General features: G+C 38.1%; 1 protein-coding gene across 1 annotated transcript; it reads left to right on the top strand.

Moving 5' to 3' along the window:
- Positions 1-48,177: 48,177 nt before the first annotated feature.
- LOC149220372 (cullin-1-like) lies at positions 48,178-54,854 on the top strand. Its single transcript, XM_089387067.1, has 4 exons — positions 48,178-50,361; positions 52,960-53,065; positions 53,993-54,227; positions 54,635-54,854. The coding sequence occupies exons 1-4, from the start codon at positions 48,178-48,180 to the stop codon at positions 54,852-54,854; spliced, it is 2,745 nt and encodes a 914-aa protein (XP_089243193.1).
- Positions 54,855-72,089: the final 17,235 nt, after the last annotated feature.

Raw genomic sequence — 72,089 nt, 5'->3', positions numbered from 1 at the left:
TATGTTTTGTCACGCTTGTCCTTAGAGACAAGCCCAGGCACTCCATTCCATCACTATTGTATTTTCTCCGGAAAGATTTAATAAAATGGCTCAGATGTTCTCTATTCCCCATTCTTTCATGGGTTTTTATTAATTATATCTCATTTCTAGATGTTGGTTTGTCTATTTTCTTTTTGTATCACCAAATTTCCTAGTTAGGAACATTACATACAAGGTCAAAGTTGTGAAAGTTGCAGAAAGAAGGTCAAAGAAAGGACTATTGGGTCACCTACAATCCCTAGAAGGAGAAGCAACCCATGTGAAGGAAAAAGGAAGCCTTGGAAGCCCTAAATTTTCTCACACGTGTGGTAGAAACAATTATTGTAGGGGCCAAAAATTTCAGACCTACAGTGGAGGCCGAAATTCTGTAGCTGGGGGTCAAATTTGTGTAGCTGGAAGAAATTTGACTTGGTTTGACTTGGATAGAAGAATCACATCATAAAAAAGGTCTGGCTTGGCCTTGGAAGGGTATTTGTCTTGGTCTAGAGGTATTGGAATTCGTCATTTGAAGAATCCATAAGAAGAGAAGAGATTTGTGGGTTTTCCTCTCAAGTGGAGAGGTTTTGGACCCGACTTGTAGCCTACATTCTGTGTTCTTGTGTACTATTGTCTTCATATTTCGGTAGTTGTTTGATGATAAGAACAACATAATAATAAAATAAGAAGCTACTAATAAAGAAAAAGTAAAAATACATGACAAGCAATTATCAAGTATAAGAGAAAGCATCCTATCTATAGCCGTATCAATTTCTCAACATGGTATTAGATCTAAGGTTGACAAAGGGCGTGATAAAGATCACTATATCTTTGAAGAAGTCATTGAAGTAGGTATCTAAGATGGAAAGTCACCTCAAGAAAGGCATCAAATTATTTTGTAATCTCCTATTATCTAGGAAGAGTCATATGACAAATACTTCTACTATAGATGAAGGGTTATTCTCAGCACTTATAGGTATGCTTGAAGATGAAAACATATGGGTAATTGACAATGGAGCATCTAGACATATGACAGGTGAGCACAAACAACTATAGACCATATCAAGAGGAAAATATTCCTTCTCTGTTGGACTCGAAGAAAATAATATCTCTCATGTAAGAGGGATTGGATCAACTTTTCTATAGCTAGAAAAAGGAGGAAACATACATCTAAAAAACATTCTATTTGCACCAAGTTTGCAAAAGAATTTACTTTCGATTTCATGTCTAGAAAATAATGGAAATAGAGTTTCTTTTATAGATGTAAAGGTCATGGTATGGGATAAAGGATCTAGCATCAACAACACAACAATAATTGATATTCGTGAAGGAAGACTCTACAAGTTACTTACCCCTCTCTCTCAAGCCTTGGTTCACATTGAAGTAAGCCCATGTGATATTTGGCATAGAAGGTTGGAAACCTTCACTACAAAATCTTACCAACTCTAAACTCATTGATGAATGGCATCCTTGAACTTACGGAGGATCATGAAGGAGTGTGCAAGGGATGTGCATTACGTAAAAATTTTAAGAAACAATTTGGAAGCAGTGCTTCAAGATCAAAATAAATCCTGGATCTCATTCACTCTGATGTTTGTTGTCCTACGTCTACAAAGTCTCTTGGATGTCATCTATATTATGTAACCTTTATTGATGACCACTCAAAGAAAACTTGGATCTATTTACTAAAGTCTACGGATGAAGTATTCAAACAATTTCAAGAATTCAAGGTGGAGGTAGAAAATCTTATAGAAGGAAGGATAAACTTACTAAGATCTGACAATGGAGGTGAATACACATAAAAATAGCTCATAGCATTCTGTTAGTGTAGCATGACTCTTATAAGACTCGTAAGATGTGTTTCTTGCATAGAACCCACAGTTTCTACTCGTATGCACCAAACCCCGCATAAAACTCAGCTACCCACATTGAATCCACGAAGAACCACATATCACCTGTTACCGCTCAAATCAGCAAGGGACCAAAAAGGAGTTCCTACAAGGGCAACTGCTAGATCAAGGGAAATTATGGAGACCTAACCCATTGTCACCACACTAAGACTCCCTTCTCTCTATGAACTTTCATCGATGGGAGGATACTAGGTAGTTAAGAAGTCACTTATAAAGCTATATCAATAAGAGGTGTGGAGTGACCCAAATGATTACCTTTCCAAAAGAGTCTGAAGGATAGATCTTTCTTGCCTTTCAAGAAATGGACTTCATCTTCTAGGGAGAGGGGATGAGGATTGGAGGGTTGAGGTAAAAGGATAAGACCTATAAAGGATGTTCTCAATCCCTAAAATACTTTTGAGAACTTGGATTCTCGGGTAGTCCTTACTAAATAGGCTTTGGTGAAGTATGGGACCACACGAGGCTAAGTGGACCTAGCCCAGGTTAGGGGATGGATTTTTGAAACCAATGATGTTCTTAACTTGGACAAGGTGAGGGAACAGGATCAAACAAGAGTTTTCTCCCAAAGATGTCAAATTGATCCTACTAGGTTCTAGCCTTGGGAACACCTAAGGAAAACTTAATCCTAGAGCTAGGGCTTGAGGTATCTAGAGATACCACTATCATAATTGCTTCAAATTTGGAGGAGAGCAAGGGGGCCCACCAACACAGTTGTATCTATGAGATCTAAGTTTTCTTATGGTCAGTTTTCTAGGAAAATGATGCCCTAAGTGGGCTAATGGGGCTAGACCTAAAAAAAGGAGAAAAGGGTAAAAACAAGGTTAAAATGATCACCCTTTTTGAGGGAGCAGTGCCTCATTCACATGGGGATATGGAGTCAAGGATAATAATGAAGAAGGATTTAGTTTCTTTCTCAAGAAGGCTCCAAAAGTCAACTTCATCCAATGTTAGAGGAAAGAGAAGAAAAGTGACTTTCAAGCATTTATACTTCACAAAAATGGTGAAATATTATCAAGATAACATGATATCTAGGAAATTTAATCATCTAAAAATGGCCCATACACAAAATAAGCTAAATAGACACATAAATCCACATTTCGTACATGCAGCAATTAGCCTTGATTATAGTGAAATTCAAATGTATGCAGCAACAAGGAAAATAATGTTAAATTTTCACTTACAATATTAGATATTATATCCAACCAGCATCAAATTTGCAAATAAGAAGCTCCAAGATAGAAATAGACCAAGTCCATACCTCAAAATTCATCCATCATCCAATATAATCCTCCAAGGAAAAAGTGAAAAATTCTCTAAAGATAGAGAGATCCCAAGTTAAGTGATGATACAAATGAATCCAACTAGCTCCCATATATACACTAATTAGGAGTTCGATTTAACTAATGAGCCTACATTATCCCTTAAAAATAGAATAATGTCCGATTGGCGTAACTTTGGTGACAAGCCCACCAAACTAGCTCACAAATGAAAAGGTAAGCCTCTCAAGAGGACAAATAATAACCTATGCATGTCGTAGGGCCCTCTAAGAGGCCTGATGAGGTCCATGGGTACCACAATGAATAATAGGACCTTCAAAAGCAATGGAAAAGGGGTTGGCCCCTTATAATAATGTGTGGTGCTCCAAATGATTGTGGGGGCACACAAGTGTCCTCATGGGTCTCCAAACAAATCGAAGATGCCTATAGGTTGCCCTCAAGGGATAGGATGATAATGTAGGAGATGCCACATCATCGTAGAAGTCTTGGATCATCTGCCAAGTGTATGGTCTAGATCTGGGGCCAGTTAGACAAGATGGATCAAGTGCATCCTCCTCGTCGAACGAGTGAACCAAAAACAATCTCTGAATGGATGTGGGGATCCATGAAGTGAAATCTATTGTTGTGGAGGCTCATGGCTCTCAATGCTCACCCTATATGTTCTAATGTATCCCTCTGGACGATTAGGATCTTGTATAGGGAGACCAAACCCCAAATGGAAACCATCTACAATCCTACATAAGATCCAATGTGTCCCTTAGGCTTCCGTTACAACAAGTCACTAGAGAAATTGAGTAAATGAGCTTACCTAATCATGGACCACATGTGGGGACTTCATAATGGCTTGCCCTTCCATAATCATCTTCGGATGTGCCAATGGGGTTAACCAAGTACCCTATTAAGTGGTTTCTTCTTCTAATGGGGATAGTATAGTGAAGGTACATCCGTCAAAAGGTGGTGGCATGTGGCAGATAGGTGAATGAGGTAGGGAATGAGAGGGGGCAGCCCTGAGTCACATGTTGGGGCATAGGGTAACTAATAATAAGGAAACCCACACAGGGGTTTATAAGGTGTAGGAGGTAGCAATCGTGGTACATGAGGTGCCTCGACCTTGATTTTTCAACCCTTATTTATATTCTTTTTCCTTTTATGGTTTTGTTTGATTAACTCCTGAGGGTTCAAGGGGTTAGAGCATGATGCATAAGATATAGCAATGAATTCTCCCCTTTAAGGTGGGGCGGTTCATTTCCCACTATGGGTTGGGACAATCAGGGGTTCCTCTATGATGAAGAAGGTTCATGAAACCTATTGGAACTAAGGTGATGGCCATGATGATGGGGTAGAGCTCATGTATTGGATTTTTCCCACTAGCTAAATGTTTTTGTCCCGGACATCTTTTGAATTTTGTGGTAATTTTCCTATTGAATGTGGCCATATATGCTTTTAACTTTCCTTTTAGATGCATCAACCTTCGGGCTTCATTCCAAGCCATGAACCAAGGTGTGGGCAAGGGGAAGGGGCAAGCTGACCATACGTGGACCCAGGTGGGAGAAACGATGGATGGGGTAATACTGAGTGGAAAGAGGGTAATATAAGTGGATAAGGAAGTAGTACCACACAACCAAAATCGGGGTTTCCCGTGAAATACAAACCTTGAAACCAAATGGTCAATAAAAGAGATCCCATGGGACTAGAATCTAATGTTAATTCCTAAAAAGGGTCTAGGGGACAAAAGCATAGACCTAGCCCATTATTTCCACCAAATCCCCCATTAATACATGCCCATAAGTGTCCATGATAAACAAGCTACAAAACTCAATTTAAAAATGATAAGGCATACCTTTAGATTCGGGAGGCCCGCCTTCAAGCATATGATCACTAAAGATGGGCAAGGGGCCCAATGGCTGGCTTAGGTGGCAGAGAAAAGGAACAATGAGCTAGTTGATGCTTAAAAGGGGTTGCTGAATTCTGGTTGAGGAACATATTGGAGAAAAAAATTATCCTAGGGATATTACCCACAAAATGGTGGGTAACATGACCCACATAGGACCTGCATAAGACCAATGGAGACCCTCAAAATTCAATTTTCTTTTCTTTTTTGTGCTTAAAATTTTCCATATTTAATTTTTTTTTTGTATTTTTCTGAGTCTTATACGAGTCTTATACGGGTCATTCCCAAGTCTTATACAGGTTGTCGAGTCAATAGCCATACGAGTCATATATGAGTGCGAGTCATGAAACTTTGTTATTTGGAAGGATGATGGAATTAAGAGGGAGTTGATAATTCCATACAATCCAAAGTAAAATGGAGTAGCTGAACAAAATAATCACTCAATTGAAGACAGTATTAGAGCTATGTTACACGATCAAGACTTATCTCAATTTATGTGGGGTGAAGCATCTAAAACTGTTGTCTACATTCAAAGTTGAAGTCCTCACAAATCATTGAACAACATGACTCCTAAAGAAGCATTCACTTCGAAGAAACCATTTGTAGACCATCGTGGAATATTTGGTTGTCCTGTCTACATTTAGATTCCAAAATATAAAAGAAATAAGTTGGATCCTACAACCATGAAAGGAATATTTGTTGGCTACAGTAACACTTCAAAGGCATATAGGATGTACATAAAGGAAGGGCACTGAATTAAAGTAAGATGAGATGTAATATTAAATGAATGTGTTTCATATAAGAAATATAAGGATATCCCCATTGACTCTCATGATGAAAAACTATTGATATTTGAAGAATGTTTTAGGGAGGAATAAAATTCCAATCATGAATAAGAAGGTCCCAGTGAACCTGTGCAACAAATCATCATTCATGAAAATAGAAAGATACCTAATTAGTTGAAGTCTAATCTTCAAGATGCAAAAGGACATGGAGCAACCAAGGGTACATTAAGGGAAAGTAAGAATCCTAAAATATATTCGCGGTATGCAACCTATATGACAAATTGTATTGAAGCAGAATCATCCACCTTTGAAAATGTTGTTAATCATCAAGAATGGAAAGGTGCTATGAATGAAGAATATCAATTAATAATGAAGAATGGAGTTTGGGAAATCATTCCTATGGTGAAATACAAATCTATGGTGACTTCCAAATGGCTCTACAAGATTAAGCATTCCATAGATGGAAGTATTAATAAATATAAAGCAAGGTTTGTGGGTAGGTGTTTATCCCAACAAAAAGTCATCGATTATGAAGAGACATTTGCACCTACAGCTAGATACATGACTATACATTCGTTGGTCTCTTTGGTAGCATCAATGGGATGGAACATCCATCAAATGGATGTTAAGACAACATTCTTTATGGTACTATCGATGAAGAAGTCTATATAGAACAAACCTTGGGATTTGAAGTGAATGATAAAGAGACTCACGTCTGTAGGATGAAGAAGGAACTTTATGGCCTTAAGCAAGCTCTAAGGGCTTGGTATGCAAAGATGGATACATACCTACAAATATTTGGATTCTCAAAGAGTTCTCTTGATCTGAATATATATATCAAGATAGTGAAGAATGAACTCATAATAGGTATAGCACTATTTAAAGTGCTATAGGTGAGTCAAATAGTCAAAAGAATAAGTTGAAGACCTTAAGGGCATGTTATACCTTGTATGTATATGTATTATGGTCAAGAGAATACCTCCAAGCAAAGTCACAAGCATCCTCCAAGAAACGACATCCCTGAAAGAAGAAATCTGAAGCATAAGAGTAGTCCTCAAGTCGGCCTACAAACAAGTTATCTAGTCAGCCTCAATTCAGCCTAAAAGAATGAGAAAACACCTGTATATAAGGGTCACTCCAATACAACGCATTCGTAGCTCTGAAATTAGCGTAGAAAATGAGGTAGAAGAAGGGTGAACAAGTGACAAAAAAGGGAGCATCTAGCGCAGCGAGGAAGGGAAGACAAGACCGAAGGTTCGAAGGTTGTTCTTAGGTTCATACACAACCACATGTGTGAAGGAAAGCAGTCTCTTTTTGGCCATAACAACAGTAATACATTAGTTCAATCTTTATCATTGTTTGGGTTCGATGTTAAGGTCTATAAGGCCTCCCTCTAAGAGCGAAGGAGAATCCCTCACAAACGAAGGAAGAAGGAACAAGACCGAAGTTGAAGGGACTATTTTCTAGGGTAGAAAATAAGCACACCTGCAAGAATCAGATCTCTTCCTACATTCACAATAACCCTACATTATAGTCATCCAAGTTAGTTGATTGGTGAAAAGAAGAAAGGAAACTTCATAGGAAAAGGGTCTCATCAAAGGTCTCTTCTCTAGAGCAATTGCAACAAGGTTTACTAACAAGTTCTAAGAAAAACAGAGTGTCAGAAGAAGGAGGATGAAGTGCCGAAGAACAAAGTGTCTGAAGAAGTGCCAGAAGAAGTGTCAAGGAATAAGGTGCAGAAAGAAGGAAGGAATAGAATTGTGCTTGGAGGATACCTTTTTTAGGGGTCTAGGGTTTGGCATTTATCAATAGAATCTTCAATAAGAGAAATTCACTAAAGGGTTTTCCTCTCAAGAGAAGAGGGGTTTTGGCCCTGGCAGAGAGCCAACATATTGTGTTCTTGTTTTATGTTTTGGTAGAAGTTTGATGAAGTACACACATATGCATTAATAAGAAGAAGAAGAAGAATAAGCTAATAAGGAAAAGTAAAAATACTCCACAAATTTTTATCAAATAACAAAGAATCACACTACACTACTTTGCCCTAGATTCTTCAACAAGTACATGGCTACGAGTTAGGCAAAATGTGAGTCCACTGGATGAGGAAGATCATGGTTGGTTTGTTTGGTCAACAGATGGATCCAACTATGATCTACTATGATAATCAGAGTTGTATAAAACTCTCTGAAAATATATTTTTTCATGATCGGTCCAAGCATATTGATATCCAATATCATCATCTAAAAGATTGTGTGTTGAGGCAGATTATGTTGTTAGGGTACATTTCCACAGAGGAGAAAGATGTTGGCATTTTGACAAATTCATTATCAAGATGTAAATTCGAGCTTCACAAAGAAGAGATCAGGGTAGCTAATAATCCCTTTAGTATTGAGAGGGAGTGTTGAGAAATGGCAACAAGAAATTCCAGTTTAATTTGTCCTTGAATTAAACTAAGAATTAAAATCAAATTCCATTCTCATAGCAACTTGTAAATAGTTAATTATGTTTAATTAGCTTAATTAGCTTAGGAATTTCAAGTTGGAAGTCTTTTTTTAGTCATGTATATGTTCTCCCTAAGTTTTAGGGGTACAATATGAGTTTAAATTGAGTTGGAAATTAGATCACTCAATTTACTGAGTTAAGTTAAGTTAAGTTAGTTTTAAATTGTTTTTGGAAATAATAGAGGACTAACATTCAGTTGGTGCACTAATGCATCCACTATTGCTACTCCAGTTAACTGAAGATTCCCACATGAGAAACTCATGCATGTCAGTTCAGAGAAAGACCCAGTTGAGACTAGAGTGTAGGGAAAGTGTATTATCAATGGTATTATTTACTGGAATGTAAATATCATGCATGCATCAAAGATTGATCCTATGTTTGGATTGCATAGATTTGGAAACATGAATTCCCTTTAGATATGAGCTATTCATCCTAGGAATTACGCAATAGATTAGGAGCCTGGAGAGCTGCATAATTGGCTAAGTGTTGGCCAAGAGCTAGCTTGTGAGCTAAGAGAGTTGAGCATACTTGTGTGGAATTGTTCCAGTGAGAACAAGCTTTGTATCTTTACTCATATTTCTGATATATGCAATACAGATAGCGGGGTTTTGAGCAATGGATTTCCCCAGATACATCTTGTGTTATGTGCCATTGATTTATCTTCTTCTTGTTCATATTGTTTTCATCAATCTATTGGATTTTGCGGGTTGAAAATAGAAGTAGATTATTGTCTTGTGCTTTAGTACATTGCATGAGCTTATTAATCTACAAGATTTTCTACACCTCTCTCCTCTCTCCTTCTCTCCCCCATTCTCTCCATATCTCCTTCTTTGTCTCTTTATCTCACCCCCAAACATACATACTCTCTCTCCATCTCTACCTTGTCACTCCCTCTCTCTCTCCACTTCTCACTCTCTATGTATTTCTTCTTCTGTCCCTCTCTCACCCTCCAAATCCATCTCCCTATCCCTCACTCTTTACTCCTCTCTCCCTCCCTCTCTCCTCCTCTCTCTCAAGTCTGCTCTCTCGTACTTCCTCTCTCTCCCTTTTTCTCCTACCTCCCTCTCTCTCTCTCTCTCTTTTCCCTCCAATCCTCTCTCTTCCCTCATCACTCTCCTCCTCTCTCTCTTCCTCATGTTTTAGACTGCATCTGATTGACTATGTGCCCTCAAGGCTAAGCAGAAGTTGATTTCTCTTCCCAATAATATTTTCTTGGACGAGGACCTCACTCGAGCACAAGTTGTGAAACTTAAGCAATCTAGAGCACAGGTTATGGAAACACGACAGGCATGGAAACAGGAAATTATCAGGAATCTCCAGGCATTCATTTAGGATTCCTTCCCACCTAGTTGGGAACCCCGAACTGGAGGTTCCAAATGGCGGGCCCGCTTGAGGAGGCGATAGGGTACAAGAATTTCTATCCATTGTTGGAATGGCAATGGATATTTTTTTTCATTGTCGGGACTCTTATATAATTCTCTCTAATCAACGGACATCCTCTTCATAACTAAGACTCATGCGAGCCCTATTCAACCCCTCCCAGATATTGCGAGTTACCATTGGATCTCAGTTTGCAGGTATTATACGAGGAGCTAAAGAGGGGTTAGAGGATCAGGTTGAGTTTCTTGTTTGTCTAGTGACTCACTTCGGAACAGGGTATCTTTGGTAGCCGAAGATGAGTTTTCCAGGTTTATGTGGATTTAGATTAGCATTGGAGTCTCTCCTAAGAGGGACATCTACATTGTGGTCTATTACTTCCCCCTAATCTTTTCACCATTGGTTGTCCATAATGGCTCAAATGGAGACCCCTTTATATACTTTTACACTGACATCACCCGGTACTGTGTTGTTGGGGAAGTCATCCTCCTAGGTGACTTCAATGCTCGCACTAGAGATCTCCATATCCCTCTCCACGACTGATCAGAGGATATGTTTTGTACCCAGGGGAAAGATCTAGATTCAGTCGGGCTTCACCAGATATCAGATAATGCTTTTGTAGGTTTTAACCTCGTACAGAAATTACCCCTACACGAATTCTAAATTTAAAAAAAAAATAATGACAAGAGCATAAAACATAAAGCAGATATACATAGAGATTTTCCCCTGGATCCCAAAATCAGGACTACCATATTGACTTTTCATTATGTTCTTTTTAATGTTACAATACATATATATACATGTCGAAGCATCCATAAACTCCAATTCATTAACCCTGGATTAGAAAATAACTATAGTTCCCTTGATCGGATCTACAAAATACCATGGACAGTAAACTATCATGCCTAAAACCTTGCGTGAAATCCCTGCACAAAACCATAGGTCGGTCCACCCACCTAATATCGGGTCCAAAAAAAAATCTCGAGGCACTACCTCAGACCCCGTGTAGAGGATCTGTTGCCCCCCTGCATATCCCCGATAGGGGGGGTAGCCAACCCCCCAGTAACGCCTAGCGCAATGTATAGGGTAACCTTTCACCCCCCTGTGACCTCCCCGCACATGGGCTAGTCGTGGAAAGAATATAACACAACCTAACATTCTCCCACTTATTGTTTTCTTTCCACAGGGGGCCATAGGAGAGCTTAGTCATTGATCCAACGCCCATTGTTTCTCTACACCAAGAGAACTTCTCAGTGCTCATAGAATTTGTCAATGCATCTGCAGTATTCTTCAAAGTGTCCACCTTTACCAGCGACCCCTTTTTGTCCTCAACCATATCCCTCATAAAGTGATACTGAACATCAATGTGCTTTGTCTTTGAATGATAAGAAGGGTCCTTTGCCAGGAAAATTGCACTTTGGTTGTCATAGTATATCCTTATACCTTGATGTACTAACCCCATACTTGAACACAGTCTCTGCAACCAAACTGCTTCCTTGCCTGCATGAGTGGTTGCCATGTATTATGCCTCTGTAGTTCAAAGTGCTACTCTAGACTGTCTCTTACTCATCCGATTGACTGCACCTCCAAATAGGTTAAACACATACCCACTTGTAGATCTTCTTTGATCTATATCTCCAGCCCAATCTGCATCAACAAAGCCACAAATGTCTAAAAATATATCCAATCATGGTCTTCCTTGGTAGCACAAACCATAATCACTAGTGCCACGCAAATACCTAAAAACCCACTTTACTTTTGTCCAATTCTCCTTCCCTAGTTTTTACATAAACCTTCTCAATACTCCCACTACATGTGCAATTTATGGTCTAGTACAGAACATTACATACATCAAGCTATCAACTGCACTTTCATATGGAACACGGGACATGTCCTCTTCCTCTTCTTGTGTCTTGGGACAATGTTCAGCAGATAACTTTACACTTACAGGAATCAGAACATTCACCAGTTTACTATCCTGAATATTAAATCTATACAATATTGTCTTGACATACTTCCTCCAATTTAACCAGATCCTCCTCTTTGCCCGATCTCGTTTAATTTCCATGCCTAAAATAGAGTTTGTAGCACCAATATCTTTCATGTCGGACAATTGGGTTTTCAAATCTTGGGTAATTTCTTTGTCATTTCCAACCAACAACATATCATCCACATACAAGACTAGATAAATAACATGATCACTAATTAATTTAAAATATACACAATGATATGCTTTGCTTTTGATGAAGCCAAGTCCCCATATAAATGTATCAAATTTCTGATACCACATCCTTGGTGTCTGTTTTAACCCATACAGGGACTTTTTTAACTTGCATACTGATTCTTTCTTACCATTCACCGCAAAGCCTTCAGGTTGCTTCATGTAGATCTATTCTTCCATATCCCCGTGAAGAAATGTTGTCTTCACATCCATCTGTTCTACCTCAAAATCAAAAACAGCAGCAACAAATAAAAGTAATCTAATAGAAGCTACCTTGGCTACAGGAGAAAAAATATTAGCAAAATCAATTCCCGACAACTGGGAATAACATTTTGCTACCAATTGATCTTTGTATTCCTCCATCTTTCCTTTTGCATTCATCTTCTTCTCAAACACCCATTTGCTATTATTGGCTTTCCTTCCAACCATCAACTCCACCAGATCCAAAGCCTCATTTTTGTGCAAATATGTCATTTCATCAACCATGGCCTCTTTCCAGAGTTTTCCATCCTCTAAATCTATTGCTTCCCTCATAATTTTGGGATCATCACCAGTAATAGATAAAGCAAAATTTGAATAGAAATTAAATGGACTATACATTTTTGGTTGCCTTCTTTCTCGCACTGATCTTCTCACAGTCGGAGTTTGTGGCTCTTCATCTTCTAATTCCTCTTCTGTTGTAGAGTCTGATTCTTCCTCCTTTAGCTTAAACTCTATCTTCTCAGGTTCCTTTGGTAGGACTTCATGTTTAATAACATATTTCACCTCTCTAAACACCACATCTCAGTTGTACACAACCTTCCTTGTTTCTGGGTTCCAAAGCTTTTAACCTTTTAAACCATCCTTATACCCAATAAAGATGAATTGTTCAGATTTAATATCCAAATTTGTTCTTTTCTCCTTCAGAACATGTACATATGCATCACATCCAAATACCCTCATATGTGAAAGAGAATTTTTCTTACCAGTCCATACCTCTTGGGGAGTCTTATCCTCCAACGCTGATGAAGGTGATCTTTTGACCAGGTAACTTGTAGTCTCCACTGCCTTTTCCCGAAAATCCTGGGATCATCATTAGTAATAGATAAACTGAAATTTGAACAGAAATCAGATGGAATATACCTTTCTGGTTGCCTTTTTTCTCGAACTGATCTTCTCAGAGCCTGAGTTTGTGGCTCTCCATCTTTTGATTCCTCTTCTGTTGTAGAGTTTGATTCTTCCTCCTTTAGCTCAAAATCTATCTTCTCGGGTTCCTTTAGTAGGGATTCATGTTTAATAACATCTTTCACCTCTCTAAACACCACATCTCAGCTATACACAACCTTCCTTGTTTATGGGTCCAAAGCTTGTAACCTTTTAAACAATCTTTATACCCAATAAAGATGCACTTTTTAGATTTACTATCCAACTTTTTTATTTTCTCCTTTGGAACATGTACACATTCATCACATCCAAAAATCCTCAGATGTGAAAGAGAAGGTTTCTTACCGGTACATACCTCTTGTGGAGTCTTATCCTCCAATGTTGATGAAGGTGATCTATTGAGCAGGTAACATGCAATCTCCACTGCCTCTGCCCATAATTCTTGGGATCATCATCAGTGATAGATAAAGCAAAATTTGAATAGAAAGCAGATGGAATATACCTTTTTGGATTCCTTGTTTCTCAAACTGACCTTCTCACAACCGGAGTTTGTGGCTCTTCATCTTCGAATTCCTCTTCTACTGTAGAGTCTTATTCTTCCTCCTTTAGCTCCAACTCTATCTTCTCAAGTTCCTTTGGTTGGACTTCATGTTTAATAACATCTTTTACCTCTCTAAACACCACATCTAGGTTGTACACAACCTTCCTTGTTTCTAGGTTCCAAAGATTGTACCCTTTTAAACCATCCTTATACCTAATAAAGATGCACTTTTTAGATTTACTATCCAACTTTGTTCTTTTCTCCTTTGGAACATGTACATATGCATCACATCCAAATACCCTCAGATGTGAAAGAGAAGGTTTCTTACAAGTACATAACTCTTGTGGAGTCTTATCCTTCAACGCTGATGAAGGTGATATGTTGACCAGGTAACATGCAGTCTCCTCTTCCTCTGCCTAGAATTCTTGTCCAAATCCTATACCACTGAGCATGCTTCTTTCCCTTTCCATCAACGTCTTGTTCATTCTTTCTGCAACTCCATTTTGTTGAGGTGTGTATGGAGTAGTCTTCTTCCATGCTATACCACAATTCTTAAAGAACTCTTCAAATTCCTTCTTGCAAAATTCTCCACCGTTATCTGTCCTCAACACCTTTATCTTCTTCTTTTTTTGGTATTCCACCAGAGCCTTAAATTCTTTGAACCTATCAAAGACTTTAGATTTCTTCTTGGGGAAATATATCCATGTATTCCTTGAGAATTCATATATAAATGATACGTAGTACACATACTTACCCAGTGATGGAACTGCCACAGGTCCAAACACATCATTGTGCACAAGCTTTAATATTTGTTTCACCCTCTTAGCACTAGAGGGGAAACTCACACGATTTTTCTTCCCGTATACACAATTTTCACAGAAATCAAAATCTAGAAAGCAGTTAGACATACCTTCTACCATACCATTATGATAAATTATTCAAAGGCCCTTCTCTCCAATATGTCCAAGCCTTTGATGCCATAGCATGGTCTTTTCTCTAGAGAACACTAGATTTTCTGCTCCACTTTCAGGAACCACAAAATTGTTGTACCCATCAATAACAGTGCTACCTTGAAGCTTGTATAGAGTTCCAATCCGAACTCCCTGCATCAATACTAGTCTTCCCCTAACCATCTTGCAGGTATATTTCTCGAACAATGTTTTTACACCTGCGTCATCCAACTTGCTTACAAAACTCAGATTTATGGCCAATGCAAGAATATGGAGAACACCCGGAAGTGTTCTAATCCTTCCACCTTGAAACTTCAACTTGACTTTTACGCGACTAACAATTCTAGCCTTTCTGTCATCCCCCAAGAAGACATCACCGCCATCATATTTCTCATACTCACAGAACCACTCCCTGTGGGGAGTGAAGTGAAACGTTGCACTTAATTCAATGAATCATGCCTCATGATCTACATGTGTACTTGAAGAAGAAGCAAAGTACACATCCCCACATTCATCTGAGGTGGTTTTCACCTTTAGAAGGAGCATCATCATATCCATTTCCTTTCTTAAGAGCTTTAGATTTACAATCCCTTTTGAAGTGCCCTTCCTTTCTGCATTTCCAGCACACCTTTACAGGTTTTCTTGGAGATTTAGATCTCCCTTTAGATTTAGATATCCCACTTAAGGACTTATTTTTGTTTTTGTTCTTGGACCATCCTCGTACAGACAAGGCATCACCATTATGGCCCTCCATATTTTTCCGTCTCATCTCCTCCGATAGCAAGGATGAGACTATTTCATCAAACTATAAGGTAGTTGCATTGCTACCTATTGCAACAACTAGACTATCCCACGTATCTGGTAGAGAACACAAAAAAATGATGCACTTATCTTCATATGAAATGTTAATATCAACAGATAATAACTAGCTTACCACAATATTAAATGCGTTCAGATGTTCTGTCACTGAGTCTCCATCTTTCATCCTCGGGTTATACATCTTTTTCTGTAGGAAAAGTTTATTCACCAAAGACTTAGATTGGTATAAAGTACCTAACTTTTCCCACAAAGCCTTCATCGTAGCTTCCCCTGATACATTCAGCAATACTGAATCTGAGACACACAATCATATTGTGCTCTTTGCTTTCCAATCCAACTTCTTCCAGTATCCATCGAACATTGTTGTTGGTTTAGTACATGGATCTATTGCGATCCATTGATATTTATCCACAACCAGATCCTCCATATTGAGTTTCCACAACTCAAAACTATGACCATTAAATTTCTTGATCTCTATCTTTCCATTGCTTGCCATCTTCTTTCACCATAAGAATCGATCCCATAGATCTCCCACTGAACAAGATCTACCACAGGCCCAAGAAAAACCCCTTAGCAGCAAAGGCGTCCCCTTGAAGCCAAAACAACTCTGATACCAAATGTAGCTTTTAAGCCCATAAAGAAATTACCTACATATGAATTCTAAAAACGGAAAATAAATAATGGCGAGAGCATAAAACATAAAACATATATACACAGAGATTTTCCCATGGATCCCAAAACCGGGAAGTTGATTTTTCATTATGTTCCTTTCAATGTTACAATACATATATATACATGTTGAAGCATCCATAAACCCCAATCCATTAACCCTAGATTAGAACATAATTGTAGTTTCCTTGACCAGATCTACAAAATACCATGGACAGTAACCTATCATGTCGAAAACCATGTGCGAAATCCATGCACAAAACAGTAGGTAGGTCCGCCCACCTAATATAGGTCAAAAAAAATCTCAACCCCATGCAAGGGGGATACTACCCCTCTACATACCCCCCCGACAGCACCCGACGCAACGTATAGAGGGAAATTTTGCCCTCCTGCGTGTGGGCTAGTCGTGGAAATAATATAACACAACCCAACAGCTTAGGGCCCACTACAGTTTATGATAAGCATCTATTGCAGTTGGGGGAATCCCAGGAGTTGTTGATTCTAAATGGTCTCCCCTGTTTCCTAGACTCTCGCTTTTTCACATGCCGACCATATGGCGAGGGTGCGAGCGTAGTTGATTATGTAATCGCTAGCCATAACTTGCTCCCTTTTATTTGCCATTTCTTAGTCTCACCCATCCCCCTTACTGATCATTCACTTATTTCCTTCTATCTCTGGTTTTACCCACCCCTTCCACCCCATCCCTCCCCTCGGGGCCCACCCTGAACTACCTTTCGATTTGCTGAAGGAGACCCTGAAATATTCTCCTCTACCCTATGCAAGATGCTCCCATCGAAGACCCAGTTCTCCTTGCTTGATTTTGTTGGAAAATACTAGGGGAGGGGGGGGGGTGAATCAGTATTCCTTAGCAATTAACACTTCTAAATCTTTTTAGAGTATTAGTTAATCTTCAATTATTATTAACGTTTATGTAGTAATAACAGTAAATAAAAGAACCCAAGAGGCACAAAGATTTTAGGTGGAAAACCCCCTCCAGGTCAAAAACCACCGAACGCTTTTCTAATAATTATTTAGTCTTCAACTCTAATTGAAAAGAAAGCTCCAAATTCCTAGAATCTAGAAAAGCATTCTTCTCTAGCTCCCACTGGATGGATGCTCCAACACCCGAGATTCTTCAATAGTCAACTAAACGACTGCACCAACACCCAATTAGCTACAACTCACCCTAGCACCACCCTACCACCTTGAAGTTTTCACAGGCTTGAACCTGTTGGTGACTTCATGCACCAGCCTAGCACCACCCTACCACCCTATATAAGAATAAAAGAAGAATGGACTCCTGTACCAGGGAAAATGGTCCACTTTACAATGATGTAGAAGAAGAAGACAAACTAGACCATAATCCCAACTATGACACAACCACCTAATGATGCTCATAAACCTCCCAACACTGCCTCTTCAACTCTTGGCAGATAGACACTTGTACAACTTTTACAATGATGTTTTTACAATGACTATGTGCAATGATACTTTTACAATGATTGTATGCAATGCTTCCCACTTGAAGACTTCATATGGTGAACTTCTTGTTGTTGTTCTAAACCTTGATTGTTGCTCTTGTCATGCTACCCTTTTTCACTCTTCAGAACATTAGATTATGCATTGATTCTTCTCTTGATGAATATATAATACCTACAAAAAGTCTTTAAGGAAATACCCATGACATGATAATAGCAAAACTTACCTCATCTTGCAGAGCATATGTCAGTGCTAAACAAACACAACAAATTAGAATACAAAGAACCTAATGAAATTAAGAGATGAACATGCATATACAGAAGATACTTACATGTAGCTTACCTCTACTACATCATTTTACTGCACCTTTCTCTTTGCTGCCCTAGAAAGTCTAGTCCTTTGCACCCCTTGAAAACACTTGATCTAGTTTTTCTTGCCTTCTATGAGCACGATATTTAATATGATGTCTCTCTGTGATTTCAAATCCCCAACATGTGATCTTCGATCTTGTAGAAACCCTCTGAGTCTTCTTTCCAATGCCACAGGTCTGACCTGATTTGGACTCTTCAAGGCAAAGTTATGCCCAATCTCTCATAATGACCTAATTATGGACTAGCTTTTTGAAAATGCAACAAGATGATGAAGCTTAGTGGAAAGGAGTCGCCTTCACTAAGTGGGCCCGTAGGCTATCTTTGGCGCAAAGTATATTTTTAGACTATGTTTATTTTTAGACATATGGATCATGGTCTATGAGTTACAGGATGCTATTTGTGGATGATTGGTCATGTTGGTAAAAATAAATGGACTTCTATTTTTAGACATATGGGTGGTTTCTATTTTTAGACTGTCAGGCTAAAAATAGAACAGTCGAATATTATTAGCTCATAATAATATTTGGACTATAAACATTATCTTATTCTCTTGGAGCACTTCAGTTTGAGCTACAGATGTGGCACATGCAGCTGTCAGAAGGAAATACGCTTTCTTTGTTGGTCAGTTGAGCTATTGCATGGTGGACTTCAGTTAGAACTCAAGCAGTTGAGTTTGGTGGAGTTGATGGAGTTGTGTTCAATTTGACTTGGTTAAACTAGTTGTATTTTAGTCTAACTAAGGAATACACTAGTGATGAGTTGTGTGAATTAAATATTAATTAATTCACTAATTATTAACTCATAATGCAACTAAAGAATACATCAATTAACTCAGTGCATGTACATTTCATTAGAGACAGTTGTTAGAGGTTGAGATTGCTATCAGTTGTGACTATAGTTGTGCATGAGATCTTGCACAATCAATGGGATTGAGTAATGCCAATGAGGATTGTGTGGTTCAGCCAAGGAAATATGAGTTTGGTTCAGCCATTCATCATTATTCTCTTGCAGGATTGTGCAGTGGAGGCAGGCAAACAGTGGAGGAGATTTGAGGCATCAGATCTGAGCTAGTTTGTGTGTAACAGGTGGAGATAGTACTGAGTACTTGTGAGGAGTATTGTACTATGTATTGTTACATGTTCTCAATCATTATAATATACAGATAGTGTGGGGTTTTCATATGTATGCTTTCCCCCGGTTACATACTGTGTTAATGTGCGCATGCGATTGATGTTTCATTGTTTTTAATGCTGCTAAATTGATGATCAACGTAGAGGAGGTTATGTATTATGCATGTATTCCACAATAGTGTATAATCGGGATAATCTCTGTGAATAAGTGTTTATTATTCAAAATTTCTACATGGTATCGAAGCAAAGTTGATCATTAGATCTATTATTCTGAAAGTGATTACATTTTATTTCTTCAGGCAGAGTTGTAATCGGGCTAGGTAGCCTCTGGATTCATCCTTCTTTTGGAAGGTGAGACATCTGGTAAAAGCCCATACAGTCAATCTCTGTATGAGAAATACTTTGTTCTCACGAATTTTAGATCAGAGGCGGTTGAGTTTTGAGCTGGTGAAATTCGAATTTGCAGCAGTTTTTTCTTGGTGTCAAAGTTGAAATGTCTTTCTACGGATTGCGATTAGAGTATGCTCTTGAAGGTAGCTCGAACTATATTGCATGGAAAGACAGGATGAGGGCGGTGTTAGATGACAATGGGCTGAAGGAGTTCATAAAGGCTGAGGTCCCAAAACCTACTGATGATGCTGAAGCTGTGGTTTGGCAAAAGAAGACAGCAAAGTGTCGAAGGATTTTGTTGGATGGCGTGAAGGATCACATTGTGTCCAGCCTGCATGGAAAGGCTTCTCCATATTTGATGTGGAAAATGTTGACAAATTTATTCCAAAGCAAGAGCGACCAGAGGAATTTGGTGCTCAAGGATAAACTCAGAAACATTAAGTGTGAGAATGGAGACAATATGCCCAGGTATCTCACGAAATTCACCCAGTGCCGGGATGAGCTGGGAAATGTGGGGGTGACTGTTGATGATGAGGACTTGGTGAGCTTGGCTCTCCTTGGTCTTCCGAATAGTTAGCATTCCTATCAGGACTCTGTCAATGGGCGGGAGAAATTGCCAGGATGGGAGAGACTTTGGTCGGATCTTGTGCAGGAGGAGATCAGACGAAGCACCAAAGACAGTTCTTCATGCGTGCATAATGAGGAGAATTGTGCCTTAGAGAGTAAGGTGAAGAAGGGAAAGGAGAAGGGTTCTCTTTCCGAATCCAATTCATCCAATGAGGGGAAGAAGGTTGAAAAGTCGAAGGTGAGATTCTTTCGTTGTCATGAGTTGGGCCATTATGCTACTAATTGCCCAAAGAAGAAATCTAAGAAGGGATCCGGGGAAGGATCTGAAGCTGAGGCACTTGCTTCACAGTTTGAGTTGGATTTCACACTCTTCGCATGCATGGTTTCATCCATGATGGGAAGTGGTTGGTTTCTTGACAGTGGAGCTTCTTTCCACATGACCAGTGACAAGAGTCTGTTTCGTACTTTGGAGGAGAAAGATCTCTAGATACTCATAGCGATGGGTAATGATGAGAAGTATAGTGTCTCAGGTGTAGGCACGATTATTTTTCAGAGGGAGCATGGAGCTTGCCTTACCTTGACCGATGTCAAGTATGTACTAGGACTGAAGAGAAACTTGGTGTCGATCGCGATGCTGGAAGACAGAGGCTATGATGTAGTCTTCAATAAGGGAAAGGTTTTCCTTAGACACATCATCACTAGACAGGTGAAGCAAATTGGTTCACGGGTCAAGAACCTGTATGCTCTTGAAGTTCAAGATGCATGCAAAGCCTTGAGCAGCGAGGCAACTGATGGAGATTTGGTGGTTGAGAGGGAGCATATATTACCTCTCAACATGTAGAGCCAGAAGAAGTCTCAGACGATTGTGGAGGAGCCACGATTGGTGCAGCAGCTTCAGGAGGTTGTGGAGCAGCCACAACAAGGGAAGCTGAGAGGAGATCGAGTAGAGACATATACTCATGCAGAGACCTCTAGTAGGGGGAAAATTCGAGCCAGGTGGGCTGAGGGATCACATGCAGCCATACCTCCAAGTAGGAGGTGGGGCGATATAGAGTGATCGTCCCAAGGAGGAGGGGCGGGATCCTTGAGGTACTCAACCTCTTGGATGAGACCTTGCTACCGGAGCCCCGATGTGGAGTAGTAGGAACTGACTGATTGGGTAGAGACAGATGCGGATGGAGCAGTAGAGAGAGCGACACTGTAGGGAATCTCAGGACAACGCATAGCTAGCAGGCTGCAACAATGTGAGAGGCACACGTGTTTTGCACAATGCTAGGTGGCACAGAGAAGTGTGCAATGGTGCGAGATGCATGGAGATGTTGCAGTAGTGCAGATGTCAGAGAGGGAGCACTTTTCAGTAGCAGGTACAGCTTCAGCATCAGAGTATGTTCCTAGCCCAACAGAGTGGTCAGTTGGGAGTGTTTTTGTTCCAAGTTTTGTTGGAGCAAGTGGACCGGGCAAATGTGTTGCATGAAGAACATTCCAGAGTTGCAGGATAGGGGTTGCAGATAATCCATATCTTGTTGAGAGGGAGTGTTGAAAATGCAACAAGATGATGGAGCTTAGTGGAAAGGAGTCGCCTTCACTAAGTGGGCCCGCAGGCTATTTTTGGCGCAAAGTCTATTTTTAGACTATGTCTATTTTTAGACATATGGATCATGGTCTATGAGTTGCAGGATGCTATTTGTGGATGATTGGTCATGTTGGTAAAAATAGATGGACTTATATTTTTAGACATATGGGCGGTTTCTATTTTTAGACTACCAGGCTAAAAATAGAACAGTTGAATATTATTAGCTCATAATAATATTTGGACTATAAACATTATCTTATCCTCTTGGAGCACTTCAGTTTGAGCTACGGATGTGGCACATGTAGCTGTCAGAAGGAAATATGCTTTCTTTGTGGGTCAATTGAGCTATTGCATGGTGGACTTCAGTTAGAACTCAAGCAGTCGAGTTTGGTGGAGTTGATTGTGGAGTTGATGGAGTTGTGTTCAGTTTGACTTGGTTAAACTAGTTGTATTTTAGTCTAACTAAAGAATACACTAGTGATGAGTTGTGTGAATTAAATATTAATTAATTCACTAATTATTAACTCATAATGCAACTAAAGAATACATCAGTTAACTCATTGCATGTACAGTTCAGTGGAGACAGGTGTTAGAGGTTGAGATTGCTATTAGTTGTGACTATAGTTGTGCATGAGATCTTGCGCAATCAATGGGGTTGAGTAATGCCAATGAGGATTGCTTGGTTTAGTCAAGGAAATACGAGTTTGGTTCAGCCATTCATCATTATTCTCTTGCAGGATTGTGCAGTGGAGGCAGGCAAACAGTGGAGGAGATTTAAGGCATCAGATCTGAGCTAGTTTGTGTGTAACAGGTGGAGATAGTACTGAGTACTTGTGAGGAGTATTGTACTAGGTATTGTTACATGTTCTCAATCATTATAATATATAGATAGTGTGGGGTTTTCAGCTGTATGATTTCCCCGGGTTACATATTGTGTTAATGTGCGCATGCGATTGATGTTTCATTGTTTTTAATGCTGCTAAATTGATGATCAACGTAGAGGAGGTTATGTAACCCGGATAGTGTATAATCGGGATAATCTCTGTGAATAAGTGTTTATTATTCAAAATTTCTACATATTTCAATAGAGCGAACTTGTACGGCATGCCACATGTCATTGTTTCCTCCTTCGGCTCTGAAATTGATATACAACAAACTACAGCCCGTGCACTATCCACCACTTTTTACAGAATTCCAATCCTCTTCTCAAGGAGAGAGAGTTATGATAATTTTCCCAAGGCCACTTCTTTGAGATGAAATTTGGGAGCCAAATGATTTTCCCAAGGTCACTTCTTTGAGATGAAATTCGGAAGCCTGCAAAAACCCTAACTTCCACATATCATATCTCTGAAAATATAGCAAAACAAGATCTGAAATTTGGTCATGAAATTCATCAAGATTGCGAATCAACTAGGTTTTCATTTTAGAATCTAAGCTTCATAAAAATGAATTTATAGCAAAAATGCCACAATCACTTCATTTAGAGGATATATGAGATTTCCTTTTATAGAGATGAGAGGGGATTCTATAGAGAATGTTGGAGGGATTTTAGGAGCTTAAAAAGTTATTAATTATTGACTATTCAATGACCAAAACCAATTATGAGTGCCACGCCACAACACCATAGGGTTTTAGCCCACTAACTGGGGTTATTAACTTCAAACAGGAATATCTCTCAAACCGTGAAGAATTACATGGCGTGCCATATATCAACGGAAACATCTTAACGAGTAGAATCCATATAGAAGTTCCTTGACTCAAAATAGAGTAAGTTGTCAAGTCAAAATTCTCTTGCAAGATCAAGGTAGCCCCTGGTTTTGCTTGGGTTGACATCAATGACAACCTCAGATCATCTTTAGATCAACAATCTCCCCATTTGACATCAATGGCAAAGGGTAACTCCCCCTGACATACAACCATCCTGTAGACTTGTACACACTTCCACTCCCCCTTTATGTTCTGAATAAGAAAAATCTAATGAGAACTTTGGAGAATCCCAAGCTTCTGGCGAAGATATTCAAATGCTTCACGAGGTAAAGGTTTAGTGAAGATATTAGAGATTTTTTCTTTCGTACAAACATATTCAAGCTTGATGTTGTTTCCGGCGACCTGCTCTCTAATGAAATGATATTTAATCGGAATGTGCTTCATTTTGGAATGCATCACAGGATTCTTGGAAATATTGATGGCGCTTGTGTTATCGCAAAATATGGGAATAGGCTCATCAAACTTGACCTAAAGATCTTGAAATTTTTTCTTCATCCAGAGAACTTGAGTACAACAAGTTTCTACCATGATATATTCTACTTCTGCTATGGATAACAAGATTGAGGTTTACTTTTTGCTCAACCATGATACGAGACAACCACCTAGATAGAATGTTTCTACACTAGTACTCTTATGATCATCAACGCTTCCTGCCCAATATGCATCTGTAAAGTCTTGAATAATGAGATTTTTTCCCTTAAGATACCACAAGCCCTATTCTATTGTGCCCTTTAGATATCGAAGAATTCTTTTGACGGCAATAATATGTGATTCTTTTGGTGTTGCTTGGAATCTTGCTACTTGTCCAACTACTTGCATAACATCTAGCCAGTAGGCTATTACATATAGAAGATTACCAATCATAGATATGTATAACCTCTGATCCACATCCTTAGATGCATTGTCTATGCTCAATTTGCAACTTGCTACTATCAGATAAGAACAGGTTTGTAATATTCCATTTTGAATTTCTTGAGCATTTCCTTGATGTACTTGGCTTGACATATAAATATTCCTTTCTCTAGCTGAGATATTTGAAGCCTTAAGAAGTATGTCAACTCACCAAGACATCTCGAACTCACTTTGCATCTTTGTAGCAAAGTTCTTACTTAGTCGATCATCATTACTACCAAATATTATATCATCCACATATACCTCAATGATTGTTAAATTATCTTTGTCTATTTGTACGTAAAGATTGTTATCAGTAGTACCTTTCTTTAACCCTTGTTGATGTAGATAATCGTCAAGATGAGAATACCATGACCTAGGAGCTTGCTTGAAACCATACAGAGCCTTCTTTAACCTGCAAACATAGTCTTCTTTTTCTGATAGTAGAAAACTTTCAAGTTGTTCGACGTAAACTTCTTCTTCTAATTCTCATTCAGAAATGCTGACTTAACATCCATTTGGTAAACTTTTATTTTTCTTGAACAAGCATAGGCGAGAAACATCTAGATTGCTTCCATTCTGGCAACTGGTGCAAATGTTTCGTCGAAATCAATTCCTTCCACTTGTGCATATCCTTTGCAAACTAATCGTGTCTTGTTCCTGGTAACCTATAATCCTTCAACTGTTCTTCTCCCCCTGAACCTTTAATGAAACTACCATCTTGTTCAAACTACCTTCCTGTCAATCGTAGATTTGTGCCATATACTGCTGCATAGACTCCTCTTGTACAAACATTAAGGAGTCAACAAGCTAGATTTTTAAAAATAGTGAGTCACCTAATGGGCCATCTTGACTTGAGTCATTATCTGAAGCAACTATTAATTCCTCATAACCTTTTTCTTTTACAAATCCTGAAAGCATAACTGCTGAAACCTTGTTATCTGCTTTGTCTTCCTATACCTGTTTCCTTTTCCAAACCTTCTTATTCCTACAATCTCGAGCCATGTGCCCATAGTTATGACACTTGAAGCATTCAATGTTGTCCATAGGTGATTCCATATAATATCTGCAACCATGAGTGTTATGGACATAGTTATGGAATTTGAAACATTCAATATTTGGCCAATCTAGCACGTATTCTCTTCTGACAAAATTATCGTGGAACGGGTCTCGTGATCCTGCAAACTTGCTTCTAGGGTTTTGCAGATAATGATTGTACCTATCAAAAAATTCACAATCCCTAGCCATATGTCCATATTTAGCACACAAAAAGCAATAAACATTAAATAAACGAACATACCTCGAAAATTTTTCATTCTTCTTTGGAGGCGGTGTTGTAGTTTCTTGTGGTCCTTTGTTCTTGATTGCTTTGGTCTTGTTCTTTGGAGTTGCAACATTCTTCTTTGGATTTTCACTTTGATCAACTTCCTTCTTAAAATCATCCTACGAAGTTGTGGAGCTTGTACCTTCATCAATTGGAGCTTTACCATCTTTAATTACCTTCATTTTCACTTCTTTATCTATCTTATCTTGTAAGTATTCTTTTTGTGATCCCTTGAGTTTGTTGATCTAATCATGAGTTGCATCAAGTTCTTCTTGCTTTTGAGCAAGATCTTCTTGAAACCATCTTTTCAAGATCTTCCTTCTTTTTTCTGCCTCCTCAACTTGTGGCTTGAGAAGAGTGGTCTTCTCTACTTCTCTGTTGAGAACCTGTATTTGTTCCTTTTGCTTCTCAATTTCAATCCTGAGCCTGCTTATTTCTATTGAAGACGTTTCTAATTCCTTTTTCTTTTGGTCAATGATAGATATGTATCTTTGATTAGATTCCTTCCTTTCAACTTTTGCTTCCTACATCTGTTGTGTGATCCTGCTAATCTTTGCAAATGTTGTGTCGAGTTCTTGTTGCTTCTGTTAGACTTCTCTTGAGTTCTTGTGTCATTGTATTATTGATTTCTTCCAACTTATTTTGAAGTGACTCTTCAATACATTTGTGTTCTTCAACTTCAATTTTGAGACCTTGAACTTGTTCTTCAAGAGTATTAGAATGGATCTTCTCAACCTTGAGCTCTTTTATAAGCTTGATTGCCTCCTTAGAAAAATATTCTATGGTAAACCCTTCTTCATCATACTCAAAAGGACCCAATTATTCAATAACATCTTCACCTTATTTCTTTGTTGAATAGAGATTATGAAGCTTTTGCCAGAGAGCTTTAGCTGTTGAACACTAACAAACTTTTGTTTTCACAGAATTTGGCAAAACATTCAAAATTACATTCATGTCCTTTGAATTGTACCTTTTAGCTTCGTCGGTAGATGTGTCTCCAAAAACAATTGATTCCCATACTCGACTTGCCTACAAAGATACTTCCATCCTGGATTCCCATATCCAGTAATTATCTACATCATAATCAGGGGCTGGTACACAATTCTCATTTTCTTGAGAATTTGTTGTACTTGTACATTCCTTTGAAATCCTTGTAACTCGCTTCTTTGAATTTCCCATCTCTATGCTCTGAAAACCGACTTCCAGCGGTTAAGTTGTTACTAAAGGAACCAAGCTCTGATACCAATTGTTGGAAAATACTTAGAGGGGAGGGTGAATCAGTATTCCTTAGAAATTAGCACTTTTAAATATTTTCAGAGCATTAGTTAATCTTCAATTATTATTAACATTTATACAGTAAATAAAAGAACCCAAGAGGCACAGAGATATTAGGTGGAAAACCCCCTCTGGGTCAAAAACCACAGAATTATTTTCTAATAATTCTTTAATCTTCAACTCCAATTGAAAATAAATCTCCAACTTCCTAGAATCTAGAAAAGCATTCTTCTCCAACTCCCATTGGATGGACGCTCCAATGCCCGAGATTCTTCAGTAGTCAACTGAATGGATGCCCCAGCACCAAATTAGCTACAACTCACCCTAGCACCACCCTACCACCCTGAATTTTTCACGGGCTTGAACCTATTGGCGACTTCATGCACTAGCCTAGCACCACCCTACCACCCTATATAAGAATAAAAGAAGAATGGACTCTCGTACCAGGGAATTTGGTCCACTTTACAATGATATAGAATGATGTAGAAGAAGAAGACACACTAAACCATAACCCCAACTGTGACGCAACCACCTAATGATGATCCTAGACCTCCCAACACTACCTCTTCAACTCTTGGCAGATAGACACTTATACAACTTTTACACTGACTCTGTACAATGATACTTTTGCAGTGATTGTATGCAGTGCTTCCCACTTGAATACTTCATATGGTGAACTTCTTGTTTCTATTCTACACCTTAATTGTTGCCCTTCTCAGGTTACCCTTTCTCACTCTTCAGAATATTAGATTATGCATTGAGTCTTCTCTTGATGAATATATAATACCTGGAAAAAGTCTTTAAGGAAATACCCATGACATGATAATAGAAAAACTTACCTCATCCTACAGAGCATATGTTAGTGCTAAACAAAAACAACAAATTAGAATAAAAATAACCTAATTCAATTAAGAGATGAACATGCATATACAGAAGATACTTACCTGTAGCTTACCTCTGTTGCATGATTTTGCTGCACCTTGCTCTTTGGTGCCCTAGAAAGTCTGGTCCTTTGCACCCCTTAACAACACTTGATCTAGTTTTTCTTGCCTTCTATGAGCAAAATATTTAATCCGATGTATCTCTGCGATTTTAGATCCCCAACATGTGATCTTCGGTCTTGTAGAATCCCTCTGAGTCTTCTTTCCAATGCAATAGGTCTGACCCGATTTGGACTCTTCAAGCAAAGTTATGCCCAATCTCTCACAATGACCTAATTATGGACTAGTTCAATAGAGCTAACTTGTACGACATGCCACATGCCACTGTTTCCTCCTTCGACTCTGAAATTGATACATAGAAAACTACATTCCATGCACTATCCACCAATTTTTACAGAATTCCAATCCTCTTCTCAGAGAGAGAGTTAAGATTATTTTCCTAAGGTCACTTCTTTGAGATGAAATTCGGGAGCCTACAAAAACCCTAACTTCCACAGATCACATCGCCGAAAATATAGCGAACCAAGCTCTAAAATTTGGTTATGATGTTCATTAGGATTTCAAATCAAATGGGTTTTCATTTCAGAATCTAAGACTTCACAGAAATGAAGTTATAGCGAAAATGCCACAATCACTTCATTTGGAGGATATATGAGATTTATTTTTATATAGTTGAGAAGGGCTGCTATAGAGAATGTTGGAGGGATTTTAGGAGCTTAAAAAGTTATTAATTATTGACTATTCAATGACCAAAACAAATTATGAGTTCCATGCCACAACCCCATAGCATTTTAGCCCACTAACTGGGGTTACTAACTTCAAACATGAATATCTCTCAAACCGTGAAGAATTACTTAGCGTGCCATACATCAACAAAAACATCTCAATGAGTAGAATCATATGGAAGATCCTTGAATCAAAATAGAGTAATTTGTCAAGTCAGAATTCCCTTGCAAGATCAGGGTAGCCCTTGGTGATGTTTGCATTGACATCAATGACAACCTTAGATCATCTTTAGATCAACAGATTCTGCTTCCGCTAAATACACCTGTCTTTGATCGGCAATTTGGGAAGCAACACTCAACTCCACTCTTTCCACTTCCATCTCCCCTAAATTTGGATCTTTCCCCATGAAAAAATGGTACGATGATGAATGCAAGACTCTACATCGAGAACTTCAATATGATTTCACCCACTCTCAACCCTTCTACTCTGACCTCAAAGCTTCTTATCGTCGTCCCCTTTTTCAAAAGAAACGACTCTTTGTCTCTCATAGAAGATGGGAACTTTCTACTCTCCTTCCCCACTTCCCTTAAAAAGTATGGCATACCATACTTCCCTGACGCTCCCCTGTTCCACATGACCTTGGCCCTACATCCATGTTCTCTCACACTTCCAACCTTTATGATATTCCCGAGCAAGCCCAAAATCATTTTACCTCCCCACCCGCTTCCTATTACCTATTCTAAGACAAAGATATTAGAGAGGCCATTTGGGTGATGAACAACAACAAAGCAGCCGGTAAGGAAGGCTACAAAGTAGAACTCTTTAAAAACAGTTTTCGTGCTTTGGTTAGCTACTTAGTTGATCTCTTCAACCATGTAGTCCGTGAAGGTTTTCCACTAACATTGTTATGCTCTTAACCTGCAAAAAGATACCCAAATACAGAATATGCGAAGAAAGATACCCAGAACATAGAATAGTGAGAGACAACAACAAATATTTTATTATTCAGAAAGCAATGTTCACGGGCCTCTTCAAGGGGACAACCTCCAATAGAGCAGAGCTCGATACAAAAATAAGACACAATGCTCCTCACAGGGAGTCTCTATCCTTTATATATGACTCATACATGCAATACCATGGATCAATACCATGGGTTTTATTAATACCATGGCCCATTTGCAACTAACTTTGGTCCCGTCATTAATTGCGGGTTACCCACTTACAATTATTAATATGGGCTTTATTGACTCTTTACTATGACTCGATCCCACTACATAAATAAGGGGGTTATGGTGGGACCCTAACATGCCCTCCCCCTTAAGAATAGCCTTGTCCTCAAGGCTGAAGCTACGGAAATTGCTGAAGAATAGTGGTTGGTTCCCAAGTTGCATCTTCCAGAGAGGTGTCTTTCCACTTGACGAGAACTTCCCTAATCATGCGGCCACGCTGGTGCCTTTCTCATGTGTCTAGGACCTGTTCAGGTTGGAGCCAGATTGACCCTTCCTCGTCCAATTCAGGTAGACTGGTTTGAATTCTGCAATTGTTCCCAATCAATTTCTTGAGGCATGAGACATGGAAAACTGGATGGATTTTTGCAGTAGGCGGCAAAGCCAGCTTGTAGGCTACTTCTCCAATGTGCTGAAGTACTTGATATGGTCCGTAGAATTTTGGAGATAGTTTCTGACAACCCTTGTCTTTGAGTGATGTTTGCTTATATGGTTGCAGCCTCAAAAAGACCTAATCCCCTTCTTGAAATTGGTGCTCTAAGCGATGCTGGTCTACCTGTTGCTTCATGCAGTTTTGAGCTTGATGAAGATTCTCTCTAAGATGGGCGAGCATGGTTGCGTGGTTTTGTAGGAGTTGATCCACTGCTTGTACCTTTGATCACCCCTTGATATAAGAATTAGGAGAAGGAGGGATTTGACCATATACTTCTTCATAGGGAGTCATTTTGGTGGTGGCATGATAGTTGGTGTTATACCACCATTCAGCCAGAGGTAACCACTGTACCCAAAGATGTTGCTTTTCTGAAGTGAAACACCTAAGGTAGGTTTCCAGACATTTGTTGACTGCTTCAGTTTGACCATCTGTTTGTGGATGATAAGAAGTACTGAGTTTTAGTTGGGTGCCTTGTAGCCTGAAGAGTTCCTGCCAAAAATTACTGGTGAAGATCGAGTCATGACCGGACACAATAGAAGTGGGCATGCCATGCAATTTAAAGATCTGATCCATGAAAGGTTGAGCGACCAAAGTCGGTGTAAACAGGTGGGGTAGGGCACAGAAATGAGCATACTTCGAAAGTCTGTCCACAACCACCATGATGACTAACTTGTTTCCTGACTTTGGAAGACCTGTAATGAAATCCATAGAAACCTTTGTCCATATTGCTGCCGGGATAGGCAACGGTTGTAATGTGCCTGGTGCTTTGACGGTCTTGCCTTTGTGGCGTTGACAGACATCACATTCTGCTACAAAAGTAAGGATGTCCTTTTTCATGCATGTCAAAAAAATGATTTTCTGGTGCGAGCATACATCTTCTAAAAGCCTGAATGTCTTGCAATGGGGGATGAGTGCAATTCTGCCAAAATGCAACTTTTGAGGGTGGATGTTGGTGATATTACGACTCTGTCCCTGTAGCGAAGAATCTCATCCTGCCACGAGTATCCCTTGGTGGAATTTGGATCCACCTACAATTGAGAAATGAGTTGGGAGAGCCTGGGATGTGAAAACCATTCCCTGCAAGCCTCTTCAATCCATTCTGGAATGGGAAGGGAAATTGCTAACAGGGTACTTCCCTCCTCAAATTGGCGAGATAATGCATCTGATACAATATTGTAAATGATCTCATAATCATATCCCAGCATTTTGGAGAGCCATTTGTTTTGTTGTGGGGAGGATAGGCATTGCTCCAAAAAATATTTAAGACTGTGATGGTCTGTGCGGATTTGGAAACGTCGCCCCAATATGTAAGGTCACCAGGTCTCTACTGCATGTAAAATGGCCATCATTTCCTTCTCATAGGTAGATTGGCCCAGATTCTTCCCACTTAGTTGTTGGCTTGTGAAGGCCAAAGGTTGCCCTTCCTGCATTAAGAGCACCCCAATACCTGTACCCGAAGCATCACATTCAATGACAAAAGATTTGGTGAAGTCAGGGAGTGCTAAGACTGGATGGAACACATGGCATTTTTTAGAGCTGTAAATGCCTGTTGTGCGTCCTCATTCCAGAAGAATGATTTTTTCTTCAGGAGTTGAGTGAGGGGCTTCGCTATGCGACCATAATTGCGGAAAAATTTTCGATAATAGCCTGTGAGACCCAAAAATCCTCTCAGGCTCTTCAAGGTCTTAGGTTGAGGCCAATCCTGCATTGCCTGGATATTTTTGGGGTCCACCTTCACACCCCACAATGTGACCCAAATACTCAACTTCTTCCATGCCAAACGAACACTTGGACATCTTAACAAATAATTTATGCTTGCGAAGCAATTGCAAGAGTAGATATACATGTTGAAGATGTGCGGCCCAAGTGCAACTATAGATGAGGATTTCATCGAAGAAGACAAGGACAAATTTCCTGAGATATGGTTTGAGAAGGTGGTTCATAAGGCTCTGAAAGGTATATGGGGCATTACAAAGACCGAATGGCATGACCAGGAACTCATAATGGCCTTCATGAGTTCGGAAAGCAGCCTTTGGAATGTCGACTTCCTTCATGCGAATTTGGTGGTAGCCTGAGCGAAGATCCAACTTAGTGAAGAATTGAGCCCCATTGAGTTCATCCAGCAAATTATCAACCACCGGGATGGGAAATTTATCTTTGACTGTCAGCTTATTGAGGGCCCTGAAGTCTGGACACATCCACCACTCCCCATCTTTCTTGAGCACCATGACCACCGGTGATGAATAACGACTAATGTTGGGATGAATGACACCTGCTTCCAAAAGTTCCTTGATTATTTTTTCTATTTCATTCTTTTGGGTGAACGGATATCTGTATGGGCGCACATTTGGGGGTTGGGCCCCTGGAACCAAGGTGATGCTATGATCATGTTCCCCTCTCGAGGGTGGAAGCTCATGAGGCTTGTCAAATACCGGCAGATGGTTATTTAAAATCTGTTGCATCTCAGGATGAATCAGCAGAGACTTGGTTTCGACTGCCTGGATGGCATTAAATTGAGCTATAACTCCATGATAGCCCTTTTTTAGCAATTTTTCCATCCTATGCGAGCTGATGATAGAGGGAGCTCCCGCCTGGAGTTCACAGAGGGTATGTGTGGAGTTGTTTTGCTTAAAACTCATATATAACTCCTGGAAATCCATTGTGATTGGCCCAAGGGTGCGAAGCCATTCAGCACCGAGGACAATGTTGCACCCTCCCATGTGTATGGAAAACATGTGGGTCTTCAACTGATAATCCCCCATTTGAAGTTTGACATTTTCATAACGGCCTTCACATTTCATTGTGCCCCCATCCGCAATTTGGACTTGGAAGTTAGAAACTACTCGTACAAAACAATGCACTGCTTCCGTGACTTTCTGATGGATGAAATTATGTGTACTTCCACTATCAATCAAGACTACTACTGGGCAATGTTTAATAAAACCTCTGATTTTGAGAGTTTGAGGTGAAGAAATCCCGGCCAAAGCATGTAACGAAATAACGGGTTCGTCAGGGACATTGTCCCTTTGGTTGTCCTCTTCTACTGCCTCATGTTCCTCCAGTGGTGGATCTTCCTCCGATGAGCTATAATCAGTGGCATCAATTTGAAAAAAATTTGGCTCCTTGCATTTATGACCTGGGGAGTATTTTTCATCACAGTAGTAACATAATCCTTGCTTTCTTCTTTCGGCCATTTCTGCAGGTGACACTTTTTGAACCTTAAGTGTTTGAGTCGTGTTGTGAGCCTGTGGGGGGCGACCCTTAGCTATGAAATTTGGGCGACTGTACTGGGCTGCTAACGCACGTTCCACGTTACGAGCTACCTTGCAAGCCTTCGTCCATGTGGGAGGGTGGTGCAGTAGGACGTGGGCTTTTATGGCTTCTTTAAGACCGCTAATAAAACATTCTGTGTAGAACACATCTGAGAGACCCCTAGTGCGGAAGGCTAAGACTTCAAAGGCTGTAACATATTCATCCACTGTGCCAGTCTGTCGAAGCTTAGTAAGACGACCCAGAAAAGAAGATTCCTGGTCAAAGTGGTCTGTAAGAGCTTTTTTGAAGGTGGTCCAAGTCACAAAAGGTCCATTGCAACGTTGATGCCATTCCCACCATTGCCACCTTTCAGTGTCCAAGTACATGCTCCCCGCCATAAGCTGAGTCTCATTATCTAAGATGTTATTCAGATTGAAATACTGCTCCATTGGTGCTATCCATGCTGCCAAGTGAGAACCATCAAATTTATGCATATCCAACTTGGGAGGTCATAGACGGGATTGTTGGTGGGGGCCCCAGAGGTGAAGAGAGTGGCTAGACTCACCCTCACTGTGTCCATTGCCAATATACGCCTCCTCGTGGGCTTCCTCCTTGCCCTTCGGGATTATGCTGGTTAGTATGTCAAGCTGAAGTTGGAGGGATTGCAAGGTTTGTTCCAGTTTGTCCATCCTCTTATTGGCCATAGCTTGAGCTCTAGTTTCTACCATGCACCAACCTGATGTTCTTGAAATTTGGGACCGCCCAAAAAAAAATTTCACTAAGAATTGAATGGCACCATCGTGCTCATCTCTTCGTCCTCATTCTGATGGGCTAGATCACTAATAAGCGCCCCGGAAGATCTCAGACTTTTTTTTTCTGAAAACTCCTAATGGAGTTTTGCTCCTTCCTTAGGAATATTGTAGTAACCGAATCCTCAAAATGTCAATGCTGCCCAAAGTCCTGCAAAAATCATGCCCCGATATAGGAACCCCACACAACTACTCAGATTTGGTGGATCTGAGAGATATGAATGGCGGATCGGATAACTCTGAGCAGCGAAACAAATTGTTGTTGCGGATCTGATGGATCTAATAGATCAGAATGGCTGGTCGGAACGGCGGGACTGATGTCTGCTGCTGCTGCACCACTTTGCGCGAGCGGATCTGGAAGAGATGATGCGTGATCCCAAGATAGAAAAGGGAACTATGGTCTCGAGGAGTGTCAGGTGCTACAGATCACAATATACATAAGGGTCTGACAGTAGTACTCGGCCCAATGTTTCAGGGCTCTAACTAAGGAGGATCAACCGTACCCTTAGCTGTACAACCCGACTACCCTATCGTACGGGCGAGTAATCTCTCCGAGTGTTGTTCTCGGTGTATTGTAGCAGCAAGACGGCCGACAGTTTATCTATGGCGAGGTTGCAAAGGAGCTAAGGGGCTTCCGATATACCCATAAGGTACTTGGAAGACAGTCCATACACGGTTCTGTCTAATGCGCTACTACTCGAAGGGGTACCCACAGGGGTTACAAGGGAGTCCAACAAGCGTGACCACCTCTTGTATTTCCTGCGTGCATGCCTCCCCAAATCCGCAGGTTTATGCGCTCAACGACAGATCTCGTGGTTTAAAGACGTCGAAACACGTCTCTAGCAAAAAAAAAATTGCTAAGAAATGGAGATCCCACCGGCCCTGGAAAGTGCTTTGATACCACTTGTTATGCTCTTAACCTGCAAAAAGATACCCAAATACTGAATATGCGAAGAAAGATACCCAAAACATAGAATAGTGAGAGACAACAGCAAATATTTTATTATTCAGAAAGCAATGTTCACGGGCCTCTTCAAGGGGGAAACCTCCAATAGAGCAGAGCTCGATACAAAAATAAGATAGGATGCTCCTCGCAGGGAGTCTCTATCCTTTATATATGACTCATACATGCAATACCATGGATCAATACCATGGGTTTTATTAATACCATCTATCTAATACCACGGCCCATTTGCAACTAACTGTGGTCCCGTCATTAATTGCGGGTTAACCACTTACAATTATTAATATGGGCTTTATTGACTCTTTACTATGACTTGATCCCACTACATAAATAAAGGGGTTAGGGTGGGACCCTAACAAACATGTTCACACCACATCATCCATCCGATCCACAAATTAGGTTCCAGCTCAAATCCCAATAACTACAGAACGATCATGGTGGGCCACATGTTCTTGAAGTTATATGGTATTGTTCTACATAAGAAGCTCTCTAGTGACCTTGAACAAAAACAACTTAGAGCTAGGGGGCAGGCAGGTTTTCAACCAACTCATCAGACCATTGACCACATCTTCACCCTTCGCATCGTGATTGAGGAGGCATGACACCACTCCTCAAAAGTCTATTGTTGTTTCATAGATTTTCGAAAAGCTTTTGACTCTGTTTAGAGGGAGGCCTTGCTCCAGAGATTCAAAGATATTAGTATCTTTGCAACCCTATTGACTAATATTATGAACCTATATGAGTCTGTTCTTAGTCATCTTCACGTGGCCCATGGGATGTCTTATTTCATCCGAAGCACTATTGGGGTTAAACAGGGTTGTCCACTGTCCCCTACCCTGTTTGGGATCTATATTGATGAGTTAGAAACATTTCTACACAAACATATCTAAAACACTAATGGTTTCCTTCTTCACCACGTTCTGATATCTATTCTACTCTTTACTGATGACATGGTCCTCCTCTCCTCATCTCCAGAAGGATTACAGAGGTAGCTGGATGCATTAGCTCTGTTTTTTTATCATCGACAGTTGACGGTCAACTTGATAAAATTAAGGTTATGATATTCAATGGGGTGAAGAAAACGTTAAACCTTCACTTTCTATTCAGAGGGGAGGAGATTGAGATCACCAGCATGTATACTTACTTGGGGGTGAAATTCTCAAGTCCCCACTTTAGTTTGTGACCAGCGCTTTAGCCTCAAATCAATAAAGGATATGGATCCTTAGCCCTTCTCGAGAGACATTGCTTTCGACATCACTTCCAGGACATCCCGTCCAAGATGAGCCTCATGGAAACCTTGATCCATCCCATTGTTCTATATGGCTCAGAGATTTGGGGTATGTCTTTACTTGAGTCAGATTGGGCTTCGGTTGAGAGAGTCTAGCTTCTTCTTCTCCACCGCATCATTAGGTGCAAACTAACAATTCTGCAGCACATCATCCTTGTAGATTTTGGAGCTCAACCCTTTTGGATTGAGATGGTCTTCATATTGGTTTCATTCTTGCATCATGTACATGGATTTGTAGACTCGATAAAGAGTAGGGACCGATATCCTTACTTGGCATATTTCTCTTCTAAGGCTATTGCTCGTTCTGCTCCCTCAGGCCGATCCAGATATTGGTTTACAAGAGTTTCAAATCTCTTAGAGTTAGTGAGAATTTAGTTGGATCGTATCCCTCCTTTCCGATATTCCTTAGATGATCCTGGTCACCTTTTACCTACTAGACATGAGCTAAACAAGATCATCAGGGAGGAAATCTATAGGAAATTCATCCAGGTCACTTGGGTCAATCCTCCAAGAGGGTTGCACCCAAAGATGGCCTTCTACACTTAGCACTTATTGGAGTTGAGAGACAAGCTCATTGTTCGACCCCGGTATACATTTCAACACTGGATGCATGATCTATGCATTCCTATAGGCCAGTTTAGAGTAGGTTCTCATAGACTTCGGGTAGAGACGGAACACCAAGTGGATAGACCAAAAAAACTTTGCTAGGTATGTCATTTACAGGAAGTGGAGACTGAGGTGCACTTCATTCTTGGATGCCATATCTACTACAAGATCAGAGGAAGGTTTCATTGCTTGTTAAGAGATTCTCGGACCATCGCTGACTTTTTAAGGTATCCTGATTAGAGATGTTTGACCCTATATATGCAGGAGGCTCTTAGGTTTTGAGCACATATTATTCAGCCTCCCATCAGACCAGACCCCACATAGAGGATCACAACATTTTTCAGGTGTTATCGGAAAAACTAGTGTCTATGCAGAGCTGCTAGTCCCACTAAGGCTAGTAGCTACCTTAGAAACAAACAAAATAAAAACTACTTTCGTTTTCCTTTATGAGAAATAGATAAGAGAAGAATAAGGAGACCAACCTCTTTCTTGCGCTTGGTTCCTTGCTCGATTCCTCTCTCTTCTGGTAGGTCTTTGCCACTCGCTTCCTTGTCTACCTAGCTTCAAAGAGTACCTGTAGAATCAAAGCATCATAACACTATCCAAGAACATAGATCTATTATCATAAATAATATAGGACCAGATGTATATTGACCACACAAATGCATAAATCATCAATCATACAAGAATGTGGAGGAAAACTTGAATAGCTTTATTGATAATCAAGAAAGAGAAAAGAGGATTACAACCAATTGTTCTGACCTAGCATCATCCTCTCAGCAAGAAAGCCCTTCTTCACCTCATGAAAAGCTTAGATCACCCAACACTATGATATTGCACCCAGAAACCAACAACACTTCATTACAAGATACAAAATTCCAGCCTCTGGATCTCTAGGATGAGGGATCCATATATAGATGTTTGCAAGGGGAATGAGTCAGCTTTTGAGATTTGATTAGTGTCCTCTCTCTGATAGTTCTTGATTCCACTTGGAGATTGATGATCTCTTACTCATCCCTGGTCGAATGCAGAGAGGCAAGTGTCACAGGAGAAGTTTCTGGAAGATTCCATGCTTCTCCACCTTGCGAATTGACCCTGCCATTTGTCCACTCTCGCCCATCGCACCCCATAGAAGGGTTTTTCAACATGCATCGCACCTACTGTGTGTATTTAGGTGGGATGCAACGCACTTTGACCATGGGGCAGGTGAAATGGTCCAGTTTTGACCAGTTCTGAGTAGTTTTTCATGGAGAACTTCTGGGAGATGTTGTAATCAGTTGACCTTGTTCTTTTAGGGGTTGGAACAACATCTTTAGGGACTTAGGAGCCCTTAATTTATGGACATTTATGATTGGGGTTGCAGTGCCCAAAAATGTCTATAACAGTTGCCCCCTAAAGCATGAGGTCATTAATCTTTTGATGTCGGGTGAAATGCTTTATCATGAGGATCCGAAGTTTTTTCAAGCTAGAAGGCGACCTGTAATAAGATACAATACAATACATTATCTTCATAATATTTTCATGATCTAGCTGAGGCGGGCATTCCCATGCTCAGCTTTATAAATTCATTTTCATGTACATAGGACAGACAATCGTCTGAGTGTAGACTGATGATTCTGGTAGAGCCATCATCCCTTAGATTGGATGATTTCTGTGCAGCAATGATGTACACTTGATGTCTTTATTTTCCTGAATATATATTGCAGCCCAGATGGATGAAACTAGATCTGGGGTCTTCAATCTCGTTCGATCTTCACTCAAAGTACAAGTCGATCCACGTGATAGATGTTCTGGAGTCGAACATGGAAAGACATCGCCTGATTACCAGCCAATGATGTAAGTTGTTAACAGGCGCGAGAGGAATCACCGATAATGATGATGACCCTTAAGGTACTATAGTACAATTCACGTGGTGTGAATAAGGGACTTGGCGTCGAACACCACGCAAAATCTTTCGGTCGAAGGCCATTGATGTAAACCTATCGCCGGAAGTGAGAAACTTGCCATTGAGGCATGCAAGCTTCAAAGTACTGAAAGGGGCGTTCCTAGACCAAATTCTTGGATAATGAGTTGATGTCGACAAGAAGCGATCCGTCATAGGAGGGCCTTAGTGAATCCCACATCAATGACACGGAACGGAGCAAATGATTTTAATGGAGGTGAAAACGATCTGGTGATATAAGGTTCAGGGTGGCGGTCATGAAAGAATGGAGCGTAAATGTATTGCAGTGGCTGAGACACAGGTGAATTCTCTGAGCGACTTCTCTTGAACATATCAGCGACACTAACATGATGGATTGGTAGCATTAACCCCAAATGTGGATGGTGTGATGGAACCATGGTGATGTGACCGGTGAATGGAACAACCCAACCCGACTCGGATGCGGAGTGAAAGTGTCATGTTCAAGAGCGACTTGCTACCAACAAAGTTTCTTCAAGTTTTGTTCCCAATTTTTCCCTAGTCATTGCTGACCAATACCTCTTTATTTTTGTCAAGCTTGAGGAGGATAACATATGCTTGTTCTATAATTTTCCCTTCGGGCAAACCCATCGCTATGTTTTAATGAGCCTAGCGATAGTGAAACTCGTTCTTGTCTGTTATGGACAAGCTTGTCGCTATTAGGTTTTAACGAGTTTAACGACAAAGATAACTCGGTCCTTTTCAATTTTAGAGAGTCTGAAAAGGGACGTAAAGGAAACTCCAAAAGTCCTTTTTCGTCACATAATCCCTTGAGTCCGAAAAAGTATAAAACAATACAAAAGGGATGAATTTTCGGTAATTTTAACGAGCCGAACAAAACAAGCGCTCGATATTTTTGTGTAATAATCCCTCAGGTCCAAAAAGATTAAAATCTAAAGGAGGGATAGCACTTCCGATCACTTTAACGAGCTGGAGAGGCCAATGGCTCGGAAATCTTTTCATATTTTACAAGTCAATTGAAAAGAGCTTAAAGGAGACTCGTTTTTTAGGAACGAGTGATAGATTCTGGTAGGAGCTGATTCCAGATAAGGTTTGGAATTTTCCAATCATGGCAGTGTCACAAGGAAGGCTAACAAGATCACTCTTCGCAGTTGTTCCTCAAAAGGGGTAAACAATCAAGTGGAGGTGAATGATCAGCCAATACAGAGTGGAGGTGATGATGAGAACACGACCAAGGCTTCAAAGGCTGAAGTAATACATTCACGATGGTTATTTACCGGAAATTGGTTCATTTTTTAATGAGCTTAAATGCTGGGGGAAACACTTGCTCATTGCTTATGTTTATTTTTTAACGAGCTTGAATTCCGCGTTAAAACTGCTCGATCCAGTCGTATAATAAGGATGTCTCATCTAAGATGCCATTTTTAAGAAGCTTGCACCTTACAAAGCTTTGCTCCATATCCTTTCTTTATGCAAGTTAGGAAACGACCAATGGTCGCTCTTTTCTTGCATGCCAAAAGGTTTTCATGCCCCCAGGTATAGCGAAAAATTTCCAGGTTACCAAAGATTGTTCCATCCGTGTCACAAACAAAACACTTCCTCGGCGATGTCTACCGAAATAGAAAAAGGTGAGTGGCGCAGACGCCTCCACTCACATAACTTTGACGAGGGAATCTTATTCCAGCCTAATCCCATTTTCCTAAACGGACGAGTGTGTCAGACTAGTCATATATCCTCCACAGAACCTACCCTATAACCAAGGTTTTCCTGCCGAAACAGACCAAGGTGCATGCCCCCTAGGTTTCAGTCATGTCCTCCGAATCACTCACGTTCATCAGGAGGACGGACTGGGGATTGACGAGACATTCCTGGCGTGAAAATACCATTCAGGGTCGGTATATGACTATTTGCTATGTGTGAACCGGGAAATGAAAGTTGGTCTACGAGCTTGACCACTCTTCCTTCGTGCAGAAAACACATTACTCTTAAGAGTGAGGAGACGACAGCTCCCATGAAATAAATATAGTCTCGTCCAAGGAGTAGATTATAATCCAGGGGTCCTTGGACTACCATTACGTTCATGTGAACAGTTTTCCTTCTCAATGTTATCGGCACATCGAGAAGGATCCCTAACGGTCGACTGGTTCCTTTGTCAAAGCCTATTAGATATGTCATCTCAGGCAAAAGCGATGGCGAACCAAGTGCTTTCCAAGCAGTTGAGGAAAGGATACTCACAAAAGCCCCTTCATCTATGATGGTACCGTCCATGACCATTCTATATATTTGAGCAATGATTCGAAATGGTACACTAGCCGGTAAACGGGGTTTTCCTAGTAGATTCCAGTCAAATGAAACAACTAGGTTGCTTGGAGGTGGGACCGAATAGACGTCCGGATACGACTCTGACGAACTTCCTTCCTGCGGTAAAGGAACGGGTAGACTGCCCCCATGTTCATCGGAGTCTGTGCTTACAAAGAGAATTTGAACGGTGTCGTTCTTGTTCTCTTCGGTGACTGTATCATCTGAAGATTGATCCTCTGAAGGCACGACCAGGTCAACTGCCGCCTCGACCTTTTGACTTTCGTCTGGTGTGGATTCAGATGGTTTATCTTCAATGATAGACGCTTCGGCCGACCACAAGGGCGTGTCAGCCGGATTTTCAACTAATGACGGACTCGGCAAGAGTTTCTTATATCTAGGAGGAAGCCGTAATGGTGAAATCAGACGGTCGTCCAAAACTCTTTTAGCTTCGTCTAAGAAGGGACAACGGTGGACGGCGTGATCGCCTTCACACAATTTACAAGGAAATTTATATTTTCCTTTTTGTCCAGGGGCTTCACTTTCACTAGTTGACGGTGTATGCTCAACGTGATCGTCAGAGGTTGATGACACCGAATTGTGCAAACGAGGAGACCAGTCCCTTAAGATCCGAGGGATGCAAGGATAATCTCGATGATAGTGGTCTCCTTTGCAAATGACACATGGTGATTTAGGCCTGTTCAGTGCAGTGTGTGGATTTTCGCTAGACGATGCTTGGTTGCCCCTTTTCACCTTTGGCTCCTTCTTCTTCTTCTCTTTCTTCTTCTTCTCTTTCTTCTTCTCAGTTACTTGATTTTGGGCTTTACCAGCTTCATCAAGCGAAGAGGAAGGAGGAGAGGAAGAATTGGACGAAGTAGAGGGTTGGGGGGTGACTCTGGTATCGTTTAGTTGCTAACTTGATTGTTCAAGAATCGTGGTGTTCTGAACGACAGAAGTTGAGAAGAGCCATATGGGAAAGCCGATTGTCAATCCTAGGAGAGACAATGTGGCCATATGGGGCGCACCAACATCTCCCCAAGAGGAGAAGGGACTAGGATTTCCCCCAAGGGGAACTCCTTGGTTGGTAGACTGCAATTTTCTCAACCTAAGACCAACGTAGGAAAGGTGATGTTTATTCCATTTAAAATAAATTGTAGACGCTTTGACACAACTTGTTTTTTCAATTTTTAAGAGTCGAGAAAAAACAAAAGATGACTCTAGTCGCCTTCGATTTTTAATGAGCCTAAAGTGACAAGTGCTCAGATGGACCTTTTCCGTTAAGGAGTCTGAAAAGGAACGAAAGGGACTGCTTTGGAAATCTAGACAAAGGGATTACCAAACCAATCGCAAAACTGCAGAATACTTTTTACGGTACGGCAGTCAATCTTCTCGAATTTTGTGTTCAGTGCATTGCGATTGATAGGGCGGTAGACACGGCTTCCTATGGATAAAGGATTAAGCCTATTGTGGTCTCCCAAAATATACTCGACGGTACATGGGAGCACAAGTCCGTACTGGCACTTATCGTCTCAAATTGGAGGAATCACCCAACCAACAGTGAAAACAACAGTTACCAGGCTTTACGACGCTGGAATACGTCTCTAGCCTAGACTTCTAGATGTTGTGCATTAGGTTCCAAAGCGTTTTTAGATTCATTAAATTTATTTTATAGTTGATCTTGCTTAAGAAATTTTCCTTTCAGGTTCACCGTGTGATTTAGATGTACAATTCCTAAAATGAAATCTAAGATGATAAACAGTTGTTTAATCTTCTTTTTGCAATGAAAATCCTAGCTACTAAGGAAAGAGAGATGATTTTCTTTCAACAAAGAGCAGAGAGCACACACTATATGCACTGTCCTAAATCAAACCAACAAACAGTCTAAATGCAAATGCACATGCATGTATTTGTTTCCAGCCTTCTTAATGTGTGAATGATAAAAAGAAAGCTAAGCGCAAATCTGAATTATTTTTCAAAGCGACAATTACTAACAAGTTTCTTTTCAAAACAAAATGAGGACAATGACGACACTTTGTTATTTGGAATTGAAAACATTCTTTCGACACTTGAAAAACTACTAACTCAAATCAAATACAAGAGTAACAGTGTAATCGACTATCAAGAACAATCAAATTCTCTTCTATGACTGAGAACGACACTTGTGACGCTTTCAAATCAAGAAACGACAGTACAATTACGCTACTTCTTTGTAAAGGAGAACTGAAAATGACTCAAAAATACATAAAAACATTTACAGTTCTTTGCACAATGGAGGTGGAATAACAGCAAGGAAGGGGGTTTCAACAGAGGTGTACTGACTACAGGCAGCAAAATTCTTGAATAGAGCTGAAAAGAGTGAACACAGAAACCAAAATTTAGGAACAAGGCCTTGTCTGATCAGCGCACCTGTAACACAGTGAAACTGAAATGCAACACACCTACTACACTCGGGAAGTGCGATGCATTTGGAGTTCACAGAACAGACAGTGCGCTGGACCAGGGACGAGACTTTCACTGGGTTCCGGGTCACAGTTTGCAGTTTAGTTCAGGGATTTAGGTCGAGCAAGTGGTAATCAGTAAATCAATCACAGGGTTAGATCTAAGGAGGTTACTAGAGCCACCACAAGGGCAATTAGAGAGCTTGTAAATCAATTGTTTAATTCATAAACAAAACCCGGAGATAGACTGAAGCAACATTGATCTACTTTGCACTTGCATAGCAAATTCAGTTCGAAGGCTAGCTGGCTTGACTTCAGGCTCGGTCTGTAAGTTTATAAAGTAAACAAATGTAGATAAACAATCAATCTATTCACTCCCCAGTGGAGTCACCATTTTGTTATCGGGAAAACTAGTGTCTATGCAGAGCTGCAAGTCCCACTAAGGCTGGTAGCTACCTTAGAAACAAACAAACTAAAAACTACTTTCGTTTTCCTTTATGAGAAATAGATAAGAGAAGAATAAGGAGACCAACCTCTGTCTTGCGCTTGGTTCCTTTCTCGATTCCTCTCTTTTCTGGTAGGTCTTTGCCACTCGCTTCCTTGTCTACCCAGCTTCAAAGAGTACCTATAGAATCAAAGAAGCATAACACTATCCAAGAACATAGATCTATTATCATAAACAATATAGGACCAGATGTATATTGACCACACAAATGCATAAATCATCAATCATACAAGAATGTGGAGGAAAACTTGAATAGCTTTATTGATAATCAAGAAAGAGCAAAGAGGATTACAACCAATTGTTCTGACCCAGCATCATCCTCTCAGCAATAAAGCCCTTCTTCACCTCATGAAAAGCTTAGATCACCCAACACTATGATATTGCACCCAGAAACCAACAACACTTCCTTACAAGATACAAAATTCCAGCCTCTGGATCTCTAGGATGAGGGATCCATATATAGATGTTTGCAAGGGGAATGAGTCAGCTTTTGAGATTTGATTAGTGTCCTCTCTCTGATAGTTCTTGATTCCACTTGGAGATTGATGATCTCTTACTCATCCCTGGTAGAATGCAGAGAGGCAAGTGTCACAAGAGAAGTTTCTAGAAGATTCCATGCTTCTCCACCTTGCAGATTGACCCTGCCATTTGTTCACTCTCGCCCATCGCACCCCATAGAAGGGTTTTTCAACATGCATCACACCTACTGTGTGTATTCAAATGGGATGCAACGGACTTCGACCATGGGGCAGGTGAAATGGTCCAGTTTTGACCAGTTCTGAGTAGTTTTTCATGGAGAACTTCTGGGAGATGTTGTAATCAGTTGGCCTTGTTCTTTTAAGGGTTGGAACAACACCTTTAGGGACTTAGGAGCCCTTAGTTTATGGACATTTATGATTAGGGTTGCGGTGCCCAAAAATGTCTATAACATCAGGGTACTACCTTCAAACAAGGGCACCAAGAGATCGATTGATACCAATACATATCCAAACTCCGGATCAGCGACGATCCATGGGAACTAACCCTGCTACACGAGATCTCAGGAGAAGATCTGTGTCAGATCTGTTCCTAGGAGACAAATTAGGTCCTCCAACATTTATCAATGCGCGAACCCCCAAGGAAACGATTAAGTGGACAACCTACACTTGACACTGGCTCTTCATCGAGCCAACATAGTTTGTTGAGTTTCTTTAGTGTTACTCATTCAACCTCAGATGTTAGGAGAGATGGGTCTAATCCTCATACCTATTAGCTCTTGGATCTTCTCTTCTAGGGCCAAATGTTGATTTAATTCAAGCATTGTATATTTTATAGGAGACCATTTCGTTCTCCCACTTTGTATAGAAATCATTGTATTCAACAATCCCTTTAACCTACTTTGTGGTCATTATTTGGACATAAATATAATTATGTTATCTTATCTCTCAAGTCATGTCTCTTGTTCTTTCTCTCTCTCTCTCTCTTTAAGTATGTTACTATATCCTTCCCTCTCCTTCTCTCTCCTTCTCTCCCCCATTCTCTCTATGTCTCCTTCTTTGTCTCTTTATCTCACCCTTAACCATACACACTCTCTCTCTCCACTTCTCACTCTCTATGTCTTTCTTCTTTCCTCCCTCTCTCCTCCTTTCTATCATCCTTCCTTTCTCTCCTACCTCCCTCTGTCTTTCCATCTCTCTCTCCCTCTCTCTCCCTCCCTCTCTCTCTCTCTACGCGCTCTAATCCTCTCACTATCTCCCTACCTCTCTTCTTCTCTCTTTCCTCCCTCCATCTTTGTGTCTTCCTTTCCCTCTCTTACCCTTCTCTACCTCTCTCATTCCTTTCCCTCTCTCTCTTCATTCCTCCTCTCCCTCTCCTTCAATTTATCTCCATCTCTCCTTTGTCACTCCCCCTATCTCTCCACCTCTATCACTCTATGTCTTTGTTCTTCTGTCCCATATATATCTAGAGTTAATATATTACATGATATATTATACTATAAAAAATTTAATATTGTATTAATATGAAGTTATTAAATTTGATAATATTAATATTATAATATATTAATATGAATATTAAATTTAATAATAAGAATATTTCTATATTGAGGCTTCTGTGATCCATAATGAATTAAGCAAAGTCTTTTGGTTTTCAATAGAAATCACGTAAGAAAAATTTTTGGCCAACGCATGGTTCATCATCAGGACCAAATGAAGAGCCAGACCATGGCAAAGGCTTAAATAGAGAGCAATGTGGAGACCAAAATTTCAAGTAACAACTATATTTGAACAATAATATTTAAATTATGATATTAATTTATTAATATATTAAAAACAAATATTATTAAGTAAACGAGTAGTTTTAAAAAAATAAATAATATTTAAATGATGGTATTTGTTTATTAATTTATTAAAACAAATATTAATAAGTAATGAGTATATTAAATGGCTAGTTTTTGAAAAATAATATTTAAATTAATTTATTAAAATCAAATGTTAAAAAAAATAACAAGAATAAAAAAATCACAATCAAATTCCAAACAAGGAGGGAAGTCAAAAATTATAAAAAGGAGTCAAGACCCTAATGGAACAAGATCATTTAATAAATACAAATAATAATAGAAATAAATTAACTAAATTAAAAATAATTAATGGAAAATAAATAAAATAAAACAAAAATTTACACGAGCCAAAAGAAATATAAATAAATAAATATATATATGTATATATTATATATATATATATATATATATATATATATAAATTAATTAATAAAAATAAATTAATATATATATATTCAAAGAAAAGTATGGGGCTAAAGCCATTAAACAAATAACAAAAATATTAAAAGGAGTTAAGAACGAATAAGATGATAAAATACTCAATAAAACATGAAAGATCTAGAAAATAAATTCTAATGAAGAATAAATCAACAACAAATACTATAAAAAGGACACCAATACCTACATAAACTCGGAGGACAGGACATGACCCAGCTTATGTGATTTCTACTTAAAGACTTTGCTTAAATAAGAATATAATCTTTTAATATTAATACTAGGCTTAATAATTTGGATGGTATTAAAAATAATTTGGTCCATAAGCTTCACCTAAATAAAATCCTTTTTTCTTAGTGTTAGTAAGTATAGAGTAAATATAAAAAGAAGTTTTATTTATTTACTGTACTTCTAGTTTATTTATATTTATATTTATTTATCATTTCTTTTATTTACCATGGCATTTGCCCATGCTTGGTATATAATTAGATGTTGATTTCTAATTCTATTTGATATGTTTTGTTTATTTACCATATCTCTTTATACCTCTTTTATCTATATTTATTTATTTATTTACCATATTGTTTTATAAATATGGTATTTGACCCATGATATTGACAATTATTTGTCCCATGGTATTTAGGTCATAGACTTCACCTAAATAAAACCTATTTTTTGAATTTTCTTAAATATAAAAACCTTAAATTAAAAAGTATATATATATATATATATATATATATATATATATATATATATATATATATCAAAAGTTATTTTATATTTTCTTAAATTTTTTTATATTTTAAATTTATATTGTGTTTATACATAATACTTAAATTGATATTCCCATTAAATAAAAATGTTAAATATCAAATATTGCATATGTACATTTAAGTTTTTATGTTGGATCCTCTCATAGTGGATGTAGAAGGTAGGTAAGAATGTAGAGGGTAGGTAAAGACCAAGAAGCCCAATATTTACCCAAAGAAATCCAAGCCAATAATTGCAGTAAACCAAACAAACGATCCAAATTCCGTTTGCAATCCTACCCAATCTATATATACCGATGTTACCGTTGATATGACATCTCCATTTCTTGATACGAAATTTTATTTTGTCTTGGCAACGAAAACAGAGCAGTTTTACCAGCTATGGATTCGAAGAAATGGAGCGTAGATGATATGGAAAAATTAAGCGTCGAAGAAACGTGGGATGTTTTAAATAACATTATGCAGAAGTTAATAAGCACCCTGGAAGAAGGAAGTCTCGAAAACAGAAAATTCTGGTCCTTAGGCGATTACGTGCTTGTTTATTCGATTCAGTATAATCATGCTTGCCGAAGTGGTTGGGCAAAACGAATCGACAATTTCAAGCAAATATATAAGAGATACAAGCAGGCACTTCTAATTTACTTCAATTCAAGGGTTTTGCCAGCTTTAAGGGAAAAGCAAGGCGAGGCCGTGCTGATGAGAGAGTTTGTCAGACGTTGGAGAATTCACAAGGAGATGGTCCCAATCCTATCAACCATGTTCAGTTTTTCGGAAAGGATGCTTTTGAAAAGAAAGGAAATAAAGCGTTCAGTTTCAGAAGTTGCAGAGAAGTATTTTCGGAAGTTTGTGTTCGGTGAAATGCGGATCCATGTAAGGGATGCCGTGATTACTCTGATTCGTGAAGACCGCCGGGGATTGCAGGTCGATCGCACTTTATTGGAAGGAGTTTTGGGTATTTTTGTAGATATTGGAATGGATGTATATGCGAATGAAATTGAAGTGCCCTTGTTGGAAGATACTAAAGATTTCTATGTTCAAAGAGCTGGTTCATGGAGTTTAGGGGAGAATTCATGTATGGATTATCTGTTGAAGGCTGGGGAATGTATGCAACGTGAGGAGGAAATAGCTGCCCATTATTTGCACAGGAGTAGGGAGAAGTTGTTGGAGATGGTACCAAATGAACTCCTTTCAGGTTACAAGACCCAACTTCTTGAAAATCTGGGTCCTTGTTGTTGTGCCCTTCTTAGGAGTGACAATAAACATGATCTTTCAAAGCTTTATAGTCTGTTTTGTAGAGTACCTGAAGGTCTGGAAACAATGGTAAATGCTTTCAAGGAGCATGTAATTAGAGACTGCACTCCACTAGTTATGAGGGATCTGGATGCTATAACTGATAAGGCAGGGAGAAGGGATACAGGTGGCATGCAAGAAGAAGTTGCATTTGTAAATACAGTTTTGGAATTGCGTGACAAGTTTGTGGAGGACATTATCCATGTCTTTCGTCACAATGCTCTTTTGCATAGAGCTTTAAATGAAACATTTGTAGAAATCTGTAATAAAAGAGTGGCAGGAAACACCAGTGAAGAATTCCTGGCCATGCTCTGTGACATGGTACTTAGAAAGGGTGGCAGTAGTAAAAGATTAAGATCCGATGAGATTGAGGGTATTCTAGAGAATGTCACTAAATTTCTGAAATATGTGAATGATAAAGATCTCTTTGGGGAATTATATAGAACAAAGTTAGCTGGTCGACTACTGTATGATAAAAGTACAGATAATGCTCATGAGCTGAGCATGTTGTTAAAACTAAAGCAGCAAATTGGTAATCAATTGACATCAAAGATGGAGAGTATGGTTAATGATATGTTACAAGCAGAGGTGAACCAAGCTAGCTTCAAGGCATACGTGACTAATAATCCAAATATCCATCCTGGAATAAACTTGGATGTCAGAGTATTGAATTTCACGTTTTGGCCCCCTTTCAAATCTTCTGAACCTAGGTTGCCCTTGGAAATGATTAAATGTGTGGACACATTCAAAGAGTTTTATTCTACATACACTCAACATCGACAGCTTACATGGCTATATTCCACAGGGACCTGTAATGTCATTGGCAAGTTTCAAGCTGAGCAAATAGAAATGGTAGTAACACCTTACTATGCAATTTTATTGTTATTGTTTAACAGCTCCCAAAAGTTGAGTTATTTAGACATCAAAGCTGGACTGAATTTGAGAGATGAGGATCTTGTGAGGCTGCTACATTCTATTGTATTTGCCAAGTATAAAATTTTGCTCAAGGAGCCTGATACAAAAGAAATATCTCGCAGCGATACTTTTGAAATCAATTACAGTTTTACAAATAGAAAAGAGAAGATTAAGATCCTACTCCCAACCGAAGATAAAAAAGAGAAGAAAAAGGTCATTGAGAATGTTGATATGAACAGATATCACGAAATTTGTGCCTTAATAGTCCGCATCATGAAGAGCAAAAAGTCTTTGCATTATGAACAACTAATGAACGAATGCAACGAGCAACATGGAGGGATGTTCGAGATAAATGCAAAAGTATTTAAAAAAAGTATTGAAAATTTGATTACAAGGGACTACTTAGAGAGAGATAAGCAAAATTTCAATATATTAAAATATATTCCTTGAAAAGAAGTCAATTGGGATTATCTCTAGCGGTGTTGAAGAACTATTATCATCCTCCCTCTCCATCCAAGTTCAAATTTTTGGTAGTGACATGTTGAGCTTTGATATTTTGATAATTATTGTTGTAAAGTGAGTATAACTGTGGACCATTATTGTTATATTGAGTATAACTATGGACTGAGGTTTAATGTCTTGATGATTATTGTTGTGAGTATAACTGTGGACTGAGGTTTAATGTCTTGATGATTATTGTTGTAAAGTGAGTGTAATTGCATTTTTGCTAGTGACATGTTGAGCTTTGATATTTGGATTATTATTGTTGTAAAGTGAGTATAACCATGGACTATTATTGTTGTATTGAGTATAATTATGGACTGAGGCTTAATTTCTTGATAATTATTGTTGTGAATTATTGTTGTAAAGTGAGTATAACTACATTTTTGCTACTGGCATGTTGAGCTTTGATATTTTGATTATTATTGTTGTAAAGTGAGTATAACGGTGGACTATTATTGTTGTATTGAGTATAACTATGCACTGAGGTTTAATGCCTTGATGATTATTGTTGTGAGTATAACTTTGGACTGAGGTTTAATGTCTTGATGATTATTGTTGTGAATTATTGTTGTAAAGTGAGTATAACTGCGGACAGAGATTGAAAAAAATATTGATTATATTTGTATTGGTTTATCTATTTTCATTAGAGAATGAAGCATAATTTTTAATTTATATAATTTGTATGATTCTTCATTACTTAAATCCATATTCTCATTAATTGATTGAAAATAAATATGAATGAATAATAAATGTAATGTTTAGTACATGTAATGGTAATTTGCCAATTTATGAAACCATGTAAAACATAAACAAATGTAAAGATTAAATGAAACAAATGTGAGGAAAAAATAAAATAAAAAAAAAAAATTAGAGAGAAATGGTGAGGAAGGACTTCCCCTTAACCTATGTGCTCTCCCTATTTCCTCCTCACCTTTATACTCCATGAGTATTTTATCAAGACGGTAAGTCCTCCATTTGAAGCTGGTTTACCTATTTTGGTTTCCACATGCTTTTCTCTTGTAGCCCTGCACAAACATCAATTTATTCAGCCAACTCCATGCCTTTTCATAATTGGACTGGAACCAGACATCTTTGTCGGTACCAAGCTCTTGAGTGTTATTTGCAGTTAGTTGTTTTGAAGGATGTGCTCAGAATGTTTAATGAAAGGAGTAGTCTACCAAGGCGGAGGAATTGTTTTGTTTGCTTTGTCGCTCAGAAAAACTTCCGACTCTGTCTGCGAGCAATTCCTGCACTACCCTCCACGAGCTCCGCCCAGCTCAGCCACCCTCCGCATTAAAGTCGACCTCTGACCGGAATTACGAAGCCATCGCGGTCTTGCTGCCGCTAGTTAATGCACCTTCCCAATTCGAATTCCGAAATAACCACGGCTCCACGAGCTCCGCCCAGCTCAGCCACCCTCCGCATTAAAGTCGACCTCTGACCGGAATTACGAAGCCATCGCGGTCTTGCTGCCGCTAGTTAATGCACCTTCCCAATTCGAATTCCGAAATAACCACGGGCTGCTCCCTGGCCAATTCGACCCGGCACTCCCGGACTCTGCAGCTCCACCACCCAGGCCACAAACAGGCAGGTTCATTCATGGAACCCAATCCTCTAGTGATATGGTAGTCTAGTTGTTTTTGGTAGTGGAAGCAAATGATACTTACCTGTCGAGCAGTGGTGTGGCGACCAAAGAAATTGCAAAATCTGGGCTCAAATACAGGGAAAGTGAAGCCGCGATTGAGGTTGACTACATTAAAGTAGACCCATGGTGAAAGAATCTATGTTCTTGCTCTATGCTTGAATCTCATTGTCTGTCAAATGTATTTTCATCTGCGTAACTACTGCTTACAGTGTGCCTGCGTAGACTACTCCCATGGAAAGAAGTGAAAACTTTCAAGCAAAACGCAAACTTAATTTATGAAGATTTCAAGCAAAACCCAAACTTGAAACCTGCAACTTCAATGGAACCACCTGTAATTGACAAATCCTTTGCTCCGGTTTGTTTGATGGAGCCAGCCAGGGAATCCTTGTGCCATGTGGGGCTGGTGGAGTTCTTTTCATTTCTGATGATCTTTCTTACTGTCGAAATCAGAACGGGTAGAGGAACAAACATCTTTGCAGAACCACAAGTTATTTTCAATCTTCTGAAGCGGGCTTCAGTAAACGGCATAGGCAGACTCCAAGTATTTGAGGACTTTAAACTTGTTGCATGGTTGAAAGGGAATTACAGGTTGCAGAACTCATCACTGAGGCCTTTGCTTGAACGGACTGTCCTCACTACACGTTAATTCTTAGAGGCAACCACATTAGGAGGTCAATGCTGAAGCAGACTCTCTCTAAACAGGCTGTTGCTGGTTCCATTGGCTCTCTGCTAGTAGAGGAAGACACGGGGGTCAATGCCCCTGATGATCTCTAGTTTTACTTTTTCCACTGGCTGCTCTGTTTTTTCAGGATATGATTGTTATCATTTCTGATGATAATGTGGAAGACTTGAAGTCGACACTTGTTACTATCAAGACAGGGTCTATTTATGCATTTATTTCAGAACTATTGGGAGGTTTTTGTAAAGGCTTCAAAATCTGTTCTAGGTTTTAAGGGCACAGTCCCTTATTTGAATATGTAGGTTGCCATTTGATCATTTGAATATGTATGTTGCCATTTGATCATAGGGCAGTCTATGAAGGACAAGTTTTGCTATCCTTTACTAGTAGCCTTTTGTTCTTTATATGGGTAGTCGATGGCCTTTTGGGGTGGCAACTACTATATCCTCTTGAAATAAAGTTATGATTTTACCTTCCAAGAAAATCAAAGGTCTGACAAACTTTTAACTTAGTTGACTCAAATGTGTAAATAAGCAATTATATGACTGTATGATTACCAAAGCCTACTAGTAAATCTTGCTTCTTTTGCTCAAGGATATGGTTATATTATTGATAAACCAAAACCGAAAGAACTAGGCTACTTATCAGAGATTAGAATGGTTTATGGTGACTGAGCAGATGTCTATTCCAGAGTCCAGATAAAAGAAGGGTAGAACAAAAAAAAATGCTATGGCAGGTTCTTCTATTCAGCAGGAATATGTAAATATAATAGGAAATGAACATGATATCATGGCATGTTTTGTAAAGAAACTTTAGGTGTACATTCCAAAATCCATAAGGAAAAAATACATAGTATTGAGCAAATAGCATAAAACAATTTTACTGAGTCCTTTGAACATACAGCAAACCTATGGGAAATCTGTTTTAAAATATCATAGGTATGCTAAATCTGTTATATAAATACCGTAGCTCTGAAATTTCTTTTTTTATCCATCTAAGCTTGTTCATACAAGCTCATGATAAAATGGTAATCGTTATGATTCAAATGTTGAGGAACCCGATACTGAAATTGCTGATTCTAACATTCATGAGTCCAGTAGCCCCAGCGAATGACAAGGTAATGACTTGAGTAGAAATTTGGGTTGGGGGTTGATTGCTTGCAGTGAAATATTCGAATGGTGCTTCAGATGATGCTTCAAAATTTGTCAAATTGAATGCAAATTGCCGATTTCACAGCATCCTTTCAGATTATGAAGGCAAAGGCACAATGTGCTTTAGAACTGGTGGCTTTGCAAGAAATCTTAATGATGGCAATTATGTATTTGTTGAACGACAGGACCCTACCGTGAAAATTGATGGACAACGAGTTGCAATTGAAGAGATGGAATACATTTTGATGTAGTAGATGTTGCAGTTTCTTTTCATCTTGGTAAAGAGGACATCATCCATATCATACCTTACATTGCCATAAAAGGAACCGATCGGTTTTTTATGTCTGGTTTTAATGAGAAAGAAAAGTCCATGGCCACTTGAATGCGGACAATGGAAAGACTTGCATGCCCAATTGAGGAGCTGGTTAGAGGAAAAATTACCTGCTGTAATGATCCCTTACAGTTTTTTTTTTAATTGTAGCATTGCCATGATTATGCATCATTGCTTCAAGTCGAACCTTCTGTTTTGGAAACAGAAAGGGATTCTGATGGAATCCATTTAAATGCGAAAAATATATCCAACATGAAATTGTACAAAAGAAATTGATGCAGAGGTCTCAATGAATCTAACATAACAAATTTGAATGTTGGTAGAAGGGAACAAAAGCCTAATCTTCCCAAGTTGAATTCACTGAAAGTTGAGTCAGATACAGTGCATTCATGCACTGGCTCTGTATCATTGACTGTGGGCTATATCGATAATGCTGGTAACAATGTGAGTACAACAGATCACAAATTTTGTGAGTTGGATAATAATGCAGTAAAGAGGATAACAGGGGGGAAGCCATTTCCTTTCTTGTTGGGGCAGGGATAAGCAAGACAAGCATGGAAATGAAATGCTTGTCAGTGAAAGTCTAGTTCGGGATGATAGCCAGAAAAGTGAAGATACAAAAGCTTTAAATAATTTCTTACAACATACGAATGATTCTGATCAAATTGACACTTTACAATCAAGTTTGAAAAGTTCACCTTAAAAACCTTTCAATATAGAGGAACCTATTGACTGCATACAAAGGAACCTCTTGAGTGCTATAGAGACAAATGTAGAATTCAAGGCCAGACTTTGCAAAGTGTAGAAGAGATTGGAAATGGCATATGTGAGGACAAACTACCTACCAAACACCTCAGAAACAATAAACACGGGGATATAGCTGCATTAAAATCCAATTGCTTGACAACTTCATTTACGAAACCTGTCAAGAGAAAGGATCCGTTCGATAATTTTAAAGACCTGACTGTTTCTCCATGGCAAACCATGAAGAAGGTGCATATTGATGTGTGCGCACCGAGGCACAAACAATTTGGCCGTGAAGTAAGTTCACTAGAAGTTCTACTCGAAGCACTTGTTTCTCCTACAAATCTATCAGAATTTTTCTAAGCCACAATTTCCTTCATTGCTTCTGCAACTACCACATATTCAGCCTAAGTTGTGGAATATGCTAGAGCTGACTATTTGTGTGACCTCCAGGGGACGTCTCTTGATCCAAGACTCATGACATAACCTTAAGTAGATACTTCAAATTCTTCATCTCCATCAAAATTTGAATCAGAGTATCCAATCAAGTTGAAGCCATCCACCTGTGTATACTTGAGTCCAAAGTCTTTAGTTCCTTTCAAGTATTTTAGAACTCTATGTGTAGCAGACCAATGGCCCTCACAACACTTTTGCATAAACCTGGAGAGGATTCCAATATAAAATGAAATGTTTGGTCTAGTAGTAGTTAGATAGTTTAGACTTCCTACGAGCTATTTGTATTTTGTTTCATTTTCAAATTATTTTCATTTAATGGATGTAAGCTTTAAATTTTGTTCCATTGGAGTAGTCAAAAGATTGTACTCAACCATGCCAAATTTATTCAACAAATCTCTAATGTACTTTTGAGAGGAATATAAGTTTCAGATGTTGGGTTACTTCAATACCAAGATAATAGTGAACATATCCCAAATCTATCATTTCAAAACATATCATCAAAGATTGTCTACATACACTACAAGATATACAATTGTTTTTCCAACTTTCTTGGCAAACAAAGTTGCATCATCAAGATCATAGTGTTTGAAATTTAGTTTCAAAAGATGCTTAGTCAATTTCTCGTACTAGGCCTGGTGCTTGTTTGAGGCCATACAAGGATTTGACAAGTTTGCATAGTTTGTGTTCCTAACCCTTCACAACAAATCTTTCTAGTTGGGACATAAAAACATTCTCTTTCATGTCTCCATTCAAGAAAGTGGTTTTTACATCCATTTGATGGATTTTCCAACCGTTCTAAGTTGTCAAGGCAAAGAGAGTTTGTATCGTAGCCCATTTTGCTGTGGGGGCAAAAATTATCCTCATAATTGACCCCTTCTTTCTTTGCAAAACCTTTTTCCATGAGCCTAACTTTATGCTTGCCAAGCGAGCCATTTGCTTTATACTTGTTCTTGAAGACCCAATTGTATCCCATCAGTTTGGTTCCCAACGGAGGATCAATGAGCTTCCAAGTGCCATTCTTTATCAACACATCATATTCCTTTTGCATCGCTTCTTTCCATTCATCATGTGAATCGAATTCTTTGAAGGAATTTGGTTCGAAATCTATAAAAAATTTAATTCACAATCATAGGAAACATCCATATCAACAAGTAAATCAAAATTGTCTACATCACCTCCATTCTGTCTAACAGAGCTTCTTGTCACTGTCTTTCCAACCTCATTAGGATGAACACTTTCAAGTGTCTTTGTGAGCCATTTTGGAGGACCTTTTTGAGATGACCCATGTTGTTCAATTGACTGAGATGGGGTTGAATCAAGATTTAGCCTCCCAATTCTCTCAATCACATCACTCAAAGTGTCTTCTTGATCAATGGGTGGAGCTTCATGAGGGGGAGAGAGCGCCTTTACAAGGAGATTGCACGAATTGATCAAGTATGGGGATCCCTCCTTCAAGATGTGGAATCTCATTATCAAATTCTTGAAAAAAATTTGCATGCCCAAATCTGTCCAAGTGATCAAGCTATTGCTCAACAACATTGTTAGTCTTGGAAGATTCAAGAAATATCACATCTCTAGATATTATAAACTTCTTATTTACTTCATCATAGAGATGATATGCTTTGGAGGTATCTAAGTACCCCAAGAAGATACATTTCTGACTCCTTGCACCGAGTTTGTTTCTATGTTCCTTAGGTATTAAGGCATAACAGGTGGAACCAAATTTCATAGGGAGTCATTTTTTTTAGAGCATAGACTACATCAACACATAGAACTGCATCAACCCAAAACATCAACTTTATATTTTTTTAAACATCATTGAACATACCATATTTAAGATTGTCTTGTTCATTCTTTTAGATACACCATTTTGTTGGGGATTATAAGACATAGTGGTTTGATGTTTGATCCCATTCTAGCAAAGATAGTTTTCAAACTCATTTGAAGTATATTCTTTTCCATTATCAGTGAGAATATATAGCCAATATGAAATTGTGTATCATTTTCAATGCATGCATGAAAGTTCTTAAAGTTTCAAAAGCTTCATATTTGTTCTTCAATAGATATGCCCAACACATTCTGGTGTAGTCAACAATAAATGCCATCATGTATTTATTACCATTTGGAGAAGGAACAAGCATAGGGCCACACAAATCAAAATTAATGAGTTCAAGCTTTCTATGTGCTTTAAAATGAGAATCATGAAAAGACTGTTTGTTGTGCTTTCCTTACATACAAGCATCACATTTCTTAAGTTTCATAGGAAGGTAAGAAAATCAGTAACACCATTTCTCTTCAATAAATGCAGATTGTCATAGTTTAAATATCCAAATCTAGCATGCCATAAGAGACTAGTGTGAAAATTTGGAAACCCGAATCCTATTGCAACAACTAGAAATAATTCTCCTAATTGTCAAATTAATTTTTAACAATTTATTTACCGTTTTCTACAACAAATGTTGAATCAATCACACTGCAACCTACACAAATAAAACTGCGTAATAAATAAACACTGGAATAAATGCTAACACACATACATAAAATAACACAATTATTTTTGGACCAATGTCCCCGGAAGAAAAACCAACTTGGGAAAACAGGTGCAGTAGTGAGGGTTTTATTTATTATGTGGCAGTGAAATATGAGTATATCTATGGATGCCCAGCTGGAAATCCAAACAACAACAAAATAAGAGTAAAATATTGAAGGGAATTACCCTTCTCCCACAAGGAATCTCTAGCTAGACTTTCCCTATTAAAACTCGGCCTCCTAAAGCACTGTGTCAGCCTCTGCGTAGTTTCCCTCTCGGACTCCTTCCCAACCTATAGAACTGAGAACATATTTTTCTCCTCACCAAATCGATCTACCTGACTGAAGCATTGCGCAGTCCCTTAGTGCTGCCTCTCTGGGATAATTCGACTCACTTGTTGTTGCCTCCAATAATAGGAAAACTTTGGCCCCTGTAATTGTAGAGAACTTTAACCCTTTCTATTTGTAATGAACTTCGCTGTCTATAGTCCATACCACTTAAATATGCTCTGCTTCAGGTCGAGTTCACATAGGTAAATATAGTTGTGTCTGCCTGTAATGGAGCCGACATAAATAATAGGAGTAGCCAACTTATCAATTTGTTGGGGGGCTAATAACAGATTGTTGAAGAGGCCGACATGATGGTGGACGAGTTAACATGACTCAAAAAATATTATTTCTTTAATACAATGATCCCAAGAGGGGTTTACATAATTAATTTTGACTTTTACTCAATGAATTCCTAGATAACTCAATGGGTGCTTTTACCTATTGACTATTGACCCAAGCTTGAAACCCATGATTTAATAAGTCAATTTATTTAACAATAAAATTTAACTATTTTGACAAATACAATACATCATGACTTAAATATAATTATGAAGAGCGACATTAGTTACATTCTTCAACACTCCCTCTTAACTAGGGAGGTATTGATAATTATATATATAGAGGTGCATGGAAGATCTCAAAATGATATGAACTACGCAGAGTTCTAGCACACCCAGTGCTACGGACTAGATACCTGACTAGGGTATTCTATTTAAGTCGGACTAAGGGGACTCAAGCTTTATCAAACTCTAGGTACCATCAAGATTTTAAGCGCTACCACCAACCCAAGGATCTAGGTGCATATCCAAGGCCAGAGCTCCATGAACACCACCACCCTCCCTCTTCGATATTTGTACATCAACACGCACACCGGCTAGATTTCCTCCCAAGCATCTTGCCATTAGATGCTTCACCTCTCCTTATAAACTAAACCAGATATATCCATTTGTCCAAGCACACTTCCAAAGTGTTCAACCTTCTTCTGGAGAGATTTATCTGTACAAACACAACCCCAATTAGTAATAAACTTTCAAAAATACATACAAGTAAACACAAACCTTCGGGGTCCTCAATCATTTTGATGCTACTTTCATCATTAAGTTATCCATATACAATTTGTTAGAACCTTTCTTCTTATTTCATTTCTCTAGAAACACCATACTCATATCTTCTAACTTCATGAAACATTTATTTGTAGTACTTTTGCTTACTTCAAAGTATTCACTGTCATAATATGTCCTCCCTCTCAATTGGGGAGATATACCCATTCTTCTATTCAGGTTCCTTCTCAACTTAGGGAAATCAACAACTTCATAATATCAGAGAAACTTCATTCTTTCAAGGCTTTATTTCTTTCTTTATGGCATCAAGATCATCTTGATCATCGTCATCATTCATCATGCTCACTAGTATTATCAAGTCATATTTTACGAACATCTTCAACATATTGAAGATTATGTACATGTCAAACTTTAATAGAAAGTATAACCAAAAACAGATATACAAAAATGTGAAGTTAACTATGTTAATACAACCAACTCATCATGCTTTTAGACATCAAATACCTAAACCTAGTTAGGTTCAAGATACACAACTTTTTACATGCCAGACATCAACCCCTAGCTAGAGTTTTGTTATAAATCCTAGACTTTAGAGAAATTCAATCAAGATATCAGTCTCATTGTTATGAAACCAGCTCACAAAAAGATAGAAAAGAAAGATAAACGCCTTAGAATTCAGCGTCTTCAAGATGGCAACTTCCTTTACATTACACAAATGAACAATTCTTGGATGATTCAAATGACAAAACCTCCTTTCTATATATAGGAGTCTAAGGGATCACAATATAACCAAGTGGCCTAAAAATAATAATATAAAGGCACAAAAATTACAATAGAGGGATTATGTGGGGCACAGTGATAACAATATGGGGACAATAGGGGCACAACAATATTAATAAGAGATACAACTATAATAGTAATGGGGGAATCACTAGTATTATAGGGACCCAACATGCCCCTCTCCTTTAAAAAAGTGTTGTCCTCAACGCTTGAGTAGTTTTGGATGCTTTTGTATAAAATTCTCATCCTCCCATGTGGAATCTTCAGTGGATAAGTTCTTCCACTTAATGAGATACTCAGAAATTGATCGATTTCATAACTGTTGAGTTCTTGTTTTTATAACTGCTTTCGGTTCCAATATAATTTTTCCTTCCTCGTCAAGTTCTGGCAATATTGTTTGAACTGGGAGCTTGTTTCCTATAACCTTCTTTAAACATGAAACATGGAAACCTGGGTGTACTCAAGAAGTTGTAGGAAGATCCGATTTGTATGCCATAGTACTAATCTTTCGCAACACCTTGTACGGACCATAATACTTTGGTGATAATTTATTATCCTTCTTAGCTTGCATGAGGGACATTTGTTTATATGGTTGTAGCCATAGGAATACCCAGTCGCCTACATCAAAACTTCTTTCGCTGCGATGTTGATCTGCCTATTGTTTCATTCTATTATGTGCCAACACGAGGTTATCCTTTAAGAGTTGGAGAACTTCTTGTTGATGCTCGATGTGATGTTCCACTGCTTGAACCTTAGCATTTTCTTTTAGATATTATGTGATGGATGGTGGCTGATACCCGTAAAGTGCCATAAATGGGGTCATTTTTGTTGCAGTATGGAAAGAAGCATTATACCACCATTCAGCCAGAGGTAACCATTTGACCCATTATGTCTGTTTATCAGATACAAAGCAACGAAGATATCCTTCCAAACATTTGTTTAATATCTCATTTTTCCCATCAGATTGAGGATGATAAGATGAGCTATGAGCTAACTAAGTACCAAGACAAGAAAATAATTCTGTTCAAAAATTTCCAATGAAAATGGGATCTCTGTCACTTACAATAATCTTTGGGCTTCCTTGTAGCTTTTGAATTGTTTCCATAAATGCAGTAGCAACTATACTGGCTGTAAATGGATGTGATAATGCACAAAAATGTGCATACTTGGTAATTCTGTCAACTACCACCATGATGACACTCTTTCCTTCAGACTTGGGTAAACCTGTGATAAAATCCATTGAAACCTCCTCCCAACGTTGGCTTGGAATGGATAAAGGTTGTAATAGACCTGGGGTCTTAATTGTTTTAACTTTATTTTGTTGGCAAACCAAACATTCCGCCACAAACTTTAGAATATCCAATTTAAGGCCAACCCAAAAAAATTCCTTCTTAACCCTGTTGTAAGTTTTTAAAATCCTGAGTGCCCTCCAAAGGGAGAAGTGTGAAATTCCATAAGAATCTTTTGTTTGAGTTGGGAATTCTTATAGAGGTATAAGAGATATTTGTACCATAACGAATCATTTTTCCAGCTAAATGTATCAGATGTACTGGAATCTTGTTGTAACTTTCGAATAAGTGCCCACACTTCTTTGTCATTCCTCCATTCCTCCCTTAATTCATTTATCCAATCTGGCTAGATAATAGAAATGGCACACAACAATGCTTCCACATCCTCATCCTTTCTTGAGAGTGCATCTGCCACAACATTTTGCTTCCCTTTTTGTAAATGATTTCAAAGTCATAACCCAACATCTTTGTGACCCATTTTTGTTGCTCTTTAGAGGATAATCTTTGTTCTAAAAAGTATTTAAGGCTATCATGATCCGTTTTTACCTTGAAGTGTCTTCCCATTAGGTAGGGTCGCCATTTCTTAAGTGCATGTAGTATTGCCAACATTTCCTTCTCATAAATAGCTTTGTGTAAATAATTTCCCTTGATTGGATGACTTTTGAAAGCAATGGGTCTTTCATCTTGCATTAAAACAACACCAATTCCATTTCCTGAAGTATCACATTCCACAATAAAGGTTTTTGTGAAGTCCGGTGTAGCTAAGACAGATGCTTGGCACATTGCTTCTTTAAGATGTTTGAAGGCCTTTGTTGCTTCTGGAGTCCATGAAAATGCATTTTCTTCAATAATGTTGTTAGAGGTGCTGCTATTCTCCCATAATTCTCAACAAAATTACGATAATACCCTATCAACTCGAGAAATCCCCGCAGATGCTTTATGGATGAGGGGATCTTCCATTCCTTAATGGCTTTAATTTTGCTAGGGTCTACCTTAACACCTTCGTGAGATACAATATGACCCAGATATTCCACCACTTGTACTCCAAAGAAACATTTGGAGCTTTTTTCATATAATTTTTTCTCCTCCAATAGTTGTATCACCCTGTCAACATGTTCAAAATGATCCTTCCAAGACTTGCTATAGATTAGTATATCATCAAAAAATACTAACACAGATTTTCTAAGGAAGGTTTTGAAAATGGAATTCATCAAACCTTGAAATGTAGAAGGTGCATTGGTAAGGCCAAAAGGCATGACCAAAAATTCATAATGACCCTCATGAGTTCTAAATGCTATTTTCATAATGTCTTCAATCTTCATTCTGATTTGATGATATCCTGAACGAAGATCCAACTTGGTGAAGTAAATTGATCCATGCAATTCATCTAATAATTCATCAATGACAGGAATGGGAAATTTATCTTTAATAGTGAGCTTTTTGAGCTCCCTATAATCCGGACACATGCACCATGATCCATCCTTCTTGTGCACCAATACTATTGGAGCAGAGAAAGAACTTTGACTAGGTTGAATTATACCAGCCTCTAGCATTTCTGCAACCATATGTTCAATTTCACTCTTTTGGGCATAAGGATATTTGTACGGCCTGATGTTTGGAGGAACACTTCCTGGAATCAAATGAATAGCATGATCTTGATCATGAATAGGTGGGATACCTTTGGGAGTCTCAAATACCTTGGAATGATTGTCCAAGACATTTTGGAGATTTGGAGAAATAGGTGATTTTGATGTGGAAACATCTAGCGAACATAATTGTGCAATTACACCTCATTGTTCCTTTTTTAGAAGCTTTGTCATACCATTAGAGCTAATTATCTTTCCTAGTTTCCCTACAATAACCCTTAATTCAACTTCCTTTCCATCTGCAGAAAATTTCATGAAAAGTTCTTGAAAATTAAAAGCTATTGTACCCAAGGATTGTAGCCATTAGATCCTAGTACAACATCATCACCTCCCATTGGAATGGAAAGCATTGGGATATTAAATACATATTCTCCCATGGATAGCTTGATATTATGGCACTTTCTAGAGCAATTTATGGTTCCTCCACTTGCAACCATCACTTGACACTTTGGTGTTGGATATAAGAAGCAATTCAATTCCTTGGCTATCTTACAATGTCCCGAATCAATCAACACTATTACCTTTTGCTTATTGATATGTTCTTCTATCTTGATAGTTTGAGGAGTGGTAATTCTAGCCAATGCATTACAAGATATGGTTGGATTCATTTCTTCTTTCTCTAGGGTTTGTACCTAGTGTGTATCCTTTTCTTTTGGTGTTTCTTGTTCCTTTTCTTCCTCGTCTTCACAATCTATGTAAAATAATTTCTTTCTCAGCATACTTATGACCTTTAGTATATTTGCTATCACAACTATAACAAAGCCCTTTTTCTTTTTTTTCTTCCAATTGTTGGGGTGTCAACCTTGTAGGTTGTGGATGGTTGGGGGAAACAACACTTCCATCCTTATAGTTGTGAGTGGTAGGCTTCCTTGTTGCCATAATTTTGCTTTCCATTTTTCTTTCCAACCTGAATGCCTTCTCCAATGAGTCAAGTTCCTAAAGGCAAACCTCATGTTGGATGTTATCCTTTAAAGTCCCTATGAACATATCAATCCTATGCTCCTCTGGAATATTTTTTACCCTTATATTCAATTTTTGGAAGTCCTCAATGTGCTCCCTCATTGAACCCTTTTGTTTGAGGTTTATCAATTGGCTAAAAAAGTGTTGTTTTTTGTATCCTCATAATGTGCTGTCATTTCTTTCATAAAAATTTCCCAAGTCACAATTTGTTTACGAGAGCAAAGCCATTGATACCATACAAACTGGTTTGGTTCCAAATATAAAGTTTTAATGCGTACCTTTTGCGTGTTTTGCACATTATGGAGATCGAAAAATTGCTCCATTGTAGTATCCATGTTATGGGATTTTTTCCATCAAACTTCCTCATATCGATCTTTAGAACATGGTGGGTCTTTGTTCCAATGTTAGAATCTATGAAATCATGATTAACATTTATTTTTTTCTCATCATGAGTTTCCTATACAATATTTTCGCCATTAAGAAGCCTTTCTTGTAGCAACTTTGTCAAACCTTCCTTCAATCCTTCAATGTCTTTCTTCAAATTTTCCATGTTGTCATTCTTCAAATCATGATTTACATTCCTTTTTTTCTCATTATGAGTTTCCTCTCCTACCTTTTTTCCATTAGGAAGCCTTTTTAGTAATAATTTTATCATACCATCCATCTTAGCTACCATCTTAGCTTCCATCTTAGCTTCCATGCCATCCATCTTAGCTTCCATGCTATCCATCTTAGTTTCCACACCATTCATCTTAGCTTCCACGCCATTCATCTTAGCCTCCACGCCATTCATCTTAGCTTCCACGCCATTTATCTTAGATTCCACACCATTTATCTTAGCTTCTGTTAGCTTTTGTGAGAGTGACGTTTGTTGCACTTGGTCTCGTAATTTTGATATATCATGTAGCATTTCTTCCTGTTCTTCATATGTCATGCTAGAGCTTTCAGGTTGTTTACTAGGTGTTTCCATTTTCTTTCTTCGGGGCATCAATTACCGATAATAATGCTTCACTATTCCCTTTGAATTCCTTCAAACTAATTTTTCAAACCAAGCTTATGCAAATATTTTAAAAAAATACACACCTTTTTTCACTTTGTAGGCACTTGAAATTGAAGCTGATGTATCTTTGTAATTTCGGATCTTCTAGTTATGAAATTGCGACCTGCAGTAGCCCTCTGTGTCCTCTTTCCAATGCCACCAGTCTGATCAAATTTAGATTCTCCAAGAAAGAGTTATGCACAATCTCCCAAGATGACCTGATTATATACCTTTTCAGAAGAGCGAACTTGTATGAAGTGCCACGTGTCACTGTTTTGACCTTCGGGTCTAAAAAATATACACAGGAAACTATAGTTTGTCCTCTTTCTGTAACTTCTTATGAAATTTCAATATGATGCTCAAAACAAAAGTTATGATGATTTTCCCAAGGTCACCTGTTTGGAATGTAATTCAAGAGTCTGCAAAAAGACCAACTTCCTCATATCATATATCCATAAATATAGCGCAAAAAGATCTGAAATCTGGACCTGCAGTTTAGCGCAATTTCTTCTCAAATGGTTTTTTTTTTTCTTCTGAAACGTCGTAGAAATAAGTTATAGCGAAAATGCCACAATGACCTATTTGGGCAACGAAACCCTAGAATCCAAAGCTCTGATACCAAATGTTATGAAACCAGCTCACAAAAAGATAGAAAAGAAAGATAAATGCCTTAGAATTCAGCCTCTTTGAGGGGGAAACCTCCTTTACATTACACAAATGAACAATTCTTCGATGATTCAAATGACAAAACCTCCTTTCTATATATAGGAGTCTAAGGGATCACAATATAACCAAGCCGACCTAACAATAATAATATAAAGGCACAAAAATAACAATAGAGGGATTATGTGGGGCACAGTAATAACAATATGGGGACAATAGGGGCACAACAATATTAATAAGGGATACAACTACAATAGTAATGGGGGAATCACTAGTATTATAGGGACCCAACACTCATTATATCTAGGGCCTCAATATTAATTTTATAAGACAAACTTTGCCCTGATTTAATGCAAACCCTAGATTCCATCTTCGAGACACAAAGGATTAGATATCAATAATTCAATATCAATCTAATCATAGTACTATGCATCTAATGTTTCAACAATATTCTTTTACATGACAAACTTCTATTAGGGTTTATAGAAAAAGCTAGATTTTATCAAAACTAAATCATATCGGAAAACAATATTATCATAGCCTAGAATATAAATCTCTACTAAGGTTTTACAGACCCTATATTTTACAAACTAAAACATGAGTATCAACAATTAGGTTAGCATACTCGCATATACATATCTAGGATGCATTTCACATCAATATTTACTAGGTAAACCCAAGACACAAACATTAATACATCAAAGTTAGATACAACAATTTTCTCCATGCTAGGGTTTCGATCAAACGAATATATACCTAGGGTTTCATTCCTAGGAAATCACTATAGATATTACACGGGTTTCACTCATAAACCCTAATTCACCAAACCCTAAATATCTAGGGTTTTGATTCATGATTTAGATAATAATAGTAAAACCTAAAATACTAGGGTTTCTTACATGGAAATATCAAAACCCTAGTCTTCAAAAGAATAGGATTTCTATACTTCATTAACAACTCCTAAGTAGATTAGAGTTTCATTGACATACCCATATCATTAAGCGGTTAGGATGTTATAGTGAACCCTAAGATTAGGGTTTCAAAAAATGAACAAATGATAATATAATGAGGGTAGATTCAATCTAATGATTAATCACCCTAACAAGAATCTTTGTGATTCAAAATCCTAAACCTAAGAAAGTTAATAAAGCAATTTTCAAAATGAATGTTCCTTGTAATGGAAAGGGTTGGTCATAAATCTGATGGATTGAAACATACCTAGAGTTGTTCCTATTACGAACCTTGTAGCGTTACGTTATTAAAGGGGTTTCCTTTTGTAGAAAAGGCTTCTATCATGACTTAAGTCTTTGAGAGTCTCCCTTTGAATCTTCACATGATCCCTTTTCTTTTATCTGCAAAATATTTTAGCATATATTTTTCAAGGAAAACATAGGAAAAAGGATTATATTTGAGCAATAACAATAATGAATTGAAATACTATCCTTTTATGAGAAAGAGAAGGCTTCTTTTAAAGGGTTTTCTTTTTATATATAAGATCAATTTTTCATCATGTACCTGTAACATTTACTTGACAAAAATACCAAGAATATGCAAGTATGAATGCATGGTTATGAACTAAGGATTTCTAGATCAACCCCTAAGTCGTCCTTCAAGATATTCATTTTGGGGTTCAAAAATACTAGATAGGGATTGCAAAATCAATAAAAACGTTTCAAAGTTTTAAGCCAAATTATTTCATACCCTGTATAGGCAAAAGTGATTATACGTACCTCAAAAAATACTTACCTTAGTTCTCCAAGATATGAGTTCCATGTTGCTTTCAAGAATGATCACTTTAGGAGATGTTGGGATTAGGGACTACCTTTTAGGAGAAACTATTATTAATTCCAAATGGTACCAATTGTAGGTTCTTATTTACCATGATCTGTTAGTGAACAACCGCTACAACAAAATGCCATAATTGTAGAAGAGAGGGTCTGATTTCATTATATATATATATATATATATATATATATATATATATATATATATATATATATATATATATATATATATATATATATATATATATATATCAAAATTTCTGAAGATGATTGTGGCCTTTTAGTTGACTTTTATTTCCTCAAATAATCTAAAGATTGCTTCTATTTAGTCCGATCTTGGTTCCTTTTATAAGAAGACTTTTTGTTGTAAATTAGGGCTATATGATACTTAGCCTTTCATTACTTGTGTGTACAGAACCTCGTCCTATTCCACAGAGGTCTCGGTTCTTATAAAGTGATTGTAGATTCGAGTTGCCCTTTACAGTGCCTCCAATCAACTCAGCACTAGTTCCTTTTTCTTACCAGTTGTTCAGCTTCCAAATGTATCTCTATTCCTTGATAAAAAAGACACAGACTTCTAAGGAATTTTGGATTCATGAGGTGATATTATTTTCAGATTAGAGATATGAATTCCAACCTTTATATCTATACTCAATACTTTTCTCCTTCTACCAATGGATTTAACCTTGAATGGACTATTAATCTAGCCTTTCGTTCTTCAGGAACAGTGTTTCTATATTTTTCAAACTACTTCAGTGTCTTTCTCAAGCTTGCAACCTAATCAAAAGGGTAAATGCTTTGTAGATATGCCCAAAATGTCAATTTATTTGCTCAGACTTTCTTTCTAGTAGCTCAATCCTTGTTGATACCTTATAATTTCCCTTACGCCAACAAACCAAGCTGTGATACCATGTTGAGAAATCCATCAAGGCAGTAAGTTAGTATTGTACTTTAATTTATTTCTCTTATTGTGAAATTATCTCGTGATATTTAATTATTAGTTCTTCCAATTTATCTCATTCTTATCATCAAGACTAATGCTAATCAATCAAAAAAGGGGGACACAATTTGTAGGCACACAGCTAGGGAAAAACCCCTAGGTAGGGGAAAACCTAGTCAAGAACTCTTCCTTCAATAGATTCAAATCAAAGTGAGACAACCAAGAATATTGACCCAAACCTCTCTCCATCCATCAAATCATCCCTTTAGTGAAGTAGTATTCTTCCAAAACTGGTCTTTAACAATGAGATTTTCATCCCTTCTTTAACCATAAATTTTTTTGGCTCCTGGAGCTATAGAAACAAACTTCAGTCTTGCAATGATAGAAAAGTTGTGGCCCCTGTAATTGTAGAGAACTTTGGCCCTTTCTGTTTGTAATTCACTTTGTTGTCTATAGTCCATACCACTAAAATATTCTTTGCTTCAGGTCGAGTTCACCTAGTTATATATGGTTGTTTCTTCCTGTAATTGTGCTAACATGAATAATAGGAGTAACCGACTTGTCAATTTGTTGGAGACTGACTAGTAGATTGTTGAAGAGGCCAACTTGATAGTGGAGGAGTTAACAAAACTCCAAAAAATTCTTTCACTTGATAGTGGAGGAGTTAACACAACTCCAAAAAATTCTTTCTTTAAGACTGATGCCAAGAAGGTTTTACATAATTAATTTTGAATTTGACTCAACAAAATCCTATAGAACTCAATGGGTGCTTTGACATATTGATTATTGGCCCAATTGTGAAACTCGTGCTTTAATAAGTTAATTTATTTAACAATAAAATTTTATTTTGACAAATACAATGTATCATTACTTAACTTAATTATGAAGATCGACACTAGTTACATTATTCAAAAGTTACAAGTCTTCCAAAGCTCCAGGAAGAACATGAAGGAGTTTGCAAAGGTTGTGCACTTGGAAAGAATGTAAAGGGATATTTTATGAGCAGTGGAAACAGCTCCAAGGGAATCTTAGGTCTAATTCAACCAAAGGTATGCAGATCAATGACAACAACTTCTTTGGTTCGTTTATTGTACGAAGTGACATTTATTAATGATTTCTCTTGGAAAACATGGGTGTACTTCATAAGGACAAAAGTTGAGGTATTTAACAAGTTTCAAGAACTCAAGTCTCAGGTATAGAACTTGGCAGGGAAGAAGATCAAGGTTTGAAGGTCAAATAATGGAGGAGAATATACTTCCAAGGAACTCATTGCCTTTTTCAAAGAAATTGAGATTAAGTGGGAGTTGATAGTCCCTTACAACCCTTGACATAATGGGGTTGTCAAAAGGAAGAATAGGTCCATTGTGGAAGCTTCTAAGGAAATTATTCATGATCAAGATTTACCCATGTTCTTATGGGGAGAGGCATCTAAGACAACAATTTATTTTTTGAACAGATGTCCTCACCGAATTTTGAAATTCAAGATTCTTGGTGAAGTTTTCACAGGTGAGAAACCATAGGTGGGGCATTTGAGGATTGTTGGTTGTCCTATATACATTCATGTACCCAAGGAGAAGAGGATATAGCCTCTCTTAAACACACTACAACTTACGACTACGAAAACAGTCCCCATACCCTTCCAAAAAGAGTATACTTCCCCACTTGCTTATCCTTTAAGACCAGACCCAACAGGGTCTTCATTTTCCAATGAAGATTCATAGAGTTGAAGTATTGCTTCTTCCTACCCCTGATATGCCCAAGGTTAGAAACCCAAGCCGACATATCCTCCATGAGCTCAAACTATTAGATATATTGTGTTTAGGCCCTCACTTGGGTTTCAAGCTTGCGAATTTCTCTCTAAGTATCTAGTGAAACAAAATTGAAGTTATAATCATTTTAGGTTTTATTAGAAAAGAAAAAGATTACGTAAAAATTATGTTGAAAAATGATTTGTTGTGGTATTGAGCTCACTTTTACTTATGTAAGAATTATCAACTCAAACATTTTTATTTTTTTTAAATTATACACTTTTATTCTAAAAAGATATTCAAACTTTTTGAGAATATACTATATAATAAGATAAATATCCTTTGAATTTTTTAAAAGAAAATGTGCAAAGTTTTTATTAAATGTTGATATGTACAAATATAAAATAATTAATGCATTATACACACACACACACACACACACACAATGAACAACCAATATGTTCAAATATTTTGAAGGGGCTACTTGGAAAGGGATGAGAAAAATTTTAATATGTTAAAATATTTTATCGAAAAAAATAATTCTATAGAATTGATAATTTGATTATACATAATTAATTAATAAAGGTTATGTAAAGAGAAATAATGTGAATGAATTGAAAGATAAAGGAGAATATATTTTTAATAACTAGATCCATTATTTATATACATATATGATTTGTTAAATTCTATATAAATATATAAATCAATTTTTCTTATTATAAAATAATAATTTATATGACTATTTTTCTTTTAATATTTCATGTGGAAAAATGATTTATTGTGGTGTCAAGCTTACTTTTATTTATGTAAAATTTATCAACTCAGAAGTTTCTTTTGGAATTATACACTTCTCTTGTAGGAGGACATTCAAGGTTCTTGAAGATATACTATATGATCAAGAAAAATATTATTTGGGAAGATTTTAAAGAAGATGTGAAAAACTTTTTGGTTGAATGTGTAGTATGCCAACAAAATAAGGAAGAGATAGTTGAGACCCCAAGGTTCATACAACCATTAGCCATACAAGCTAGTGTTGGGAAGAAGTATCAATGGATTTTATTATAGGTTTATCTAAATCAAAATGAAGGAGTAGCATTATGGTAGTGGTAGATCTAAAGACAAAGTATGCCCCATTTTTCTCTCTTCCTCATCCTTTTAAAGAAAGTATAATGGAAATAATCCAAAAGCTACATGGAATATCGAAGATTATTATAAGTGATAGAGATCCATTTTTTACGAGACACTTTTGACCTGGTTTATTTTCTTATTTGGGTGCTCAATTGGCTCACAACTTATCTCACCATCCAAAATCTAATGGAAAAATTGAGATTGTGTATAAATGTTTAGAAGGATATCTACTTTGTTTTGCATCTAATAAACATACATAATGGGTTAAATGGTTTCCCTAAATAGAATGGTTGTACAACACATCCTTTGATACTTCATGAAAAATGTCACCATTTATTGAAATTTATAAATACCATCCTCCATCTATCACATCAATAAGACTCTAAAGGCTCAAGCAGTAGAGAATCACATATGATACCAACCAGAGGTCCTTAAACGTTGAAGGACAACTTGGTTACAACACAAAATAGGATGAAACAACACGCAGATTAGTGTTGTAGTGAAAGAGAATATGAAGTTGAGGATTGGGAATTTTGAGACTACAACCATATAAATATATGTTCCTCAACCAACAAAAAATTAACAATAAATTGGCATCGAGGTATTATGGCCCCTATAAGGTTTTGCAAATGATTGCAATTATGTCTTACATATTAGAATTGCCTCCATCTTCACATGTGC

The sequence above is a fragment of the Pinus tabuliformis genome, chromosome Q, assembly GCF_031772625.1.
Source record: "Pinus tabuliformis cultivar Carrire ecotype Pingquan chromosome Q, CPIR1, whole genome shotgun sequence".
NCBI classification, from domain to species: domain Eukaryota; kingdom Viridiplantae; phylum Streptophyta; class Pinopsida; order Pinales; family Pinaceae; genus Pinus; species Pinus tabuliformis.
Note: the sequence above shows the minus strand (reverse complement) of the source record. Positions and strands in the feature narration are given on the sequence as shown.

Coding starts and splice junctions, on each gene's coding strand:
- LOC149220372 (XM_089387067.1), top strand. CDS start 48,178: ATGGATTCGAAGAAATGGAGCGTAGATGATATGGAAAAATTAAGCGTC. Junction 50,362..52,959: donor TGTTCGAGATAAATGCAAAA/GTATTTAAAAAA, acceptor CTGTTTTTTCAG/GATATGATTGTTATCATTTC. Junction 54,228..54,634: donor GAGATGGAATACATTTTGAT/GTAGTAGATGTT, acceptor GAATGTTGGTAG/AAGGGAACAAAAGCCTAATC.